This window comes from Henckelia pumila, chromosome 1, assembly GCF_033568475.1.
Source record: "Henckelia pumila isolate YLH828 chromosome 1, ASM3356847v2, whole genome shotgun sequence".
Lineage (NCBI taxonomy): Eukaryota > Viridiplantae > Streptophyta > Magnoliopsida > Lamiales > Gesneriaceae > Henckelia > Henckelia pumila.
The window spans coordinates 87440124-87512212 of record NC_133120.1 but is presented as its reverse complement, the minus strand read 5'-3'; the positions used below and the strand labels follow the sequence as shown (position 1 = coordinate 87512212).

The 72089-nt window shown below is 37.3% G+C and overlaps 5 protein-coding genes across 6 annotated transcripts in view; 3 read left to right on the top strand and 2 right to left on the bottom strand.

Moving 5' to 3' along the window:
* Positions 1 to 47847: 47847 nt before the first annotated feature.
* On the top strand, positions 47848 to 52417 carry LOC140888453 (PTI1-like tyrosine-protein kinase 3). Of its 2 annotated transcripts, none has more exons than XM_073296204.1 (8): positions 47848 to 48094; positions 49024 to 49201; positions 49466 to 49719; positions 49818 to 49944; positions 50024 to 50297; positions 51602 to 51734; positions 51823 to 51909; positions 52010 to 52417. In XM_073296204.1, the coding sequence occupies exons 2-8, from the start codon at positions 49108 to 49110 to the stop codon at positions 52127 to 52129; spliced, it is 1089 nt and encodes a 362-aa protein (XP_073152305.1). In that variant the 5' UTR covers positions 47848 to 48094; positions 49024 to 49107; the 3' UTR covers positions 52130 to 52417. The 2 variants fall into 2 exon arrangements, with proteins under 2 accessions (XP_073152305.1, XP_073152263.1); XM_073296162.1 differs by lacking the exon at positions 47848 to 48094 and adding an exon at positions 48177 to 48333.
* A 3781-nt stretch (positions 52418 to 56198) lies between these two features.
* Positions 56199 to 59585, top strand: LOC140875123 (uncharacterized). The gene is made up of 4 exons (XM_073278675.1): positions 56199 to 56767; positions 57215 to 57455; positions 57980 to 58157; positions 58763 to 59585. The coding sequence occupies exons 1-4, from the start codon at positions 56278 to 56280 to the stop codon at positions 59228 to 59230; spliced, it is 1377 nt and encodes a 458-aa protein (XP_073134776.1). The 5' UTR covers positions 56199 to 56277; the 3' UTR covers positions 59231 to 59585.
* A 267-nt stretch (positions 59586 to 59852) lies between these two features.
* LOC140892264 (chitinase-like protein 1) lies at positions 59853 to 61544 on the bottom strand. Its single transcript, XM_073301105.1, has 3 exons — positions 61080 to 61544; positions 60789 to 60948; positions 59853 to 60433 (listed from the first exon to the last, which is right to left on the bottom strand). Exons 1-3 carry the CDS (start codon positions 61459 to 61461, stop codon positions 60025 to 60027), a joined length of 951 nt encoding a protein of 316 aa, XP_073157206.1. The 5' UTR covers positions 61462 to 61544; the 3' UTR covers positions 59853 to 60024.
* Positions 61545 to 62803: 1259 nt separating this feature from the next.
* Positions 62804 to 66813, bottom strand: LOC140875527 (chitinase-like protein 1). The gene is made up of 3 exons (XM_073279238.1): positions 66337 to 66813; positions 64609 to 64768; positions 62804 to 63424 (listed from the first exon to the last, which is right to left on the bottom strand). Exons 1-3 carry the CDS (start codon positions 66713 to 66715, stop codon positions 63016 to 63018), a joined length of 948 nt encoding a protein of 315 aa, XP_073135339.1. The 5' UTR covers positions 66716 to 66813; the 3' UTR covers positions 62804 to 63015.
* Positions 66814 to 70405: 3592 nt separating this feature from the next.
* LOC140877899 (CMP-sialic acid transporter 3) overlaps positions 70406 to 72089 on the top strand; it is an 8015-nt gene continuing 6331 nt past the window's right edge. Inside the window, exons 1-3 of the mRNA XM_073281502.1 lie at positions 70406 to 70603; positions 71218 to 71425; positions 71636 to 71752. Of these exons, the coding sequence (XP_073137603.1) occupies positions 71258 to 71425; positions 71636 to 71752 (285 nt within the window). The 5' untranslated portion in view covers positions 70406 to 70603; positions 71218 to 71257. The remainder of the gene's footprint in view (positions 70604 to 71217; positions 71426 to 71635; positions 71753 to 72089) is intronic.

Genomic DNA, 72089 nt, shown 5'->3' with positions numbered 1-72089 from the left:
AGACTAGATGATATGTTAGATGAATTTCATGGTTCTAGTATTTTTAGAAAAATTGATCTTAAGAGTGGTTACCATCAAATTCGGATGAGAGAAGGTGATGAATGGAAAATTGCTTTTAAAACCAAGTATGGGTTGTATGATTGGTTGGTTATGCCATTTGGGTTAACTAATGCACCTAGTATTTTTATGAGGTTGATGAATCATGTTTTGCATGCGTATATTGGAAAATTTGTTGTAGTATATTTTGATGATATCTTGGTGTATAGAAAAAATTTGAATGAGCATGTTGAACACTTGAGAATTGTGCTAATCGCACTAAAAGCTGAACACTTGTATGCTAACTTGAAAAAGTGTGTGTTTTGTACAAAAGAACTTGTGTTTCTTGGTTTTGTTGTGAGTGCTCAAGGTGTCAAAGTTGATAAGTACAAGGTAAGTGCAATTCGAGATTGGCCAACGCCTACTTCTATTGGCCAAGTTCGAAGTTTTCATGGTCTTGCAAGTTTTTATGGGAGATTTGTAAAAGATTTCAGCACTTTGGCGGCTCCTATGACTGCTGTTATAAATAAGAACGTTCCATTTCATTGGGGCGAGGAGAAAGAGAAGTCTTTTAATATTATTAAGCAAAAATTAATTAATGCTCCTTTACTTGTATTACCTGATTTTTCTAATACTTTTGAAATTGAATGTGATGCGTCAGGTGTAGGAATTAGCGGTGTGTTGATGCAAGGTGGAAGTCCAATTGCGTACTTCAGTGAGAAGTTAAGTGGAGCAGCGTTGAATTATCCTACCTACGACAAGGAATTCTATGCCTTGATTTGTGTTCTTGAAACGTGGCAGCATTATTTGAGGCCAAGGGAATTTGTGATTCATACGGATCATGTGTAGTAACCCATATCCGGAATTTACGATTAATGCATAATTAATCATGTAATCATGTTTAGATTAGGTAAAACATGATTAAGGAAATTTCAAATGGGTTAACGGAGTCCAAAAATGGATTCAGGACACTCAAAAATGGTCGGGAAGGTTCCAAGGGTTCGGATGGTTCTGAGGCTCCGAACCGGGTTAGGAGGCTCCGAACTGGATCGGAGGATCCGAACCTAAGATCGGAGGATCCGAATGGGTTCGGAGGATTCGAACTCGGATCGGAGGCTCCGAAGATAATGCGTCATTGGTGACATCAATGATGGGACTTTGGGGGATCCAAAGTCAGGATCGGAGGCTCCGAACAGGAACGGAGACTCCGAAGTCAGGAACGGGGGATCCGAACCAATTCGGAGGATTCGAAGTCGAGTTTGGAGGCTCCGAACTTCGCCTATAAATAGGGGGCCGAGATTTCATTTTCAAGTCGCACCTCTCCTTTTTCTCTCTCAATTCCTTAGCCTTCTAACTCAGATCTAGACGTCCTATGGAGATTCCGGAAGTGGCATAGCGATCCAGGCGTCGTAGCGAAGCTCTGGCCTAGTTTTGAGGAAATTGTCATCAGTGGACTGACGACGGACGCAGGTATAACTATGGTCTCCTTAAATTATTTAGGAGTATGCAATAGCTTAGTTAAGGCTTTTAGAGCTTAATTAATGATGCATGAGTATTTGAATTGTAGAGTTGATGATAGGCTTGAAACCTAGAATGAGACTGCTAGGACTGCCTGTAGTAAGGTACGTAAGTACTGACTGAGATAGCCAGCGGGTTTTTCATGCTTATATGTTGCATTTGTGTGTCATATTATTATGCAGCATGTGCATATCATATTGTGTCTGTTCATCTTTTGAGATGAGCCATGTAGGGCCGCTCAGCCCTATTCGGACGGTTGATGCCGAGTGCCCCGCGACCGATGGGTTAGCCAGCACTGGCATCTGTATGACACGGTCTACGTCCATTAGGAATGAGCAGTGTACACAGGGTTTTCTCCCTAAGTTGTATCACTTATGTCCTAGGCGCCATTACTGAGCAGTTGTATAAAGTTATCCCAGATATGGATACCCTGTCATGTGCATGTATCATATTTGTATGTTTTACCCGTGCTTTTTTATTGAGCTTAGAGCTCACGTCCAGTATTTTCTGTGTATCTGGACACCCCATTCGACGGGACATGTGTAGGTGCAGGATTGGGCACTAGGAGCTTGGAGTAGCCAGTGACCAGTGAAGACAGCAGGATTAGCTGTAGGTTTTTACCCTTTAGGCTTATTTATTCGATTGGGTTGTATAAATCAAATTTGTTTAAAACGGTTGTATTATGCAAGTCTTCTTTTATTTAAGTCTTCCGCAGCAATTTATTTAATGCATGTTTAATTATGCTCTTAACTTTGATTAGGTATTGGATCTGGGTTGGGTCGCTACATTTATTGGTATCAAAGCATGCATGCAAGAGACTTGGGAGATAGTATTAAGACTTTAGGTTATCCTTGTAGGATTGATAAGACCTTGGAAGAGGTGATGATGCGGCGATTAGGTTTCCCGAAGACTATCATCATTGACAGGATTTCTGAAGATTTGTCTTGTGGGATTCCAGCAAGTGCGGGCAGGAGCAATGGATCGTGTCCGGATTTTCAAGACTTATACTCATATGGGTCCTAGCTTTGGATCGAGTACCGGATGTCAGAGGTAGTGGCAGAGAATTGGTGGGGACTTACTTGATGTTTGCATCTGTACAGTCATTACCATCATGACACTACTCTGATGATTCTCCAGTCGTAGTTGGAGAGATTGTCATATAGACCTTCACCAGGGAATGCCTCGAGTGTCTAAGGCATGACAGGTTTCAAGCGTAAGGTCTTTAAACTCATACAGAACATGATTTTGCCGATATGCATGTATCGATGCTTTTGGTAGGCATACGGGAAACTTCATGTTCAAAAGCATGATTTGGTTACAAAAAGAAAGCTGACGGTAGATCGTGAGCAGAAGAGGTCAACTGACAGGCACTGATGCAGAGCATAGCTGGTTAGCTATCACGTGCCATTTCTTCAGAGTTCTTTGCAGGAGGACATGTAGAGAGAATTGGACGGGAGTACGCTTACATTGATTTGTGTGTCGATGAGAAGCTTCATGCTCAAGAAACGAAGACTAGTACGATGATTTAAATATTGTATTGTTGTAGTTGTAAACAATATTTTAATTGTAATGAATCATCATACTTAGGTTGTATCATTTCAAGTTCGTTTGTACATTTCAATGTATTTTGAATACTGTGTGTATTACATTGGGATTGTAATAAAGGAATTGTACATAACTTGAAAACAATGATACATGTATTATTTATTCAGCAATTTGTGGATGATTGCATGATTCTGCTAAGTTTTGGCATGACATTAGTTGATTAGTGTTCAACTATAGTAGCTCATGGATTATGAGTAATCCAAACTGCAACTGGGTGACTTATGGTTAGTCTAGGCGTTTCCTAGGATTGACCTAGTTAGTCAGTAGACTAAGTTAGTGCCAGCGATGAATGGGGCTCATCTAGAGGCATGGGAATATTGTTCGGTTTAGAACATTGTGCTTTGTTCTATGTTGTCTCCTTAGAACAATAGGTTGTCTGACCTTCGTTAGATTGAGACTTATGATGATGGGTTTTCATCAGAATGACAGGTCCAGTGTATGCCGAGAGTTGTGGACTATGACCATGATTTGACGTGAGGAGGCGCGACCCTATGTCGATGTACCTGAGAGCCTTTGTGCTTCAGGGGATGATGGTGGGAAGGCTACTCAGACTAGAGTTTTGGTAACATTCACGAAGAGGTATAACCTTGGATTAGATATCAGGCTTGATATCAATGATTCGGTATAGTATGGAGTGCCAGGGGTATCAGCTCGAGTATTCTGCTATGAGAACTAGTCTTGGAGGGATTTCCTTGACGAGTGTGTACTCTGAGCAGATAGGTTTTAACCTTTGGGTTATTGATAAACGTGTGGATCTAGTAGGTGGACGGATTTCTACCAGCGATGACTAGGGGTTGTCATCAGAGTTGCGATTAGGGTTCCTTGCGATAGGAGTCATCCAAGATCTTGGATGGGATGCTATTTTAAAACTTTGACTCGAATAGGAGAATTGATTCATGATGATTGACTTCATCAGTATTGGATTATATCAGATGTTAAGGATTGTACAGAGCTATTTGAGATGTGAGGGAAGCATGGCCTATACCCGTGAAGCCTTGGTGGTTGTCCAGGTGGGTTATCGTGGTAAGCTACCTTATTCTTGAATTGTTGCACAATCTTATCAAGGGATATAATCAGGAGCGTGTCCGAAGATTGAGAGAATCTTTTGGATTCATTAGTTATGCTTCTTGGACTTGAAGAATTGTGATGTTCATCCTGAATGAACGAGGCAAGGATAGTGAGTTCAATGTTTGCGCTAAGTACTATCTGATATTTCAGAGGCTGAACGTAGGATTTTCCATAGGATGGAAATGGTCTAGATTGATAGATCGCAAGCAAATCTTTGGCTTAGTTCGTCTTGATGTTCGCCTTGGGTGAACAAGACATCGATTGGTAGTGCTAAATGGCATCGGATTTGTGCTAATGACTACTAGTGGCTATTGGCTAACTCTGTCAGAGTTAGGTTGATTAAGTTTAGTGTACGAGGCATCTATCAATAGTAAGGCACGAGATTGTGTCGACAGGCTACTAATAGCTCTTGCCTGGTTATCAAATATGGGTGTGTTGAAACCAGAGCAATTTGGATATTCCAAGTGTTGGGAATAGTAGACTTGTGGCAGCCGAGTCAAGAGTATTGACCGAGCCACATAGGTTTTGATGATCAGTGGTAATCTGATTTGTGTTTCACTGTTGATCTAAGTGTGAGCCACAGTAGAATCAACGAGGTCGATTAGTTGAGAGCCCAATCAACTATGATCGAGGTGTAACAATTAAGAACTACTTGGTGCAGTATTTTTCTATTAGTGCTTAGGAGATGAGTACTTGGTACAATCTCAGAGCATTCGGAAATTTGGATGATTTAGTAGTCTCTAGGATTGCCGGAGACGAATAATTTGGGATTGTTGTACTCGGGAATGATTGAAATTGGACTTGTATGATCAAGTTAGGACCTAACTTGACAATAGAGATAAGCAAGAAATTGGTAGTTTCCAGTATAGTGTTTTCTTGTAAGGAGGAGCCGAAGTTGATCCAATCAATTGCTTAGTGATAACAATGGTCAAGAGAAGATCATGTTGTTGTTTCATGCGGGAGTTGTCCATTGAACAACAATAGTGAAGGTTGTCGACCGGACATTTCGGTGAAGTGTTCCTGTGAGGACATCTATGTATACCGTTGTGTTTGGATCCGACGAGTAGTTAGAAATGATAATGGACATTAGCAAGGGAACATCAGTTGTCTGATCACGATAGATGACATTAGCTAGGATCTAATTCTCGAGATCTAGCAAGTTGTGTTGCTAGTTTTCTAGCATGAGATGCGTACTGCTGTTAATGTGACTAAGGTAGTCGGTGATCGACTTAGTAGTCAACCAGGTTTGCCTTAGGAATCGAAGAATTTTGCAAGATCGTGACGGATTGAATTCGTTCTTTCTAGTTAGTGAGTCACATCCATACAGACTGTTTGTCAAGGATATTGCTTTTTAGCAATGGACAATGGTCGGATGCGTGATAGGTAGCTAGTGATGATGGTGTCATCAGAGACTCCGAGTAGAGTTATACCAGGTGCAATGAATGTTGAGTTCGAGACGGAATAGGAAGTGTTTCCATATTTCTGTGCACTGTGGAATGTCCCAGTCGAGCATATTGGTGGGAGCTTGCCTTAGTCTTGATGTGGGTGCAGCGATTGCGAGTATGTATAACTATCAGAAGGATGTCCATCGATTCGAATTCATGAGGAGAATAACCTATGGTCGAGATGATGTAGATCATCAGAGGAGTGATGATTTCCATTGGAGTACGCGTGGATTCGCAGGCCAATGGCTATGAAATGACTTAGCATCATTATCGGTAAGAGATGATAGTTTTCATCAAGGCATAGTGTTGAGTTATACTGAGAAACATGAACTGTGATTCGCACTAGACATGGTGGGCTGAATTCCCAGTATTACTTGGGAAGCTTGTTTGCTTCGGTGGAGCATGGGAAGGATTACCAGTCGTGAAATCGTATTAAGCAGTTACGTTGGAGCATAGCTTTGTGTCAACTAGATTCTCTTGGGGAGAAATTCGGGCTGTATTGTGTCAGCACAGTGTTGGGATTGGTGTTTCCTGACTAGAGGTGTTAAGCACAGAGAACTTTTGGAACTATTAGATGGTTAGATTCAATTAGTGATTCGACGAATTTCGTAAGCTAGTTAGGTTATGACTTGGTCTTCGTCAGTCTAAGATTTACCTTGGGACGATGATCTCAATCAAGTGGGTGTTTGTATCCTTCGTGATCAGGGAGATCATGGTCAGAGTGGAAGATGTATCAGTGTTGTGATACGCTAATGCCAGAGGAGTTCTACTGTCGACCAGTAGCGTAGTAATCTTCAGTTGGAAGAATATTAATGTGGTTCAGCATTAATGGAGCTTACAGAGAATTCAACAAGATTCTGAGTGTGTCAAAATCTATTTCGACCAGACACTCAAGCAAAAGTTTTTAATATGTTCTCGAGGTTTTACCCGAGATTTCGAGGACGAAATCTTTTAAGGGGGGGAGAATGTAGTAACCCGTATTCGGAATTTACGATTAATGCGTAATTAATCATGTAATAATGTTTATATTAGGTAAAACATGATTAAAAAAATTTCAAATGGGTTAACGGAGTCCAGAAATGGATTCAAGACACTCAAAAATGGTCGAGAAGGTTCCGAGGGTTCGGATGGTTTGGAGGCTCCGAACTGGATCGGAGGATCCAAACCTAAGATCGGAGGATCCGAACTCGGATCGGAGGATCCGAAGATAATGCGTCATTGGTGACATCACTGATGGGACTTCGGGGGATCCGAAGTCAGGATCGGAGGCTCCGAACAGGAACGGAGGCTCCGAAGTCAGGAACGGGTGATCCGAACCAGTTCGGAGGATCCGAAGTCGAGTTCGGAGGCTCCGAACTTCGCCTATAAATAGGGGGCCGAGATTTCATTTTCAACTCGCACCTCTCATTTTTCTCTCTCAATTCCTTAGCCTTCTAACTCAGATCTAGGGAGATCTAGACGTCCTATGGAGATTCCAAAAGTGGCATAGCGATCCAGGCGTCGTAGCGAAGCTGTGGCCTAGTTTTGAGGCAATTGTCATCAGTGGGCTGACGACGGACGCAGGTATAGCTATGGTCTCCTTAAATTATTTAGGAGTATGCAATAGCTTAGTTAAGGCTTTTAGAGCTTAATTAATGATGCATGAGTATTTGCATTGTAGAGTTGATGATAGGCTTGGAACCTAGAGTGGGACTGCTTGGACTACATGTAGTAAGGTACGTAAGTACTGACTAAGATAGCCAGCGGGTTTTGCATGCTTATATGTTGCATTTGTGTGTCAAATTATTATGCAGCATGTGCATATCATATTGTGCATGTCCATATTTTGAGATGAGCCATGTAGGGCCGCTCAGCCCTGTTCGAACGATTGATGTCGAGCGCCCCGCCACCGACGGGTTAGCCGGCACTGGAATCTATAAGACACGGTCTACGTTCGTTAGGAATGAGCAGTGTACACAAGGTTTTCTCCCCGAGTTGTACCACTCATGTCCTAGGCGCCATTACTGAGCAGTTGTATACAGTTATCCCAGATATGGATACCCCGTCATGTGCATGCATCATATTTGTATGTTTTACCCGTGATTTTGTATTGAGCTTAGAGCTCATGTCCAGTCGTTTCTGTGTATCTGGACACCCCATTTGACGGGGCAGGTGTAGGTGCAGGATTGGGCACAGGATCTTGGAGTAGCCAGTGACCAGTGAAGACAGCAGGATTAGCTGTAGGTTTTTACCCTTTAGGCTTATTTATTCGATTGGGTTGTATAAATCGAATTTATTTAAACCAGTTGTATTCTGCCGGTCTTCTTTTATTTAAGTCTTCTGCAGCAATTTATTTAATGCATGTTTAATTATGCTCTTGACTTTGATTAGGTAGTGGATCCAGGTTGGGTCGCTACATCATGAATCTTTGAAGCATATCAAAGGACAACAAAAGTTGAACAAAATACATGCCAAGTGGGTGGTTTTTGTAGAGACTTTTCCTTGCATTATCAAATACAAGCAAGAGAAGGAAAAGCGGATGCTCTATCGCAAAGGTATGTGCTTCTATCTACTCTAGATTCTAAGTTTTTGGGATTTGAGTATGTGAAGGAGTTGTATGTCAATTATCTTGATTTCTGAGAGATTTATGTGTCATATTTGCATGGTCCAAAGAATAAATTTTTCATGCATGACGGATATTTGTTTAAGGAATATAAGTTGTGTGTGCCTAAATCGTCCATTCGTGAGTTACTTGCTAGGGAATCACATAGGGGTTGTTTGATGGGACATTTTGGTGTGGCTAAAACTTATGATACTTTGCATGAACATTTTTATTGGCCACATATAAATCATGATGTTGAGAATATTTGTGAGAGATGTGTGACTTTTAGGAAAGATAAGTCAAAGACACAACCACATGGATTGTATACTCCACTTCCAGTTCCTAGTGAACCATGAGTAGACATTTCTATGGATTTTGTCTTAGGATTACCAAGGTCTAAGAAGGGGAGGGATTTTGTGTTTGTGGTGGTTGATCGATTTTCTAAGATGGTTCATTTCATTACGTGTCATAAATCTGATGATGCATCTCATGTTGCGGACTCTTTCTTTAATGAAATTGTTAGATTGCATGGCATGCCTAGGAGTATTGTTTCTGATAGAGATACTCGTTTCTTGAGTTACTTTTGGAAAACATTATGCTTCAAACTTGGTACTAAACTACTGTTTTCGACTACATGGCATCCTCAAACGGATGGTCAAACTGAAATTGTTAATAGAACGTTAGGGACTTTGTTACATGCTATAATTAAAAATAATTTGAAGAGTTGAGAGGAATGTTTGTCATTTGTTGAGTTTGCATATAATCGTAGTGTACATTCTACTACAAATTTTTCACCATTTAAAATTGTGTATGGTTTTAATCCTTTAACCCCGTTGGATTTAATGTTTTTGCCTATGAGTGAAATGGTTAACATGGATGGAAAGAAAAAGGCTGAGTTAGTGCAAAATTTGCATGAAAAGGTTAAGGCGAATATCGAAAAAAATAACTTGCAGTACACAAAACAAGCAAATAAATGTGATGATCAAAATTTGAGAACAAATCATTTTCAAGAAGGGGAGGATGATTCAATCATGGATGGCTCGCATGCTGATCAAGTGGCTAAGGATCCATTGGAGATGCCAAGAGGACCAATTACGAGAGGTCGAACTAAGAAATTCAAAGATGTGCTTCAATCGTTGATAATGAATCGTCAAGAAGGCATTGGAATGCTTGAAGATCACCTTGAGGGATGTTACAATATTATTGAAGTCCAAAGACGTCAAGAAAATGGAGAAAATGTCAAAGAGAACACAAAAATAAGTGACATAACCCGTAAAGCATGCGCGCCCACGCATTGTTCCACGCACGCCCGCGCGTTCTTGAAATTTTGAAGATTGAAGACAGAGCTTTATGTGCACCTGCGCCTGTCTGTCATGCGCCCGCGCCTGTTCCGAGTGCTTTCAAGATTACCAGACAGAGCTTTTTGCGCGCCCGCGCCTGGCCTTCAAGCGACCGCGCCTGCACTCTCTTTCACACAGTTCATCATTTTGTGTGTGTGCGAGACTTAAGATATTTTGACATTATTTTTCCTATTTTGATCTTTTAATTATACTAGAAAAATTTTAGGAGATATCTTTAGATATATTTTGAATTATTTTGTGATATCTTTTATTATTTGTAGTTGTATTATAAATACAACAAAAAACATTCATTATTGATATAGAATTCAGATTTTTGATATTGATCAATTAAAATTCTCTCTAGAATTTTTATTAAGCTTTTGCTACCAAAAAATCAAACTTATCAAAGTTCTTCAACTTTGTGGCGTTTGTCGATTGATTATCCTCGTGGGTTGTCAGAAACAGGTTTTCTGAAGGTTCCGTTGTAATCAGTTGTTTTTTTCATGATTGTTTGTTGCTAGTTTCAAGTAAACTAGAGGTGAATAATCCAAAATTTTACTTGTTTTCAAGATAGGGAAATTTCTTGATTTTTTTTTGTTATTGGATTGAGGGTACGATTTTAATATAGTTGTGTTTGCCTTTCATACATTAAGAATTCATATCATAAATGAACTTTCTGAATACTACACCTGGTATCTATCCAAGGTCATACCCCACTGTGACTGTTTTCAAATCCCTAGACTGAGTAGCTTCCCTTATACAACCGTTCCTTAAGCACGAAGGCTTCCAAGAAACCTCTAAAACATGAAAGGCTCTCAAAGTAACACTGGCATAAGGTCGCGTCTCCACACTTCTAGGCTCGGTCACGGTCCACAACTCTTGGTATTACTTGACCTCGTACCCTGATGAAAACTCATCATCACATGGTAAAAACCCTATAAGGTCAGACAACCAACTGTTCTAAGAAAAACAACCTATATCAATACCCATGTCCCTAATGAATCATCTCATCCCTGGCACTAACCAAATTCAACAGACTAACTAAATCATCTTAGGAAAACACCTAGACTAACACATGGCAAGTAGTTACAATCGGATTACTCAAAAACCTATGAGTCATAATAGTTGAACACTTAATCAACTATGTACTGGATTCAACCCAAGAAATTCTCAAGGATTAAAGTATTAGAATCATTAATCCAAGCGTTGTACAATTCATATTACAATAGGAACAATTACTAGAATCCAATTACACTAAAAATGTACAATAAAACTTGATATGATACAACAAGTGTCTGGAATCACTAATACAGATGATTCAATACTTACAACCGAAATACTGTTTACAACCAATCTTAACACAGTATTCAAACATATTTGTATCGTGGTACACATCTTGATCTTGAGCATGAAGCTTCTCATCTGTCCAAGCATCGATACAAGCATGATGGTCAAACTCTTCCGCACTGTCTCCCGCAAATACCTCCAGTAGATCTCTTCCTAGGACTGATCTGTTCTCACTTACTAACCTTCCTGATATGCTCTGCATCAATGCATGTCAGCAGACTTTCTCCACACAAGATCTAACCTACAAGATATACCTGCATCCATCACATTATAAATGGTCCAATCTCCGGCAAGATCTTTATGATAATCTCTCCATCAGATTATGGAGAATCTTCAGAGGAGTCGATACTGGTCGAAGTAGAGTAGATGTAAGCATCACACGTGTTGTAAGGCCCTGAAAATATTAAGTTATTAATTACGGAATTTGAGATTTAAATTCCGAGTATGGGAAAATATTAATTGAAGAATTTATGTAGATTAGAGATTTAATTTTCGAGTCGAAAATATTTAATTTGAGAATTTTTGGATATTGAGATTTAAATTCCAAAATTCTTAAATTAAAAGAATAAAATATTTGAATTGAATATTTATTGGATTTAATATTTAAATTTTGAGTTTGAAATTAAAAATGAGGTAATTAGAAGTTTAAAAGTGATCAAGGACCGATTTGCAATTTGTCAAGAACTCAAGGACCAAAGTGCAATTTTCCTTTTCTATTGGGAAATCACAAGTGTGATTGAAATAGGAGAATTTCATGTATTCATGTATTCATTCAGCATCAAGAAACGCGAGAAAGAAATAGAAAAGCTTCCGAAGCCAATTTCATTATTTTCAGTCCCGATTAAATTCAATCCGTCCGATAGAATTTCAAATAGATTGTATATTTGCGATCACGACTTCGAGTGATACACTTTGACGTAAGTTTTATTAAGATTTATCAAGTTTGAATTTTAAGATGTTAGAATTAAGATTTGATTGTATAAATGTGTTCTAGTATATACGACGATAGTATATCTAAGATGGATCGAGAAAAGATCATCATTTGGACATGTTTACAATTTTTGCAAGATTTTCGAGAATTCTGAAATATTTGAGATGTTATTTTCGAAATTTGGCTGATGGATTGAATATATTATGGGTTGTATGTGATAGATATATTGATGTCTAAGTTGTTGGAAATACTGGTTTCAAATTGTTACGCCACCTATTTGAGTTTTGACTAATCGATCAATTTGTTAGATTGTTTAAAACTTGATGAGGTTGAAAGCTTATGTTTAGAATGATATAATGAGGTTATAAGTTAGATTGATTGAGATATTGTTATAAATGATGTTCGACTTGCCGACTTGTAACCGGTGGCCGCGACGGCTTAAGAATTGAATGAGTCTTAAGCTATATATAATAAAAGAGATATTGAATTGAGTTTGAAAGTTTGTATTGAGCTGTTGACATTTATTTCATAATCGAATGTAAAGATTATTAGGTTCGAATCGAAGAATTCGAGTCGATTGAAATGGAAAGGAAGTTTGAAACGAAGTTCGGTTTCGACTAGCAATATTGAAGGAGCAAGAGTTGGACTGAGCAGATTGAATCAAGTTGAGTAAAGCTTTGCTAGATTCGAATACATCAGATTTGAGACTGGAAGGTATGATTCGATATTATCCTCGACAGGTAGAACAACTCGAGAACGTGGTGGTTTTCGAGTTTTCCAAATCACATACTTGCATGCTTATTTGCTCTTCCATGATTAAATGTAATATATGATGAATGATATTGTTTGGATGTGCTTGATTGTTTCAGATTGTTGCTTATTAATTTATTATGAATGATCTAAATGTGGTAGGTTGTTTATAGAGTTTGAATATCAACCTCTTGAGCCACAATTCTTTCGAAACTTTGAAAGCAGAATCAAAAAAAAAAAAAATTGGACTTGGTGGATTTATATATGGAAGGCTAGGAATGAGATTGATTCATGTTGCCAGAATTTCCAATATAGTGTTCACAATTCATGGAATAAGAGCTTGTTACCACCCCGAGCGGGAGCGTAGGTGGGAGGCTTGATTTATAGCTATGCTATTTTTTCGGGATCCCAAAGAGATGAATTTTGAAATCGATTCTGCAAGACTTTAACTCCTTTTCCTTCTAACCTGCACTTGTATTTTTTAGGATATTGATTCTATTTGAAATGAATTTCAACATGTAAGAATTTATAGAATTTGTGATGGAATATGTTTAAAGAAATGGCATGTTAGTTCTTCTAAAGATTTTGATAGAAGAATACTTGATTGATATATGTTTACATGCTTTATATATATATATATATATATATATATATATATATATATATATATATATATATGTATTTCTTACTTCGATGTATTTTTCACCGGATTTATTCGGCTATTGTCGTATTTTTGTATGTGTGCATGACAATAGATGGGGCAGGAACTGGTCAGACTCGACATTGATAGCTTGGGATAAAGTCTTAGCATGTGATGACTCGGGTTATAGCAGATTATGTACTTTACAAGTTAAACATGTTAGAAAAGAAACAAGAGCTTTGTATATATGTTGTATTTGTTGTATCCTTGTTTATAATCTAGTTTATCTTGTATTCGGATCACTAGATGCATGTGATATCAACTTGTAAACATGTTTAGAACTTGTTATAAATGTATTCATGTTTTAGATTGAAAAGAGTAAGTTTTGGAAGAGATTAAACAGAGCAAAGAAGAGCTGCAGAAAAAAGGGCAGGTTTCTGCCTATGGCAGAGCTCGAGCTGCGGATTTTGGCAGCCCGAGCGCAACCCTTGCTGAACCAACCCGTAGGTTGGGTATTCGGGAGCGCTCGAGTGGTCGAAAAGTGCAGTACGAGCGCACCCCTATTTTAAAAAAAAATCTTGTTGTTTGCCTAGCTCTTTTCTTGAACTTCATTCAGTTTAATTGCCCAATGAGAGTTGAGATTAGCACTCAAGGTCCCCACACGTGTACCAACCAATATTTTATCACTGCCTCTGACATCTAGTACTTGATCCAAATCTAGGATCCACATGAGTCGAATAGCTAACAATAACCTTTGCGATGACAATCTTGAGAATCCCTAAGTATCTCGCCATTCCGGAGTCAATCGCTGCTCTTTCGTCATTCTAATTCATCTTCCTACAAGGACAACCCAAAGTATAACGCCTAGAATTTCCTCTTTCATAAACCGTATGCATAATCAGGATAATTAATATTTTAAATAGAATAACATAATAATTTAAATTAAAGGTTTAAATGACTTTCATTTATCATGATTATTTGTTTTAAATTTATTTAGGATTTTTTTTTAATCCGGGTATTTTAGGATTTATGAAAATTTTTAGGAAAATATTATTTTTGAGCTAATAGACGGGACGGCGACCGATCGAGATAAATGTTTTATCGATATTCTTGTCTAAGGATTTTAAGAGTCTAATATAATTATTTGAAGATCTATTTTATTGAAAAATTCTAGTTTTATATATATAAATATTTTAAAATTCATTTTTCATCTAACAGGGCTTTTTTTCTGAACTTTTAGGGCACTTTTTAAAATGAACTTTTAATAAATCCGAAAATTACCATTTTATTTAGGATTCAAAATGTTAGTGTTGGGCTAGCCCCTTAATTATTTTCTGAGCCCAGAATCTTTAACCAAAATACTTATTGGGCCCTAAGTCTTTGGCGTTTTAAAGCCCGATAAAAGCCCTAACACTACCTTCATCTCCTTCACTCGATCTTTCTGTCTGAGAAGAGGAACCTTGCGCCGTTTCTTTCACTTGCACACACTACACTCAAATCTTGTCTAAATTCCAAGATTTTTACAGTTTATCGATCGCCACGTCGCAAGCTTCGTTTCTATACCTTTATTTTCCGGTTTGAGGCATGTTCGTTTTTCCTCCACTCACCATTTAGATTGTATTATTGTGCATTGTTTGAGGTTAAAAGTGTGTGTTGTGCCTATGCCTGTGGTTGTATGTTTATTTTTCAAGTTCACGCACGATTTTGGTTGAAAGCTTGATTTTCTCAAAGTTTCGGAGGACGGGTTCGAGTGCGGGCTACCTCTGGTTCGGTCTTAGGTGATGTTCATCGAGGAATAAGGGGCTGGAATGGTTGAGTTTGGAGGTGGGATAGGTTCTCTGGTGGTTCGATTCATGGCTGGAGTTGTGTAGGGATGTGAGGGCTGTTGTGTTTGGGACGGGAAAGAGGCCTTCGGCTGAGCCATGGCTAGCGTGGTTCGAGCCAGGTCTTGGGCTTAGGGTTCCGGCAGGACCTTGGGGTGGTCCTGCCGGCGCAGCTCCGGCCAAGGGTGGTCAGAGCTGGGTGACCGTGAGGCCTGAAGAAGCCGAGCGAGGGAGTCGGGAAGAGGTGTTGGGGGTTCGCTGGGTCTTTTCCTTTGGGCCAGGATTCTTGGGCTCGGCCTTAGTGAGGGGTTGGGCCGGGTCCGGGTCGGGTCAGAGGCCAGTCCAGGTCGAGTGGATGGGTCGGGTCTGGAGTTTGGATTTGGGCTTAGGTCAATTAATTTGGGCTGGGTTAATATAATTTAGGGTCCAATGGTTATGGAATTTAAATTGAATTTAATTGGGTCAAACATATGTGATTTGGGCTTAAATGATTAGGCATACTTGGGCTTAGAAAATTTATTTAGGGCTTAAGATTAATTATTTAATTTTGGACTTTTGAAAGAATTAAATAATTGAGCCTAAAGTATAAGTGGACTTAACTAAATAATTGGGCTTAAGGTATTATTAGAGTTTAAGTTGAATTATTAATTGGGCCAGACTTAGTTTCAGGACTTAAGTTAAGGGGCAGTATAATAGCCCGTAAATATATATTTAATAGACATATATATTTAATAGACATATATGTAATATTTTGATATGAATTTTATCTTTATAAAAATGAAAATAAATATATATTTACGAGCAAAGTTTTTTTTAAAAAAATGATATTTTAATTCATGATTCATGCATATGAATTACGTTAAATTGATGGCATGTGAAAAAAAAATATTTTTGGGATAATTGATGTGATTTGTGACAAACACGGGACTGGAGGTAGGGCTGGGATCGGGTCGGGACTCGTCCCGTAATCCTCATACCCAATTTCCGTCCCGATAATTATTGGGAATAAATTTTTCTTCCCGATCCTGTGCCCGAAAATGTCGGAACCCGATTGTTCGAGATCCCGAATATTCGGGATCCCGTCGGGTTTGGAAGAGATATCCCGAATAAATATTTAAAAACAACTTGATTAATTTATATTCTAATAAACTATAGAGCAATCCAAAACAAAGACAACATTTGATCAAGCCATTTCAACATCAAATTTCTCAAAAAGAACAACCAGATTGAAGAATCCCTCCCACACAAAAAAAAAAAAACAAGATTTTCAAATCATTGAAATGATCAGTAACTCACTCGTTGAAACTGGAGTCACCTTAATAATTACTATCATATCAAGTCATTGTATCATTAATGATTAAACCATCAACGAGTTACTCTTCCACCATGAAACCATTTGAGTTTACACTTGAGAATGATGCATTACTTTTCCTTGTGCATGAGGATACCTACAAACAATAAATAGCATATAATCATAATCTATCACAAGATTAAAATTTACAAATGAAAACTAAAAACAAAATTTACCCAACCAAGGAGTTGCTAGAAATGCAACATTACATAAAACTATAAATATATATCAACCACCAACTTACCCAACTCTAACTTATTGAGCCACATTCTTCTCCATGAACATCAATGACTAAAATAAATATATGCATTTCGGTTAAAAAAATCCTCATTTTGTAAAAGTTCATGCATTTATTCTCCTTGCAATCTCTCAAAAAACAATGCTATTTCAAGAAGATTTTGACAGTGCACAACCTGATATCCCAAATTCAAAGGCATATGCAAACCCAACTTAAAAGCCCGAATCTCAACTTAAGCATATGCCACATAGAAAATTAACATTACAGATGTTTTGTAGAAAAAAGCAAGGGCATGTACAAAATATGAGAAAATCAAATCCCAAAAACCTTATTTAATTTTAGCAAATTTGATACTCATCCAGCTTGAACAAAATATCAAACTATTAATAAGCATAACAACGAAAAGCAACAATTTAAACCAGTCGAATGAATAAAAGAAACCTCATCACCTCACCGAAATTGAGGAAGTAGCGAAACAGAGAATCCTTGAGCTTGCTGCAGCCATAGTTAATGTACGTGTACCCCTTCAAACAGAGCAATGAGTTTAAAATCAAACAAACAACACATCAATTTCATAGGCAATTCAATCATTTCGCAAGCCAAATAAAAACATTCAACTTCATCAAACGAAGAAAAAAACACAAATAATATCAAATATTTTGTCAAACTCGATAAAGCTCAACACTACTAAAAGCAAACAGAAATGGAAAGCACAACGCGGAAATGAAAAAAAACAAAAGCTTTTTTTCCAACTTACAGATTGAGGAATATCCAATTACTTCATTGACGATGGAATTAAATCAAAAGAATTTAATTTACCTCATAGTGCCCTTTTGTAGTGGATTGAGATTTGAGGGGGACCAAGATTCCAATAAAAATTTGACTTCCAATTACTAGACTAAGTTAAAAACAGAGAAGAAAGAGAGCGGCAGGATTGAGAAGTGAGAAATCAGAACTTGAAAACTTGAAACCCTACGGTGGTGGTTAATAAAAATAATATTATTAATATAAAAAATAATATTATTAATATAATCGGGTCGGGACGGGATTCCCGTCAGGATAAAACTAGCTACCCGATCCCTATCCCGATATTGGTCGGGACGGGACAAATCCCGACAAGTCGGGTCGGGAAATTTTCGGGTCGGGAAATTTTCGAGACGGGAGCGGGATGGGATTCGGGAAGGGTCGGGAATTTGGGTAAATTTGCCAGCCCTAACTGGAGGTCGGGATACCGGGCCCGATGACCTTTCCACTTATGATTATGAGCCTATGGATCCCCAAAGGTTGGGGTGAAGTGGCATAGGGCATAGGGGTTACACACCATAGGCCGCCATCACGTACGTTGGATTTAGATTGATCAATCGAATTAGGTTACATTTCACTGATATGACCCACAGCAAAGATTTTTATGACTATGACATGTCATATTTATGTTATGTAATTATGATATGATTATGTTACGATTTATTATTATACATATGATTTTACGTTCATGCATGCATTAAATCCTCATGTTATTTTTACATACGTCGTGCTTGCATGTGATTTTATTTAGTAGTATTCGTTATGTATATTATAGAGCATGATGGGCCTCTAGGATCACTATATCTAAATGGTGCAGGTGAGTTTGATTCCGTAGATGATGTGGTCCCGACTGGCGGCGAGGACCTCTTAGCATCCACTGCTAGTTTGCTTGCTCGTGACCATTGCAGTATTTACTTCCGCATTTCTCTTAGATTTGACTGAGGACTGTATTAAGTCATTTACAGTGCATGTTTGTCTTTTTACTACTCATGTTATGATTTGACTATGTTTGGATATTATAAACTTTGTATTTTCACATTTTGCGATATCGTATTTCACGCGCTTGCATATCCTTTAATTTAATTAGGCGTTTTAAAATTTGCTAGAGATCAACCAATTTATTATACATTATTATCACGTGGAATCAAAATTATTTTTAGTAATGACGTATATATGTATGGGCATATATGTGGTATTTAAATTTATATCTTAAAAAAAAAAATTCCCTCGAGTTTTCGGTCGTTTCACAAAGTCTCAGTAATATGTCCCAAAAGTTTCTTTGCATGCTCTGATACCAATAAATGTAGTGACCCAACCCGGATCCACTAATAATCAAAGAATGATGCTTAATAAGCATGCAACTAACACTAATCAGAGATATGTTGTGGAAAGATAAATGCTGACCAGAATAATAAAACTGGATTAAAAAATCCAATAATACAACCCAACCTACACCTGCACCTGCCCCATTGAATTGGGTGTCCAAAAAATACAAAAACACTAGACGTGAACGATTACGCTCAATACGGAAACAATGATATATAAACAAATATGATGCATGCAAATAATTTTAAAACCCTGTAAAACAAGTTTGCTCAGGGACACCAACGAATATACAGTACCGTGCTGGATAGCTAGTCCGCAGGGTACTCGTATATTCTACTATCACAATAGCGTCAGTCTTCGCCGTTTCGGCATCTCCCGGTGATAGACAAAACCATGGGACTGAGCCTCCCCACCTGACCCATCTCCATAACGAGATACGAGTCTCATATGAAAACAGTCACGACTCACCTCTAACGAGATGCAGTCTAGTGTAAAATCATGCATGTGCTAAAGCAATAAAATATGATAAAAACAAAGCACATGCAAATGCAACAGATAAGATCATATATCATGTCGGCTATCTCGGTCAGTTCTTACGTACCTTTTGATGTAATGGTATTTTCCTATGTTTGATTGAGTTAATTTGTGATGATTAGGTGTATTTTGATTGATTAAATTCATGTTATAGTTACTAATCATTGTATGTGATTTGATATAGGAAAAGTGAAGAAAAGGAGTTAAAGAAGGAAGGAAAGAGCGAGATAAGAGAAGAATTACGGAGCAGCAATGATCCAAAAATCATTTTTAATTTTAGAGAGCTTCAAATCCGATCTCCATCGTTCAGAATAAAATTCAAGATGTTTTGAAGCTTCTGTCCAAATTTCAGCTCAATCCGACAGCTAGATCTCCAGATATGAATTTTTCAAAATCACCGCTCGCTGGAAAAAAAGCTGCTCGCTCGATCTGCAACATCTTACCGATCGAGCGAGAGCAGAAAGAAAAGTTGGACAAAAAGTTGGAATAATTTCTCTCTCGATCTGCAACATCTTACAGATCGATCGGGCGAGACGAAAAGTCGGGAATTTATATTTTAAATAGGAAACTTTCTTGGAAAGAACTCTATACTTTAAATATCATCTAGAACTCAAAAAATAGATGATCGTAGACGTCTTGGAACGTGAGAAATACATTGGCGGCTAGGTTTCTTCTCTCTTTCTTAGATTTAATTTTTTTTCATGAATTTTGCTAGAAGATTCATGAATATTTGTGGCTAAGTTTTAATACTTGATGAGGAAGACGAACCCTTGAATTTATTTATTTGAGAGATTTTGATTTTTATTGTTTAATTCTAATTAAGTATCAAGAGTTGTTTTGGATTGATTGTCATGCTTGTATGTGAGATTTTAGGATTGATCACCTTAGGATTTTGCTATACAATCTATTGCTAAATTACAACTCAAATCCGTAATTGTTTGAATCATCTAATTTGCGAAGCAATTGAGTTTAATATTTTCTGCTGTTGAATTTTTTAAATCGTATGAACAACAATTGACTAGGCTAAATATAACCGATGGTGTATGTGTTGTCTAGATTCATCAGTTTTACTAGTTTGAATGCTGCCGTTGATTTAAATCTAGATCGCTGATATCGGGTTGATTTATGGGGTAAGGGTTAATCTAGAACGCTGGTTTCTAATTAATTAAAATTAAGGTGAAACTGGAATTAAATTTCCAATGGTTAATGTTTAATGTGAATTAATTATTTTTAGGAAATTGATGATCGAATGAATAATTTCAAAGGTGTAATCGACTGATACCAAGTCTCGTTATTTTATTGATTATTCTTATTTTAATTCTTGCATCGTAGTTGATAAAATTTCCAAATTCCCTTTTCAGTATTTTTAATAACACAAATAAATTTCACTTTTCTCGTGAAAACAATCCCTACTCTCGCAAATACATGTTTATTTAGTTAATTTGAGTTGGGTTAATTTGGGCGCGACACGACTAAGCATTACCAAACTTTTGCGTCGTTGCCGGGTAAGGCGTTTAGTTTATTTGTGTTCTTGTTTTTATTTTTATTTTTTATTACTCCTCCAAGTGCTACTCTGATTTGTTCGTGCGTGCAGGTGAATCTTCGGAAGAAGAATAATTTCCATACGACCCAGAGATAGAAAGAATTTTGCATAGACGAAGAGGGATTCTTGCGGTGTAATACTTTGAGATGTTAAATCGACAAGTATTCACAAGTTTTACCCAGAAACACGGAGAGCCATTCTACGCAGCATGGAAGAGATTCAAAGATTTGGAAATCATCTTTCGGTATCATGAGTTTTCTAACTATTCTCTCCTTAAAATTTTTCTTGATGGTTTGGATGCAGTGAAAAGAAGATGGGTAATTGACGGAGCTTTCACAACCGGTATTTCAATATTTTGCCGAGATGATGATACCATGAGACACCTGTTGGATGATATGGCCGAGTTTGACTATTACCGGTATTCACACTCTCAATACCCAGATTTTACAGACCAACCATTCAAGCTTCAAAATGAGGAGGGAAGTTGTTCGCAGTTGATCTTACATCTGCTGGAGGATATCATGAGCAAGCTTGTGGCATCGACTGTGGAAACTGTAGAAGATCTAAAAAATTCTAGATGTCACTTTGTGGAGCACATAGAGAATATCAAGAGATCAATTGTAGTGGCCCGTATCCAATTTTAGTGATTAACTGTTAATTATTCCGATAAACTTGATTAAGGGAACTCTTAATGGATTAACAGAGTCCGGGGTTGGGCCCGGAATGATCAGAAATGGTCCGGAGGGTCAGACAGGAACGGACGCTCCGTTGCAGGAACGGACGTTCCGTTGGCGATCGGAAGATCCGATGGTGATCGAAAGCTCCGATCGGAAAGACGTCATGCATGACGCATGGGAACGAAAGAAATGATCGGGAACGGAGGTTCCGGTCTCCCTTATCCGAAGTCAACCAGTGAGATTTTGACACGTGGCGGATGAGGATGTTCGGAAGCTCCGATGGCAGGATCTGACGTTCCGATCGATGTCTATAAAAAGAAAGGCCGAGATTCAGTTTTGAGCACACCAATCACCTCTTCTCTCTCGATTCCTTGGTCTTATAGCTTAGATCTAGGGCATTCTAGGCGTCCCGTGGGGAATCCGGAAGTGGCTTAGCAGTCCAGGCGTTGTAGCAAAGCTGTAGCCTAGCTTTGAGGCATTCAACAGCAAAAAGCTAACGACGGACGAAGGTATAGCTTTTGCTTCCTAAAAATATTTAGGAGTATGCTTTAGCTTAGTTAAGGCTTTTAGAGCACTTTAATGATAGTAGTATCATTTGCCAGTGTAGAGCAGCCTATATGCGTGGACCTAGAGTTGGTAGAGCTTGCACTGATTTGAGGTACGAAAGTATTGTTCGAGATATCCTGACTGAGTATGCATGTATTATGTGACTGCATGATTTATATGTCATTGATTTATGCTGCATTCATTTGCATATTGAGCTATCTCCTTCGAGATGTCTGTTAGTAGGGTTTTACCCTATCCTGTTAGTGGATGGATTTCCATCGATTTGGGTCCGGCGTATCCACTGGTATTTTTCGGTATGTGGGCCACCTCCTGAAGCGACGGCACAGTGTGCTGCATACCAGGGCCCGGTCTATTTCTGTTATCCGATCTTTGACCTCGAGTTATAGGGAGTTCACTTTGCATGCATGTATACTCATACTCTCGTACTGAGCGTTTTATGTTCACGTCTCGTACCCTGTGTTTCTGGACACCCTGTTTCATGGGGCAGGTTTGCGATTGGACGAGGCAGGTGGATCCAAGAGGGGCTAGGCAGTGGTTAGCCAGCTGGAGCTTTGTCTAGGTTTATTTCTGTTGTTTTGGATTGGTACAACATTCGATTTGGTTGTATAAATTATTTGGATAATTACAGATTTTTTTCCTTAGGATTGTATAATGTTTATGGTTTCCGCATTTTTATTCTGATATCTGTTTAATTAAGTTAATTGCATATCTAAGTTCTGTTTAGTAGGTGATCCGGGTAAGGGTCACTACATTTATGGTATCAGAGCATGCATAGTTTCTTGGGATTCAGTTTCTGCTTAAGATAACCATGGGGTGATTTTGTAGATGGCGGATCATGATGACCGTAGCAGCCATGGTAGTGTAGGTGGACGTTGGGGTGACGACAATCGTGAGCATCGTCGAGAGCGCCATTATCGTCACCGCGATGAGGAACGTTTTAGTGTGTGCCAATTTCTTCAAATGGGTCCGAAAACCTTGATTGGGGGTGAGTCTCCGAAAGAGGTGGAGAACTGGTTAGATCGGATGGAGACGACCTTTCGGACATTCCGTTGTACCGAGGAGAAGAAGATGGAGACACTTGGCTATCTTCTGGACGGGCGAGCCCGTAAGTGGTGGAAGTTCACATCCGCACCGATCATCACGGCGAGGGGAGTGGCCACCTGGGCCGAGTTCCGCACAGCTTTACAAAAGCTATATTTTCCTCCTGCACTCCGTCAGACGAAGGCAGGTGAGTTGTTGAGTCTCCGGCAGGGGGCCATGTCCATTGATGAGTACCAGCAAAAGTTCTTTGATCTGCTATCTTATTGCCCCGAGATTCTTGATAGCTCGGAGATGAAGTATAATCTGTTCCTTCAGGGCCTTAACCCTGAGATCCATGACCGTGTGGCGGTTGGCGATGATATGACCTACGAGGTTTTGGTGAGCCGTTGTCACCAGGCAGACGACAGCCTTCGGCGTAATCGATCTTTCCCTCTGTCTAGGCCGGCGAGTTCTTTAGGTCCCCGTGCTCAGACTTTCAAGAAGTCTGGATCTTCTTCTTCCTCTGGTTTTGCTGGTGTTGTCCGTTTTGGGAAGAAGGACAAGTGTGATCACTGTGGGAAGAACCATACATCAGACAAGTGTCGTAGAGCTTCTGGAGCTTGTTTCCGTTGTGGATAGGTGGGTCATCTCCGGAGATATTGTCCACTATCTGGGGGAGGCGGTTCTGGCTCTGGTTCTGGATCAGGTTCTCAGGCTTCTGTGCAGCAGAGGACGCAAGGACAGCCTGCAGGGAGTTCTCACTTGAGGTCGCGGGCTTCTGGCCAGGTATTTGCTCTGAGGCATGACCAGGCAATGGAGGAGAATGAGAAGGTTATCGCAGGTACATTTCTGTTATTTGGTTTACCTGCTCTTGTACTCATTGATTCTGGTGCATCTCATTCCTTCATTTCTGCAAGTTTTGTTAAGAGGCATAAGTTACCTTGAATTTCACTAGATGTAGTACTTTCAATTTCTACTCCGACGGGTCAGTCTGCTTTGGCCAAGCGTCTAGTGATGAGTTGCCCTTTAGAGTTCGAGGATAACATTCTGATTGCGAATCTCATAGTTCTGGCGATGTATGATTTTGATTTCATTCTGGGAATCGACCTGTTGGCTACCTATCGAGCTTCAGTGGACTGCTATCTGAGATTAGTACTCTTTCATCCGGAAGGGAGTGATAGCTGGTTTTTCTATGGTAAGGGAGCGCAACCCCCGATGCCTTTGGTCTCTGCTTTGAGAGCCTGTCGTGCTCTAGAGTCGGGTGGAGAAGGTTACCTTATCTATGCAGTTGATTTGTCCGCTGAGAGTATTGGGATATAGAGTAATCCAGTGATAGATGAATTTTCAGATGTTTTTCCAGATGAGATTCCGGGTTTTCCTCTTGTTAGGGAAGTCGAGTTTGGCATAGATCTGATGTCGGGTACTTCGCATATTTCTTGAGCACCGTATCGTCTGGCTCCGTCAGAGATGCGTGAGTTGAAGAACCAATTGCAGGATCTTTTGGACAAGGGGTACATTCGTCCTAGTGTATCTCCTTGGGGAGCTCCTGTTCTTTTCGTTAAGAAGAAGGATGGGTCGATGCGGCTGTGCATTGACTATCGTCAGTTGAACCGAGTTACTGTGAAGAACAAGTATCCTTTGCCTCGTATCGATGACATGTTTGATCAGTTGCAGGGTACTTCGGTCTACTCCAAGATTGATTTGAGATCGGGTTATCATCAGATGAGAGTCCGAGATCAGGACGTAGCCAAGACAGCATTTCGTACTCGCTATGGGCATTACGAGTTTCTAGTGATGCCATTTGGATTGACTAATGCGCCGGCTATCTTAATGGATCTGATGAACCGTGTCTTCAGTGAGTATCTGGATAAGTTTGTCATGGTCTTCATTGACGACATTCTTGTGTATTCGCGTAATGCGGAAGAGCATGTTTCTCACTTACGGGTAGTACTGCAGACTCTTCGGGATGAGCAGTTGTACGCCAAGCTGAGTAAGTGTGAATTCTGGATGGATCGAGTGGTCTTTCTTGGCCATATTGAAAGAGTGGGTGCCCGGTTAGCCAACTTGTGGCTAAGGACTTTTATGACTCTATGTAAAACAATCTTTTGTTTAATATAATTTACACGTTTATAATGGTATTGACTTTATCTTTCTTCATATTATTATATTATGATATACTATTGTTGTTTTGATAAAGACCTTGAATATACTATAGTGTATGTAAGATGTGGTAGCACATGGGGATGGCTATCATGAAACACATCTTATAGTCACTGTATATTCTAAACTGTTCCTAGTCAATTGAGCCGTCCGCAAATAAGGATAAGGATCGCTCGAGATTGAGACTAGCATTTGCGATGCCGAGTACCACGTTTCATTGGTATGGAACATAGAGATGTTCAAAGCATGCAAATGGATATTCATATTATGAATGATCGAACTACCCTATTCGGACTTTCCAAGTGGTTATCACTTATCGAGTGGATAAAGTCCGCGGTTTTGGTTGTACACCATTAGTCCTTATTACTTGAAACATCATTGAGACTCTATATGCTAGTACTGTACTTTGACTCGTTTACCGACTCTATTGGGGTCATCAGGTGTCGGGATTGGGTACAGTTACGACACATATAAGAGTCGATACTTTGTTGTCAAGGATTCACCACATACTTGTGAGTGTGGATATCCTATGCGATCTGAGGAGATATTAGTGTGACGAATCTCTGGCCATAGTACATGATGTGTTTTAGGTTAATTTGTTATCCTAGTAACACATGCGATGTCACTATTTGATCTCCAAGATGTAATGCATAGTTATCGAATCTCGAACGACTCTCGATATACCAATGGTTGTTGATTCGATCGGGATATATGGATGAAGGGACCGTACTGTACGCTAACCAAAATCTACTGGTTCTTGCAGGCACTATCAGTAATACCTAGGGAATCATGGGGCGATGTTGCTAGGCGCTCTTACCATGATTCGATGGGTAAGTCGGAAATTATTGTTCCGAGTCACAAGGAGTTGTGAGCCCACAGCTAGCTGTATTCCTGAACCATTGAGGGTTACACAAGTAATGGATTACTAAAACCCCGTAGAGATAGTTAAATTTAAAGAGTTAAATTTAATGAAAGAGAAGTTGGACTTCTTAACTAAAGGGAGTGGGATTTCCTAAAATGACATAGAGATGGACATTTTTTGAAATCACTGAATTCGGATTCAGAAAAATTATCTTGACTCTAAAATATGCAGAAATGGTTTCTGTGCACATTGGTGAAATCAGTATATCAATCGGAGTCACGATGAATTTTATATTAATTTTTAGAACAACGGGCTTGGCTTGTTGGGCTTAAGTTATGGATTGTGGGCTTTAAGGAGTTAGAGTCCTAACACAATTATAACTTAACCTAGTCTAAAAATTATCTATAAATACATGTAGTGGGTTCGAAAATTGTGAGTGATTCAGTCTTAATTTTCGAACACTGCATATTATTTTCTAAGGGTTTTTCGAAAATCCTTGCTCCTTTTTGAGAAAATTCGGATTGTGATTTTTGTGAAAAATTACAATTCTGAATTAACAGATCATATCTGTTTATTCTCTACGCAAAAATTCTGATTGGTTTCTAGTGCAGTCAATCAGAGGGTTTCTGTTTTCTGTTCGTGGACCTTATTCCGGTGATTGATCGTGACGCCATCGGTTCCCGGGATATACAAGAAGAGCAGATTAAATTCTGTTGGAGTCCATAATCTCGTTTCGAGATTTAAGGTAAAACATTAATTGTGATTATTTGTTTTACTTGTATGAATTTAATCGTAAAAGTTTTGATACCCAGATATGGAATCGTTCCATATTAATAAAAATAAATTTTTAAACTTCCGCTGCACCGGGTATCAATTCTAATTGATCTGAACACAGTTTTCCAACAGTGGTATCAGAGACAGGTTGCTCAGATCAAACGATTAAATTAATCGATTGTACAAAATTTTTAAGCCTCGGTTTTTTGAAACAAAACAAATTTTTAAAATTAAATTTTTGACGGGCAAAACACGGGCAGCGATTGGATCGCTGCCCAAGGGCAGCGATTGTCACTGCCCAGGGCAGTGCACGGCGCTGCCCAGGGCAGCGATCGTCGCTGCCCAATGGGCAGCGACGGGCTGCCCAGCCCGAGCCCCGGTCGGGGCAAGGGCTGCCCGAGATTGTCCCGGGCGGCCCGGAAAATTAAAATTTTAATTTTTAAAAATTTTGAATTTTTGAAATTCGAGTGTTTGATCCGATCGAAAATTGTTTTTGATTGGATCACGAGGCATCGGATCGAATTGTTCGAGTCCGAAATTTTTAAAATTGATTTTTGGATAAATTTGAATTTTTGGAAAATTTATAAATATTATCCGTTAAATTAAATTTTATAAAATTAATTATTTTGGTACAATTGATGATAAGATATGATCTTATGGATGGATAAGATAAAATATGATTTTATCTTTTAATTATGATGTCATTGCATGTTTATCCAATTATTTTAATTATTGAATTAATTATTGGATAAAAGGATGATCGATTGTCATGACCAATATTATAGGTGTATGTTAGGTGATTTACATTTGTCTTATTGTTGTTGGTGTTTATTAATGGGCTTGGTTTATAGCCCAATATGATTGTCATATGTAATAAAAGTGGGCCTGGTTTATGGCCCGTTCCCACCCCTAAAAATGTATCCCATATTTGTCATCGAAATTTATTGTAAATTTATTAGACTTAGTGGGAGACAAAGTTTTGAAGAAATGGTGGGCCCAGCAGACAATGAAGACCGAAGAAATGTAAATTGGAAGCACAATGTAATAGGATTGCATTGCATACTTGCATAACACCTAGGATTGGACTTAGACTCGTGATTGGCAACCACGGGTCGATTAGTAAATGGGATCGATCATCCTTAAATAATATATGATATTATTGATGTATGCATGTTTAGACATAAATTGTATGAATCCCGCAAGCATACATAAATTGCATGATGAGACAAATTTTTAAAATAAAATCCCTCATTTTAAATATGATTTAAAATTGATATCAAGGTAAACAAAAGGGAATTTTAAATATTGTTTAAATATTTCTACCTTCCATCAACGATCAATGTATGTGATGCTACCCGCGGATACGGTCCGGCTCATATTATTGGGGGGGCCCGTTCGTCAAAAAGCTGTACATTGGATCGACACATGTTGTAAGTTGGGTGGAACTCCCATGGGATTGGCTCATATTATTGGGGATCCACATGGCGACCGTCCATCACAACTTAATATTGATGGGTCATCTTGACATGTCACAATAAACGGCGTCATATTATTGGGCCCTTATTGGACATGAGGTAAAAACATGGAGGTTGCTTTGGAAGCAATTGGGCTCTACCTTTTTAAAATTATAGTTGGCTGATATTATTCGGGACTATAGTTTGTCAATTGGACTCCATGTTCCCACTAAAGAAAATATTTCTCGTTTTCACTAGAGGGTAGTGAAATCGTCAAAATAGTAGGAGTGTAATTCATAAAATGAAATTCGCCATATTTTATGTCTTAGTAAATTAATTGAACAAATCACTGATAATTGTCTGTTTCTTTTCAGTATTTCATTAAGATGAATTCGCGCAATCCACTATTCTCTATCCTCGAACAAAATAAACTGACTGACGCTAACTATACGGAATGGTTCCGTAAGTTAAAAATCATTCTAAATTCGGAGAAGGCTTTCTACGTGTTAGAGAAGCGTTCTCCGAAGGAAGCCCCGGCTAACACTAGTCCGGAAGAGTTGAAAAAGCTTGACGATTGGTGGGACCATGATGTCAAGGCAAAGATTTATATGCTAGCATCAATGTCTGATGAACTCCAGAGGCGATTTGAGGATGCGGTGAATGCTGCTGACATTCACAGCGCACTCAAGGAACTTTTTGGAGCTCAGTCAAGGGCCGAGAAATTTGCGACTGTCAAAGAGCTCATGACTTGCCGCATGCGAGATGGGACTTCGGTCCGTGAGCATGGGGTACACATGATTGGGCTCATTGAAAAGTTGGTAAAACTCGAACTGACATTAGAGCATGAACTCAATGTGGACTTGTTGCTTCTTTCACTTCCTTCGTCATTTGACGGCTTTGTGATGAACTTCAATATGAACAAGATAGAGGCCACCCTTGAAGAGATGGTCAATATGCTTGTGACTTATGAAGCCACACTAAAGAAGGATAAACCGGTACTCTTGGTTGGCTCCTCTTCTAACTCTAAGAAAGGACCAAGTGGAAAGGGTAAGAAACGTTCTGCCCCGCCCAAGAAGATTGTACCAAACAAGAAGGGAAAGGCCAAGGCTTCAATTGAGATAAAAGATGAAAACCTTTGCCATTACTGCAAGAAACCCGGTCATTGGAAACTTAATTGCAAGGAATACCTCGAACAGTTGCGAACTGCAAAGGGTATATTTTACATTGAAATAAATGTTTCGCTTAATACTTCTTCTTGGGTATTGGATACCGGATGTGGATCTCATATTTGCAATGATTTGCAGGTAATGACAAGAAGTCGTAAGCTAAGGATGGGTGAGACCCAGCTAAGGCTCGGGAATGGTTCTAGAGTCGAAGCCAAAGCTATAGGAGACATTTATTTAGTTTTGCAGAACAATTTTAAGTTATTTTTGAGAGATGTTTTATATGTTCCGGATTTGGTCAAAAACATTATATCTATTTCTATGCTTGATAGAGATGGTTTTTCTTGCAATTTTGTAAATGGGATTTGCAATATTTACAAGAATGAATGTTTGATTGGAAATGGACAACTTGAAAACGATCTATATAGCTTAAAATTAAAAGACGTCCCAATTAATTATGTTGATAAACCGGTAACAACAATTAAAAGGAAGGACGATAGTCAAAACCCGGCAAACCTTTGGCATGCTAGGCTAGGTCATATTTCCTCAAGGAGGATGAACAAGCTAGTGGGAGAGGGCATGTTTGATATGTCTGATATTAACTCTCTACCTACTTGTGAGTCCTGCCTAAAGGGAAAAATGACTAAATCTCCTTTCAAAGGGAAACCTGAGCGTAGTCAAAATCTGTTGGATTTGATCCATACAGATGTTTGCGGTCCATTTAGGATTGGTACTAAATGTGGCAAAACCTACTTCATTACCTTTACTGATGATCATTCTAGGTATGAGTATTTATATTTAATGAAATATAAGTCTGAAGCATTTGAAAGGTTCAAAGAATTCAAGGCTGAAGTAGAAAACAAACTAGGTAAAAGTATTAAGGCACTTCGATCGGATCGAGGTAGAGAATACTTAAGTACCGAGTTTTTGGACTATCTAAAAGAGAATGGGATTCTCTCTCAGTGGACTCCTCCTATGACACCTCAGCTTAATGGTGTTTCGGAGCGTCGCAATCGAACTTTGTTGGACATGGTTCGATCCATGATGAGCTTCACTGAGCTCCCACCTTCGTTTTGGGGCTACGCGCTTGAAACGGCGCTATTGTTGTTAAACAACGTCCACACTAAAGCAGTAAATAAAACACCATACGAGTTATGGAATGGCAAAGCTCCTAAGTATTCGTACTTGAGGATTTGGGGATGTCCTGCTTACGTGAAGCAGACAGTGGGAGATAAGTTGGATAGTCGATCCTCCTTATGTTATTTTGTGGGGTATCCGAAGAATTCAATCGGATATTATTTCTATCATCCTAATGAAACAAAAGTGTTTGTTTCAAGGAATGCCACCTTCTTGGAGAAGGAGTTATTATTGGATAAGAAAGGCAAGATGATGGAACTCGAAGAAATTCGAAAAGAACCCGAGATACAAAATAGCGATCCTACACCTCAAGAATCATCACAAGACACGCCTACTACTAGGAGATCCGAGAGGACTTCTAGGCCTCCGATTAGATATGGTCTTCTTCTTGAAGGGGATCAAAGTGAACCCGACATTGGATATGATCCAAGAAACTTCAAGGAAGCAATTTCTGATGCGGATTCAAATTTATGGCTTAAAGCTATGCAATCGGAAATAGATTCGATGCATTCTAACCAAGTTTGGTCTTTAGTAGATCCTCCCGATGGAATTGTTCCAATTGAGTGCAAATGGATCTACAAGAGAAAGCTTGGGCCTGATGGAAAGGTATTGACCTACAAGGCACGATTGGTGGCAAAAGGTTATACTCAAAGACAAGGAGTTGACTATGATGAAACCTTTTCACCAGTCGCAATGTTCAAGTCCATAAGAATCCTTATTGTCATAGCAGCATGGTATGACTATGAGAATTGGCAAATGGATGTAAAGACTGCTTTTCTTAATGGAAACATTAAGGAAGAGATCTATATGATGCAGCCTGAGGGATACACATCCATGGGAAGCGAGCATAAGGTATGCAAGCTTCAGAGATCAATTTATGGTCTCAAACAAGCATCAAGAAGTTGGAACCAAAAATTTGATGAAACAATAAAGGATTTTGGTTTCATCAAGAACCCGGAGGAACCATGCGTGTACAAGAAAGTAGTTAAGGATGCGGTAACATTCTTAGTACTTTATGTTGATGAAATTCTACTCATGGGGAATGACGTAGGGATGTTGCAGTCAACAAAGATATGGTTATCAAGTAGATTCTCGATGAAGGATTTGGGTGAGGCCTCCTATATTCTTGGGATACAGATCTATAGAGATAGATCTAAGAGAATGATAGGACTTACTCAATCAACCTACATCGAAACCATATTGAAAAGGTTTTCAATGGATGGGTCCAAGAGAGGACATCTACCTATGTGTCATGGAGTTTCTTTATCCAAGTCTATGTGTCCCAAGACTGACGAAGAGATAGAGAAGATGACACACATACCATATGCGTCAGTCATTGGTAGTATCATGTATGGGATGATATCTACCAGACCGGATGTGGCCAATGCTCTGAGCGTCACGAGCAGATATCAAGTCAATCCCGGTCAAATGCATTGGAAAGCCGTGAAGGATATTCTTAAATACTTGCGAAGGACTAAAAATGTGTTCATGGTTTATGGAGGAAGAGAATTGAAGTTGGAAGGCTACACCGACTCTAGCTTCCAATGTGACGTGGATGACTCGAAATCAACCTCTGGATTTGTATTCGTGCTCAATGGCGGTGCTATCTCTTGGAAAAGTTTCAAGCAAGACACCACAGCGGATTCCACCACTGAGGCAGAATACATTGCAGCATCAGCTGCTGCTAAAGAGGCGGTTTGGATAAGGAAATTCATCCAAGAGTTGGGTGTAATTCCTGAAGCTGTTGGTCCAGTCCCGGTGTACTGTGACAACACGGGTGCCGTTGCTCAGGCAAAGGAGCCAAGGTCTCATCAGAAGTCCAAACACGTACTGAGGAAATACCACATCATCCGGGAGATTGTGGAAAGAGGAGACATCAGTGTCGAGAGAGTGGCCTCTACAGACAATATCGCTGATCCGCTTACTAAGCCCTTGCCAGGACCATTGTTTGACAAACATCGCGAAGCAATGGGATTACGTAGTATGACTAGTTGGCTTTAGGGCAAGTGGGAGATTGAAAGAGTGGGTGCCCGGTTAGCCAACTTGTGGCTAAGGGCTTTTATGACTCTATGTAAAACAATCTTTTGTTTAATATAATTTACACGTTTATAATGGTATTGACTTTATCTTTCTTCATATTGTTATATTATGATATACTATTGTTGTTTTGATAAAGACCTTGAATATACTATAGTGTATGTAAGATGTGGTAGCACATTGGGATGGCTATCATGAAATACATCTTATAGTCACTGTATATTCTAAACTGTTCCTAGTCAATTGAGCCGTCCGCAAATAAGGATAAGGATCGCTCGAGATTGAGACTAGCATTTGCGATGCCGAGTACCACGTTTCATTGGTATGGAACATAGAGATGTTCAAAGCATGCAAATGGATATTTATATGATGAATGATCGAACTACCCTATTCGGATTTTCCAAGTGGTTATCACTTATCGAGTGGATAAAGTCCGCGGTTTTGGTTGTACATCATTAGTCCTTATTACTTGAAACATCATTGAGACTCTATATGCTAGTACTGTACTTTGACTCGTTTACCGACTCTATTGGGGTCATCAGGTGTCGGGATTGGGTACAGTTACGACACATATAGGAGTCGATGCTTTGTTGTCAAGGATTCACCACATACTTGTGAGTGTGGATATCCTATGCGATCTGAGGAGATATTAGTGTGACGAATCTCTGGCCAGAGTACATGATGTGTTTTAGGTTAATTGGTTATCCTAGTAACACATGCGCTGTCACTATTTGATCTCCAAGATGTAATGCATAGTTATCGAATCTCGAACGACTCTCGATATACCAATGGTTGTTGATTCGATCGGGATATATAGATGAAGGGACCGTATTGTACGCTAACCAAAATCTACTAGTTCTTGCAGGCACTATCAGTAATACCTAGGGAATCATGGGGCGATGTTGCTAGGCGCTCTTACCATGATTCGATGGGTAAGTTGGAAATTGTTGTTCCGAGTCACAAGGAGTTGTGAGCCCACGGCTAGCTGTATTCCTGAACCATTGAGGGTTACACAAGTAATGGATTACTAAAACCCCGTAGAGATAGTTAAATTTAAAGAGTTAAATTTAATGAAAGAGAAGTTGGACTTCTTAACTAAAGGGAGTGGGATTTCCTAAAATGACATAGAGATGGACATTTTTGGAAATCACTGAATTCGAATTCAGAAAAATTATCTTGACTCTAAAAGATGCAAAAATGGTTTCTGTGCACATTGGTGAAATCAGTTTATCAATCGGAGTCACGATGAATTTTATATTAATTTTTAGAACAACGGGCTTGGCTTGTTGGGCTTAAGTTATGGATTGTGGGCTTTAAGGAGTTAGAGTCCTAACACAATTATAACTTAACCTAGTCTAAAAATTATCTATAAATACATGTAGTGGGTTCGAAAATTGTGAGTGATTCAGTCTTAATTTTCGAACACTGCATATTATTTTCTAAGGGTTTTTCGAAAATCCTTGCTCCTTTTTGAGAAAATTCGGATTGTGATTTTTGTGAAAAATTACAATTCTGAATTAACAGATCATATCTGTTTATTCTCTACGCAAAACTTCTGATTGGTTTCTAGTGCAGTCAATCAGAGGGTTTCTGTTTTCTGTTCGTGGACCTTATTCCGGTGATTGATCGTGACGCCATCGATTCCCGGGATATACAAGAAGAGCAGATTAAATTCTGTTGGAGTCCATAATCTCGTTTTGAGATTTAAGGTAAAACATTAATTGTGATTATTTGTTTTACTTGTATGAATTTAATCGTAAAAGTTTTGATACCCAGATATGGAATCGTTCCATATTAATAAAAATAAATTTTTAAACTTCCGCTGCACCGGGTATCAATTCTAATTGATCTGAACACAGTTTTCCAACACATATTATATCCAGGGATGGAATTTCTGTCGATCCGAGCAAGATCGAGGATGTGCTTAATTGGTCACGTCCGACAACAGTTGCTGAGATTCGTAGTTTTCTGGGTCTAGTAGGGTACTATCGTCGCTTCATTCTGAACTTCTCTCAGTTAGCTCGACCTTTGACGCAGCTTACCCGCAAGGGTGTGGACTTCGTGTGGTCCTTAGAGTGTGAGGAGAGTTTCTGTGAGCTTCGACATAGGTTGACTTCTGCGCCGGTGTTGGCATTGCCGTCAGGATCTGGAGGGTATGCGGTTTACACGGATGCTTCTCTTTAGGGGTTAGGTTGTGTTCTGACTCAGAATAAGCATGTGATTGCATACGCTTCTAGACAGTTGAAGCTGCACGAGAACAATTACCCAGTCCATGATTTGGAGTTGGCAGCTATTGTGTTTGCATTGAAGATCTGGCGTCATTATCTGTATGACGAGAAATTTGAGATCTTCACCGACCACAAGAGTCTCAAGTACCTGTTCACTCAGGCAGAGCTGAACATGAGGCAGAGATGTTGGATGGACTTGCTTAAAGACTATGATTGCGAGATTAAGTATCATCCGGGGGCTGCTAATCTCACCGCTGATGCCTTGAGCCGCAAGGTACGACTATCCACACTTCAGACTTGTTCGATGTCTAGTGTAATCAAGGATTGATGTTCCTCAGGTTTTACCTTCAAGCACAAGAAAGATATGCGGAGTATCCAGATGTTTGCGATTCTATCTGAGCCAGCTTTGTACTCGCGGATTCGAGAGGCTCAGATGACTGATTCGAAGACCCAACGTTTGGCTCGTCTGGCCAACGAGGGTAGCTCGTCTGTATTTCACTATCAGTCAGATGGTTTTCTGTGTTTGTCTGGTAGGCTTGTGATTCCGAAGGATGAAGAGTTGCGGGACGAGATTTTGTCTCAGGCGCACCGCACTAAGTTGAGTATTCATCCGGGGAGCAACAAGATGTACAAGGATCTACGTACTCAGTTCTGGTGGAAGGGAATGAAACGCAGCGTGTATCAGTTTGTTTCTAGATGCTTGGTTTGTCAGCAGGTCAAGGCAGAGCACCGACGACCTGGAGGTTTGCTTCACAGTCTACCTATTCCTGAGTGGAAATGGAAGTTGATCACGATGGATTTTGTGACCCATTTACCGATGACCTCGAGGAATTGTGATGTTATCTGGGTGGTGGTAGACCGACTCACCAAATCAGTGCATTTCATCGCCTATAGCCGAGAGTACTCTGTAGATCGCATGGCGCGGTTGCACATTCAGGAGATCGTTCGACTTCATGGAGTGCCTGTGAGCATTGTCAGCGATCGAGACCCCAGGTTTACTTCCAGGTTCTGGGGGAGTGTTCAGTGTGCGATGGGCACTACTCTCAGTTTGAGTACTGTCTATCATCCGGAGACAGATGGTCAGTCAGAGCGCACTATCCGTACTTTGGAGGATATGCTTCGAGCGTGCGTTATGGATTTTGATTCAGCCTGGCAGGATCATTTGCCATTTATTGAGTTCGCGTACAACAACAGTTATCATACTAGTATTGGTATGGCACCTTTTGAGGCGTTGTATGGGCGACGTTGTCGTACTCCACTTTTCTAGGAAGAAGTGGGGGAGAGACAGGCTGAAGTACCGGAGTTAATCCAGCAGACAATTGACATTGTCGATCAGATTAAGAAACGGATTAAGACTGCACAGGATCGTCAGGCCAGCTATGCTAACACTAAGTGTAGGCCTTTGCAGTTCGATGTTGGGGAGAGAGTATTTCTGAGAGTGTCACCGTTCCGCAAGGTTCTCAGATTTGGCCTTAAGGGCAATTTGTCTCCCAGGTTTATCGGTCTGTTTGAGATCTTGAAGAGCGTTGGTGATGAGGCTTATCGTCTGGCTTTGCCACCGTATCTGTCTAGTATTCACGACGTGTTTCACGTATCTCTGTTGCGACGGTATATGGCAGATGAGTCCCACATCCTACAGCGGTCTGATGTTAAGGTGGATATGGATTTGACTTATGTTGAGAAACCTACTCGTATCCTGGACTATAAGGATAAGGTTCTGCGAAACAAAGTCATTCCTTTGGTTTTAGTTCAGTAGCAGCTTCGAGGCACTGAAGAGGCTACTTGGGAGATTGAGAGCAGGATGCGTGAAGACCATCCTGAGTTGTTTTGATTTCGGTTTTGAGTTGTATTCAGTAGTAAACTCTGTAAACTCTGATTCTGAATAAAGAATATTTCTGTACCTTGTATTGCATTCAGTACTTAAGATCTGTTTTCGGGATGAAATATCTTAAGTGGGGGAGAATGTAGTGGCCCGTATCAAGTTTTAGTGATTAACTGTTAATTATTCCGATAAACATGATTAAGGGAACTCTTAATGGATTAACGGAGTCTGGGGTTGGACCCGGAATGATCAGAAATGGTCCGGAGGCTCAGACAGGAACGGACGCTCCGTTGCAGGAACGGACGTTCTGTTGGCGATCAGAAGCTCCGATGGTGATCGGAAGCTCCGATCGGAAAGACGTCATGCATGCATGATGCATGGGAACGGAAGCAATGATCGGGAATGGAGGTTTCGATCTCCCTTATCCGAAGTCAACCAGTGAGATTTTGACATGTGGAGGATGAGGATGTTCGGAAGCTCCGATGGCAGGATCGGACGTTCCGATCCGGGAGCGGACGTTCCGATCAAGGAACGGACGTTCTGATCGATGTCTATAAAAAGGAAGGCCGAGATTCAGTTTTGAGCACACCAATCACCTCTTCTCTCTCGATTCCTTGGTCTTCTAGCTTAGATCTAGGGCATTCTAGGCGTCCCATGGGGAATCCGGAAGTGGCTTAGCAGTCCAGGCGTTGTAGCAAAGCTGTAGCCTAGCTTTGAGGCATTCGACAGCAAAGGGCTAACGACGGACGAAGGTATAGCTTTTGCTTCCTAAAAATATTTAGGAGTATGCTTTAGCTTAGTTAAGGCTTTTAGAGCACTTTAATGATAGTAGTATCATTTGGCAGTGTAGAGCAGCCTATAGGCGTGGACCTAGAGTTGGTAGAGCTTGCATTGATTTGAGGTACGAAAGTACTGTTCGAGATATCCTGACTGAGTATGCATGTATTATGTGACTGCATGATTTATATGTCATTGATTTATGCTGCATTCATTTGCATATTGAGCTATCTTCTTCGAGATATCTGTTAGTAGGTTTTTACCCTATCCTATTAGTGGATGGATTTCCATCGATTTGGGTCCGGCGTATCCACTGGTATTTTTCGGTATGGGAACCACCTCCTGAAGCGACGGCACAGCGTGCTACATACCAGGGCCCGGTTTGTTTCTGTTATCCGGTCTTTGACCTCGAGTTATAGGGAGTTCACTTTGCATGCATGTATACTCATACTCTCGTACTGAGTATTTTATGCTCACGTCTCATACCCTGTGTTTCTGGACACCCTATTCCGTGGGACAGTTTTGCGATTGGACGAGGCAGGTGGATCCAAGAGGGGCTAGGCAGTGGTTAGCCAGCTGGAGCTTCGTCTAGGTTTATTTCTGTTGTTTTGGATTGGTACAGCATTCGATTTGGTTGTATAAATTATTTGGATAATTACATATTCCTTTCCTTGGGATTGTATAATGTTTATGGTTTCCGCAGTTTTATTCTGATATCTGTTTAATTAAGTTAATTGCATGCCTAAGTTCTGTTTAGTAGGTGATCCGGGTAAGGGTCACTACATCAATCCTCCATGAACACCAAAAACAGGAAGTGGAGAAAGATACTCAAGCAGTGACCAACCCGATTTGGTTCGATGATGATGACTCAGAGAACCAGGATTGTGAGTGCGAACCAAATCATGCTGAAGATTTAGAGGCGTTTGAGTTTTCTCTTCTTATTGAACCGCAGTCGGGAGATGTTTGGAAGAAATAAGGTATGATGGAAATATTTTGCCACTCGAGTTTGAGGATGACAGAGTTCAAGAGTCTATCGATTTGAGCTCATCGATAGTATTATCATACACACATCCCCAAAATCCTTCTTTTCCATCGGTACCAGTTTCAAAAGATGTTGGCTTCCCAGAGCCCACCGAGACGTTCTCTTCCCATTTTTACCAGTCGCTATGGAGTTTTTTGAGGTGAAGAGCTTAACTTATATACATCTAGCCAAGCTTAAGGGCACATGGAACAAAGACCCATTTTTGGTGTCATATGACACTTATTTTGGGCGTCAGCCGCTCTTTGAGGAATGCTTCTGAGGGTCAAGCTGAAGACTGAAAATCAAGCGCTGCTTGGGAGGCAACCCAAGGGGAATATTTTTTTTCATTCTTAGTTTTATTTATTTTTGTTTTGCATTTTTACTTACATTGGGGACAATGTAAGATTTTAAGTATGGGAGAGAGGACTTAGCCAGTCATTGAGAGAAATTAGCCGTTTTATGAGGAAAAAAAATTTAGAGCTCATAGTTTGTGATGAATTTTACTGTTGAATTTCACTAGCCCGTGATGATATCTAATTGATTACGTGCATGCTTTTGAAAATAGATGATTTGCTAACTTTGGAACACTTTGATATCCAATGCAAATTAAACTTTGATGTGGTTCTTGAAATTATTTAGCACGCATGAGTCATGGCTTGTGAATTGTATATGACATAGTTAAGGTCATATGAGCCTTGTGATACTTAGGAAGTCGCTAGCCTATCAACCTCCCTTTTGAGCTTAATCGGAAAAAGAAAAAAAAAGAGTAAAGAATGAAGTTAGTAAAGTGAGGGGAGGCATTGGAATGAGGATTGAAATTCTAGTCCTATAAATTCCAAGAGCTAAAAATGGAGGAGAATGTATGGAGTTGAGGATAACCGGGTGCAATTACTCGGACAAGTGAAAAGACTATAAAATTTCTCAATAGTTTAATTTGATTTGTTGGTGTGCAACTTGAGCTGTTGTGGGGTTTTACATTGAATGGGTCTGTGAAGTGTGCATGACACTTACTAATGAACAACCACACACACACATTCAAGGATGTATCTCTAGTTGAAATGTCTGGATATTAAACTTATTCCGTTGTTAGAATTTTAGCGTCTTTCTTGATCATGCATTGAGTTTATTCTTGAGGCACAAATGTGAAGATCATGGTTATTTTTGTTATGAATTATGAGTTCAAACTTATTTTTGGTTTTGTGTTGTTTGAGGGCGAGTAAAGATTAATAGGGGGAATTTGATGTGATGGTATTTTTCTATGCTTGATTGAGTTAATTTATGATGATTAGGTGTATTTTGATTGATTAAATTCATGTTATAATTACTAATCATTGTATGTGATTTGATATAGGAAAAGTGAAGAAAAGGAGTTAAAGATGGAAGGAAAGAGCGAGATAAGAGAAGAATTACGGAGCAACAATGATCCAAATATCATTTTTAATTTTAGAAAGATTGAAATCCGATCTTCACCGTTCAGAATGAAATTAAAGATGTTTTAAAGCTTCTGTCCAAATTTCAGCTCAATCCGACGGCTAGATCTTCGGATATCTATTTTTCAAAATCACTGTTCTCTGGTAAAAAAGCTGCTCGCTTGATCTGCAACATCTTACCGATCGAGCGGGAGCAGAAATAAAAGTTGGACATAAAGTTGGAATAATTTTCTCGCTCGATCTGCAACATCTTACCGATCAATCGGGCGAGACGAAAAGTCGGGAATTTATATTTTAAATAGGAAACTTTCTTGAGAAGGACTCTATACTTTAAATATCATCTAGAACTCGAAAAATAGATGATCGTAGACGTCTTGGAACATGAGAAATACATTGGCGGCTAGGTTTCTTCTCTCTTTCTTAGATTTATTTATTTTTCATGAATTTTGCTAGAATATTCATGAATATTTGTGGCTAAGTTTAAATACTTGGTTGAGGAAGACGAACCCTTGAATTTATTTATTTGAGAGATTTTGATTTTTATTGTTTAATTCCAATTGAGTATCAAGAGTTGTTTTGGATTGATTGTCATGCTTGTATGTGAGATTTTAAGATTGATCACCTTAGGATTTTGCTATACAATCTATTGCAAAATTAGAACTCAAATCCGTAATTGTTTGAATCATCTAATTTGCGAAGCAACTGCGTTTATTATTTTCTGCTATTGAATTTGTTAAATCGTAGGAACAACAATTGACTAGGCTAAATACAATCGCTGGTGTATGTGTTGTCTAGATTCATCTGTTTTACTAGTTTGAATGTTGTCGTGGATTTAAATATAGATCGCTGGTATCGGGTTGATTTATGGGGTAAGGGTTAATCTAGAACGCTGGTTTTTAATTAACTAAAATTAAGGTGAAACTAGAATTAAATTTTCAATGGTGAATATTTAATGTGAATTAATTATTTTTAGGGAATCGATGATCGAATGAATAATTTCAAGGGTGTAGTCGACTGATACCAAGTCTCGTTATTTTATTGATTATTATTATTTTAATTCTTGCATCGTAGTTGATAAAATTTCCAAATTCCTTTTTTAGTATTTTTAATAACACAAAAAAATTTCACTTTCCTCGTGGGAACGATCCCTACTCTTTCTACTACATGTTTATTTAGTTAATTTGAGTTGAGTTAATTTGGGCGCGACACGACTAAGCGTTACCAAATTTTGGAGCCATTTCCGGGGAAGGCGTTTAGTTTATTTGTGTTCTTGTTTTTATTTTTATTTTTTATTATTTCTCCTAGTGCTACTCTGGTTTGTTCGTGCGTGAAGGTGAATCTTCGGAAGAAGAATAATTTCCATACGACCCAGAGATAGAAAAAATTTTGCATAGGCGAAGGGGGATTCTTGCGGTGTAATACTTCGAGATGTTAAATCGACAAGTATTAACAAATTTTACCCAACAACACGAAGAGCCATTCTACGCAGCATGTAAGAGATTCAAAGATTTGGAAATCATTTTCCGGTATCATGAGTTTTCTAACTATTCTCTCCTTACAATTTTTCTTGATGGTTTGGATGCAGTGACAAGAAGATGGGTAATTGATGGAGCTTTCACAACCGGTATTTCAGTATTTTGCCGAGATGATGATAGTTTGACTATTACCGGTATTCACACTCTCAATACCCAGATTTTATAGACCAACCATTCGAGCTTCAAAACGAGGAGGGAAGTTGTTCGTAGTTGATCTTACATCCGCTGGAGGATATCATGAGCAAGCTTGTGACATCGACTGTGGAAACTGTAGAAGATCTAAAAAATTCTAGATGTCACCTTGTGGAGCACATAGAGAATATCAAGAGATCAATCCTCCATGAACACCGAGAACAGGAAGTGGAGAAAGATACTCAAGCAGTGACCAACCCGATTTGGTTCGATGATGATGACTCAGAGAACCAGGATTGTGAGTGCGAACCAAATCATGCTGAAGATTTAGAGGCGTTTGAGTCTTCTCTTCTTATTGAACCACAGTCGAAAGATGTTATGGAAGAAATAAGGTATGATGAAAATATTTTGCCACTCGAGTTTGAGGATGACAGAGTTCAAAAGTCTATCGATTTGATCTCATCGATAGTATTATCATACACACATCCCCAAAATCCTTCTTTTCCATCGGTACCAGTTTCAAAAGATGTTGGCTTCCCAGAGCCCACCGAGACGTTCTCTTCCCATATTTACCAGTCGCTATGGAGTGTTGTTGAGGTGACGAGCTTAACTTATATACATCTAGCCAAGCTTAAGGGCACATGGAACAAAGACCCATTTGTGGTGTCATATAACACTTATTTTGGGCGTCAGCCGCTCTTTGAGGAGTGTTTTTGAGGATCAAGCTGAAGACTGAAAGTCAAGCGCTGCTTGGAAGGCAACCCAAGGGAAGTATTGTCTTTCATTCTTAGTTTTTATTTATTTTTGTTTTGCATTTTTACTTACATTGGGGACAATGTTAGATTTTAAGTATGGGGGAGAGGACTTAGCCAGTCATTGAGAGAATTTAGCCGTTTTTATGAGAAAAAAAATTTAGAGCTCATAGTTTGTGATGAATTTTACTGTTGAATTTCACTAGCCCATGATGATATCTAATTGATGACGTGCATGCTTTTGAAAATAGATGATTTGCTAACTTTGGAACACTTTGATATCCAATGCAAATTAAACTTTGATGTGGTTCTTGAAATTATTTAGCACGCATGAGTCATGGCTTGTGAATTGTATATGACATAGTGAAGGTCATGTGAGCCTTCTGATAATCTTAGGAAGTCGCTAGCCTATCAACCTCCTTTTTGAGCTTAATCGGAAAAAGAAAAAAAAAGTAAAGAATGAAGTTAGTAAGGTGAGGGGAGGCATTGGAATAAGGATTGAAATTATAGTCCTATAAATTCCAAGAGCTAAAAATGGAGGAGAATGTATGGAGTTGAGGATAATCGAGTGCAATTACTCGGACAAGTGAAAAGACTATAAAATTTCTCAATGGTTTAATTTGATTTGTTGGTATGCAACTTGAGATGTTGTGGGGTTTTACATTGAATGGATCTGTGAAGTGTGCATGACACTTGCTAATGAACAACCACACACACACGTTCGAGGCTGTATCTCTAGTTGAAATATCTGGATATTGAACTTGTTCCGTTGTTAGAATTTTAGCGTCTTTCTTGATAATGCATTGAGTTTATTCCTGAGGCACAAATGTGAAGATCATGGTTATTTTTGTTATGAATTATGAGTTCAAACTTATTATTGGTTTTGTGTTGCTCGAGGGCGAGCAAGGATTAAGTAGGGAGAATTTGATGTGATGGTATTTTCCTATGTTTGATTGAGTTAATTTGTGATGATTAGGTTTATTTTGATTGATTAAATTCATGTTATAGTTACTAATCATTGTATGTGATTTGATATAGGAAAAGTGAAGAAAATGAGCTAAAGATCGAAGGAAAGAGCGAGATAAGAGAATAATTACGGAGCAGCAATGATCCAAATATCATTTTTACTTTTAGAGAGCTTCAAATCCAATCTCCACCTTTCAGAATAAAATTAAAGATGTTTTGAAGCTTATGTCCAAATTTCAGCTCAATCTGACGGCTAGATCTCTGGATATGAATTTTTTAAAATCACCGCTCGCTGGAAAAAAAGTTGCTCGCTCGATCTGCAACATCTTACGGATCGAGCGGGAGCAGAAATAAAAGTTGGACATAAAGTTGGAATAATTTTCTCGCTCGATCTGCAACATCTTACCAATCGATCGGGCAAGACGAAAAGTCGGGAATTTATATTTTAAATAGGAAACTTTCTTGGGAAGGACTCTATACTTTAAATATCATCTAGAACTCGAAAATAGATGATCGTAGACGGCTTGGAACGTGAGAAATACATTGGCGGCTAGGTTTCTTCTCTCTTTCTTAGATTTAATTTTTTTTTCATGAATTTTGCTAGAAAATTCATGAATATTTGTGGCTAAGTTTTAATACTTGGTTGAGGAAGACGAACCCTTGAATTTATTTATTTGAGAGATTTTGATTTTTATTGTTTAATTCCAATTGAGTATCAAGAGTTGTTTTGGATTGATTGTCATGCTTGTATGTGAGATTTTAGGATTGATCACCTTAGGATTTTGCTATACAATCTATTGCTAAATTAGAACCCAAATCCGTAATTTTTTGAATCATCTAATTTGCGAAGCAACTGCGTTTAATATTTTCTGCTGTTGAATTTGTTAAATCGTAGGAACAACAATTGAATAGGCTAAATACAACCGCTGGTGTATGTGTTGTCTAGATTCATCAGTTTTACTAGTTTGAATGTTGCCGTGGATTTAAATCTAGATTGCTGGTATCCGATTGATTTATGGGGTAAGGGTAATCTAGAACGCTGGTTTCTAATTAACTAAAATTAAGGTGAAACTAGAATTAAATTTCCAATGGTGAATATTTAATGTGAATTAATTATTTTTAGGAAATCGATGATCGAATGAATAATTTCAAGGGTGTAGTCGACAGATACCAAGTCTCGTTATTTTATTGATTATTCTTATTTTAATTCTTGCATCGTAGTTGATAAAATTTCCAAATTCCCTTTTTAGTATTTTTAATAACACAAATAAATTTTATTTTTCTCGTGGAAACGATCCATACTCTCGCTACTACATGTTTATTTAGCTAATTTAAATTGGGTTAATTTGGGCGCGACACGACTAAGCGTTACCACCTTTCTAAGGCGGTCATAGAAGTCCCGTCTATGTTCCAAGCCTACGGTCCACACTATTGCGTCTACAATGCAAACTCATGCATCACTATTTAAGCTCTAAAAGTCTTAACTAAGCTAATAGATACTCCCTAATATTTTTAGGGAACCAAAGTTATACATGCGTCCGTCGTTGGTCCGTTGATGGCGACTGCCCTACAATCTGGGCACAACCCTGCTGAACTTCGCAGCTTCGAGCACAGCTCTGCTATTCGAGCACTGCTTTTTTAATATGTCAGACACTGTCTGACTATACTAAAATATACTTCCTAATCCAACTCTAAAATAAGAGTACTCAAAAAGACCTAAAACATATCCATATGGCCGAAGGAGAGGATTTTGAACACTTGAAAATGAACCATCTTGGCCCTTTTTATAGGCATGGTATCGGACTGTCCGATCCCAGTTCGGACCGTCCGATCTCCATTGCCCCCGCCACGTGTCAAACCGATCACATGCAACCATACACCAGTTTGGAACACTGTTCGAAGCGTTCGAACTCACCTTCGGGGCGTCCGAAGTCCCATCGCAGACGTCAGCAATGACATCATCATGCTGACCACCTTGATGACGTAAGCCCTAGAAGATCTGACCGTCCGATCATCTGTTCGGAGCGTTCGATCCTGCCTCGTTACGTAAACTCGTCGAGCCATTTTCAAATATTTTGGATCCATTTTAGAACTTATTAGACCTACTTGTAAATTCCTTAATCATGTGTTACCAATCTAAACATGATCACTTGATTAATTATTAATTAATCCTAAATTCTGGATACGGGTCACTACAGATTCAGTATTCGACTTATGAATATGATTTGTAGATCATTGTCATATGTTTCCAACGCAGAGTGAATCGTTTCATTCGAATAATCGATATGCAAGATATGACCAAAATACCAGAAAACTGCTTGAGGTAAACTGATGGTATTTTTTTTGCTAAACTGATCCAATTCAGTTTGGTATTGCGACGTCATTTTGACCAAGATAACATCCGTTTTTGCTCAATTGACGTGAAATATAATATGTTCCAAATTGAGGTTTATATGCATTCGTTTTGGTGGCTAATCATTTGCATCGTTGATATGTGAGATATCATCGAAAGATTGGAGCTCGCCAGAAAATCAGTTTGGTTAATTTTGAATTTTGACTTTCATCTTGAGTTGACAACTTCACACTATAGTAAATATGTTGGAAACACAATGACACGTTTTGTTATCGTTAAAATCAAGATTTCTTGTGTTCCAAAACTCAACCATTGTTATTCTTGCAACTAAAGATTTTTAGTAATAAAAAGAGTTCGTTCAACAAAAAATAAAATAATAACGATATGAAAATGCAACTGATTGACGGACACATCATCCCAAGAATTTCTATTAAAAATGATAAAAATATTATTCTTTCATGGAGAATGAAAAACGGATGATAAATGAAAACAAAATAGTGAAAGAGAGAAAAGCACACCAAAATATAAAAGAAAAAAAATATTTGCGCAATAATTTAAATTAAAGTTAGAATGCATTATCTATATTACATTGTTTTCCATTAATCAATAGTTACAAAATAAGTAAACAACACATAATATATTAAATTAAAAAATAAAAATTTAATTTAATTTGATTAACATATCTTACTGATTAACAAATATTGCTTCAAAACATACATAAATGAGATAGAAAATAAAACGAATTTATGGTACGAAATAAACCACAATTGTTCAAGATTAATCAAGTAAACAAAAGAAAACACGAGCTGTAATAAATTGCATAAATTTCAATATCAATATAGTGTGTAGGACCGAGCGCTTGCCGCTTTACCAAAAGTCATAGCCGGTGGTAATGGTGCAACTCAAATCTTTTAAATCACACAACAACTCAAGCGTCATGATTCGATCGCTCTACCCAGCAGGGACAATTATTGGACTTCAAAAATCTCCCTCCCAATAATCACTTCTTGCAATCAATGAGAATCGAACTCATGACCTTGACTCTAATACCAATTGATTACTTGTCGTTTTACCAAAATCTATAGCTGGTGGTAACATAATGGTGCACATTTGTCTCTTTTCATTTCAACTCATTTATTTAACAACATTTATCGATAATAAAAAGTGTTCCCACGTGCATCGCACGTGACTTTTACTAGTAAGTTAAATAAAAGGGTAAATTTTCTTTAAATCTCTAACTCTATGTAAACTTAACTTTACAATCAGTCTTTGTCTCTGTCAGAAAAAAAAAATTTTGTTTGCACTCCCAGATTTGCATAAATATATTTCTGCACTCCCTGGGCCCATGTGTTTTTTTCTCGGATAAATTGGGTACAAAACATTAACAATATGATACTAATATATGATATTTGAGTATTAATTGTGTAAGATCTGGTACTTATATATGATTTTTTAGTACAAAAACATGCATGCATGCATTGATGTTAATGACATATTTGTATTCGGATGAAATTCAGTACAAAATATTGAAAATATGGTATTAATGTATGATATTCGAGCACTTATTGGTTTCGATCGGGTACAAAAGAGTAGATTTGAGTATAAAATTTGAACAAATTTATTAATATCAACACTTACAATACATGTTTGGATACTAAAAAATCATATGTTTGTACCAAATCTAAAACAATTAGTACTCAAATATCATATATTAGTACCATATTTATAATGTTTTGTTCCGAATTTCATCCAAAAAAAATACAAATATGTCATTAATATCAATACTTGCATACATGTTTTAGTACTAAAAAATCATATATCAGTACCAGCTTTTAAACAATTAGTACTCAAATATCATATATTAGTACCATATTTTCAATATTTTGTACTCAGTTTTATCCGAGAAAAAACATATATACCAAAGGAGTTCAAAAACGTATTTATGCAAATCAGGGATGCAGACAAAAAAAATTTTTGACAGGGCTGATTGTAAATTTGAGTTTATGTTCGAAAATTTAAAGTAAATTTACCCTTAATAAAACCTGTAAACTATTTTAATAAAATAAATCATATTAGATAAACGTTGTGCAAAAGATTACTCCAAAAAATGCTTACAGGAAATCTAGCGACTGAATGCCCCAATTTTCTGGCCCGTTGGCCTTTTGCCTGCCCGTGCTTACCTGTATCTCCACCCTCCTTTTCTTCGATCTCCCTTAATTAATCTTGGAAAATCCCCCATTTTCATATATTCAATTCTATACACACAGGGTTACGTACACGCTCAGATTAGAACCAGTGGAGAGCGGAGGGGAAAAAGAGAAAGAAAGAAAGAGGCCCATAAATTTCGGTGGGTGTGATATTCTTTCTTTGGCTATCTTGTTATCGTAATCTGATTTTCAAAATCCTGTCCCTTTCTCTCTCTTATCTTTGTCACGCTGGTTGTTTATTTAAAACTAGATTAGATCTTTGTTTACGTTCGTCAGCTGTGATTGTTCCTGGGCTCTTTAAAATTATCGTTTTTTTGACCTACCTATTTTGGTGATTGTGGCTATGGATGATAGTTATATTCGAGGGCGTGGTTTGGTGGTAAGATTGTTGATTGAAAATTTGAAATCAAGGAATGGGTTTTCTGGGATTGTGGGGTTTTTTTCTTTGCCCCGTTTGTTTGAGGAATTATTGTTTGCGGCGATAGTTTTGGTTTCAATTTCTGGATTATGATTATCTCAGGCATGGAATCTGATTTGTCCTTTGCCTTTCGTTTGTCCAGGACCCATTGATGTATTTTAAATCTAAGGGCGACTCAATGTGTTTTTGGTGAACCTATGTCTATTCTATTCAGATAAATTTAGCATAAATTCGATTTTTCTATATACTGGTCTTTGATTCCGTGCATATCTGTGTTTGGGAATGATGTGTGAAGAAAAATTATTTCTGATGTGCTAATAGAGAAAGCTTGAAAATGGTGTGAATACCTCCCTGAGAGAGATGATTCTTTTATGTTAGTTTTTATTGAATATTTGACTCTACATGCAATTTAAAGTACTCTTCTTTTTTGCTGTAAATTTGTAATCAAACCTTCAATGAACTTTTCTGTTTAAAAAAACTAATGCTGCTGCTGAATTGATACCGTTGTCTGGCAATGAATCTCAATAAGGAGTTTATAAGTGCAACGAGGTTCCTGTGGCATATTGTTTTTGCCTGCGCTAGTGTGGATTTTACATTACAATGTCGGTCTGTTCACCTAGTAATGTCAGCTTTATTTGGCTAACATTTTAGGCTCATGCACCTCCTCCTGGTTACTTTGTGCACTTGGAGAACAGGAGTGCTGAAGACGATCTTTATCTGAGAAAAAGAACAAGGATGCGTAAGTGGCTGTGTTGCACTTGTCATGTAGAGGAATCGTATGACTCACATGAAAATGAGCATCTTAAGAGCCCAAGGACTCACACTGATGGTAAGTTTTTGTCTTTTCTCCTTATTTCGTGAATGGAATGAAAATTTCTTTTATATATTTTTTTCTGACGATACGAAAGAAATGAAGCTACTCGTTATTGATGTTGATGAAAATGTTGATCTGCACTCAAAGGGATGAACTGAGTAGTGCTCATGTAAAATTGAATGTGCACCTATTCACCAATGGTTAATTATTCTCTCTACAACAATTGTCTCTTCTTGGTGTTTGGCATTGACAACTTCATCTATGCTGTGTAAAAATCAGGAAATCAAAGAGGCTCGAGGGTAACAGCTCCTGTGAGGTCTGAAGTTCAGAAGTCTGTACCTCCAATTGAGGTTCCTGAAATGTCTATAGAGGAACTAAAAGAGAAGACTGATAATTTTGGATCAAAGGCCTTAATTGGTGAAGGATCTTACGGAAGAGTGTACTTTGCACAGTTAAACAATGGCAAGGAGGTTGCTGTCAAGAAGCTCGATGTGTCATCTGAGCCTGATTCAAACAATGAGTTCTTAACTCAGGTATGCTGAACTTTTGGGAATTTGATGCCACCCTGAAGATTCTGTTTCTCTCTTTTGATGTTTGTTGACCAGTGTTGTTGCTACTAATACCTTCCTAGGTTTCCATGGTGTCAGAATTGAAGAATGAAAATCTTGTTGAATTGCTTGGTTATTGTGTTGATGGCAATCTCCGTGTCTTGGCTTATGAATTCGCAACTATGGGATCTCTTCATGACATCTTGCATGGTATGTAAATCAGAATGTTCTTGATTTGGTTTTGGATGTGGTTTGCGAACCAAGATCACTTTTTTTATTGCATATACAGGGAGGAAAGGGGTACAAGGGGCGCAACCTGGTCCTGTACTTGACTGGATGCAACGAGTAAGAATTGCTGTTGATGCTGCAAGGGGACTTGAATATTTGCATGAGAGAGTGCATCCTTCAATAATTCATAGAGATATCAGATCCAGCAATGTGCTTCTGTTTGAAGATTACAAAGCCAAGATTGCAGACTTTAACCTTTCAAATCAGGCCCCTGACATGGCTGCTCGCCTTCATTCCACTAGAGTTCTTGGAACCTTTGGCTATCACGCACCAGAGTAATCTTTCCTGACTCATTTGTCTATCATTAGGTGGTTCTGACGTATAGGATGTCTCAACATGCAGTCCTTATATTTCACCTTAAATCGTGCCTTGAAATCCAATTTGATATTTACAGCAATTTAATTTGTGAAGTTTAAGCACGGGTTTTCTTTGTTTGTTTTTCCTGGTTGAAGTAGTAGTCTGTAGGATGCTGGGATTGAACGAGCTGACTTGATCTCATTTGAATCAACTTGAGAGCAACTTGTTTGTTGGGAACAGAATTGTTGTGTAGATAATAGCTCATGCATCGGCTTGATGGTTGTTATGTGTTGCTTGATTATTCCTTTTCAGTATATACCCTAGCATTCCCCTTTATGAAGTCCAAGAATAATGGGGTGAAATGTTATATATTGCATTTAGGCGAACAATGTTTCTGTTCATATTTGTATACTTGTTTCATTGGCTCATGCCACTTGAAAGGCTTTTTATTGAATTGGGTGTCACGAGGTGTATGTTCATCAGAGATTAAATCACCTTGTGAATTGTGATAGCTGCATCGAGCCTGAAGATTTTCTTCAGATAGCTCGTGGGTCATGTATCTGGTTTATTTAATCGACACAGTCCTTACTTTGGAAACGCATGCATATTTCCTTCTTGATTCTAAAGTTTTGTTTATATTGTAATTTCTAGAGTGGTACGCAAACTTTTTTTTTGGATTTGACATGGTTAGTTTTTGGTTTTTTTTGAAGTGCTCAGTACACAAAACCAAGCCTGTTGCCTCGGATCTTCCAACCGTGTGAAAATTTTCCCTGTATCCAATTATACTGATGGAACGTCAAGCTTAAAGAATTGATTCTGTTGTAGTTGCACTATAAAAACTTCAATTGCACTGTGCCTTCTTTTCTTCTGTTGACCACGTCCTCATGATTTTATGTGATGCCGTTTGCTTGCTGTCATGTTCAATCTAATCTGAACAATTGTTCTATCAATGGAAATTGTTTGATTTGCAAGCTCTTTAGGCCTAATGCACACCAGCTGTGTATTATAAAACAAGTTCCAGCTGCTTATAGTAGATGGTATCAGAAGCACCAGGTGTAATTATGTATACCAAGTTGCCAATGGATATATTCTAGATATGCTCATGTAGAGGCTAAAATAGATGGTAATGCTAATGTAAGAACTTGTTGCTTGTCTTGTAAAACTCGTGAACAATTCCAGTTCTGTTCTTTAAACATCAATCCGCTTGAATCGAACAACCTGTTCCTCTATTAATTTATTTGAGGGAAAATAATTTAATGGTTTTTTCTTGAACTTTTTGCAGATATGCAATGACAGGGCAGTTGACGCAAAAGAGTGACGTATATAGCTTTGGTGTTGTTCTGCTAGAACTTCTGACCGGAAGGAAGCCTGTTGACCACACGATGCCTCGTGGTCAGCAGAGTCTTGTTACTTGGGTGATTTCCCTAACTTTATTCTGCTGTCTCCATCCCAAGTTGCTGCTGTAATTGTACACATTTAAAATGTATTTTCTTTTACTTTTAGGCCACTCCAAGATTGAGCGAAGACAAAGTGAAACAATGCGTTGATCCAAAACTTAAGGGCGACTATCCTCCGAAAGGAGTTGCAAAGGTGACCCTACCCCTCTCTCTTGTGCATTTTGTTGGTAATAATTTCGTTTTTATAAAAAAGAACTGTAGAAATTAAAAATATCATGAATTTTTTTGTCCAGCTTGCCGCTGTGGCAGCATTATGTGTGCAATATGAAGCTGAGTTTCGACCGAATATGAGCATTGTTGTGAAGGCTATGCAGCCACTGTTGAAGTCGCCTGCCCCTGCTCCGGAGATTTAGCACCGTTACTTGTTGTGTTTGAATTCTTTTAAGTTTTGCACAGAGCTGTTCACCTGAAAGTTCTTGCTGAAAATTATGAGTTCGTTTTTTCCTGGATTTGAGACATTTTGTATTGTTCCAAGTGATTTGGTCGGTTTGTTTAGTACGGTGGTCTGCCGATATTGCATTATGGCAGTGATGTCTTATGAATCCTCAACGGAATGTGGAATTTGATGTTCTCCCGACACTAAAGATTCTGCTTTTGGCTTTTGCTTTCAGATTTTAAATACAGACGATATGTTCTTATAAGTTCTTTTCCCGAGTGAATTTTGAAATTACTCGATTCCCTTCACCCCCCTCGAGTAACAAGTCTCGTTATATTTGGGCGCTCTTTGTGTTTCTCTGCACTTTTTATATTTGTGCTCTGATTTATTCAGTATGAAATAATCTATTTTTCTTGTAGTCTCCATTTTACATGCTGATTACTTTTCTCGGAGTTACCGGATTATGTTCAATATCACTTTATATTTGACCCAAGTTTTAAAATAATTAGATATAGAAAAAATAGTTATGCTGTGAATTGATAAAGATAGAAGAGAAATGCAGGATATTATAATTTTCATTCTTTTATTTCAACTTCTGATTCTAATTTTGTTTTTTCGCTTTTCTTGGGTGAATGCTTGCAAGTTTTTGCTTGAAGTAACTATGGAATTCATCCCATTCAAAGCATATTTTTGAGCTGTATTTTGCTGTATAATATTGGATACAACTCGTACAAGGGATAAACCCTTTTTCTTTTCTTTTTTTATTTTTATTTTTTTAAGCAAACACGATCAATTTATTATATTAACATGATCAAACCGAGTATATAAGAGAGTGAGAAAGGTCACCACAGACATTAGTGCCTCAACCCATACACTAGGACTCGGACAACAGTGTGCATTCCTAGCAACAACATGAACTATTTCATTTGCTTTTTTTTGGCACAAACCAAAACATGAGCTATTTTATTTGCTTTTCTTGGCACAAACCGCACTACGAACTCAGGATTTGCATTCATGATCAACTAACATTGAGAGATAATAGAAGCGAGTTCGGACAAATCATTTACCTATGATCCAAATGCATCAACCACACTTTTCGAGTTCGATTCAAAGATCACTTTTTGAAACTTCAAATTGCGCACCCAAGAGAAAGCTTTCAGGATGTTCATATCTTCACTTTCAGAAACAGGCAACCTCCCATGAAAGACAGAAGACCGACATTCTATACATACACCAGAAGCATCTTGCAGTACCATATCAAAACCAATAACCCCTGCACCGTCTGGAAAGACCGCATCAATATTACATTTAACATATGATAAGGGGAGGGTGCCACAACTTTTTAAAAGTCAACACTGAGTTCGTTTGGGACAAGAAGAATTTAGTTTCGAAAAGTAGTTTTTTAAATTGGATTTTACAAGTTTTTTAAATAAAAGTTGTAATAATTTTATGTTTGGACAAATAAATAAAAAATATTTTTCTAACTTTATTTTTGGTGTTCTAGATTTTAATTACTTAAAAAAACACTTAAAACAATATAAATTTATAATTTTAAAAATAACTTATTTTAGTTTAATAAAGTGTTTTTTGGAGTGAAAGAATGCTTGAAAAAATCTATTCAATAGTTTAAATATTTTATATACTAACATTCATACATCGTATATTTTTTGAAGTATCTAGCGTATTTTAACGATTTCTACATCTATAATGGTTTTGATTGGATCATTCTTATATTTGTAGATAATTAACAATACTAACTTTCACACACATTATAGGTTTTTACGTTAGTTTTCATATTTTTTCGATTAAGACATTGACCGGCTTAAATTCAGTTTAAATAAATTATATTGGCAAACGTACCAGATCAAGTTATAGAAACTGGACAATGAGCCCAAGTATCGATCTCACAGAGACTGTAGTCAATTCTCAAAAATTAATTATTTAACTTAATCTAGACATAATAATAAAAATGTTGCGATGAATTAAACAAAAAAATTAATTACTAAAATAAAATAAAAAGTAAAATAGAAGAAGAAGAAGAAGAAATTCAATTAAATAGAGACAACCAAGACACACGAAGGCACCAAACAAATTATGCAAACATGTGGCAAATCCAAGATCCAGATTTAATCTTAAATCACGGCGAATTCTCCTAATTTATTTAACAGTCTATTTCTAGAACAATTAAACATATTCAAATATTGACGGATTAATTTTCATAATTTTAATCAAATTCAAATGCATTGGGAATTATGAGAATTCAGTTTTCACCTAAACGGCATACTGAAATCGGATACATGTCTATTCGGTTAACCATATGTCAATTATTGGAGCGATCGAAATCAATTCCTAATCGGTCAACTCGAAATCAATTAATAAACAAGTAAATAGTTGATCAGATTATTCACAAGAACAAAATATAAATCCAACAATCAATAATATTGATAAAAATCTAAAAATCGCAAATCAAAATCCAAATGTTCGACATAAAATTGTTCGGCTCAATCTCGCCATCTTGGTTGAATAAAAACTACTCAATAATTGAAAACAATATTCAAACAAAAGTTTTATAATCTAAAAAAAAAAAGAAGAAAAACTCGAATGGAGCGTTCTTCAATCTCCAAGTGTTCGCCCTAGCCGTCGTTCGAAAATTTGACAAAAGTCCTCTCAAAGTTGAGATCCTTTCTCTTTTTTATATTCTCTGCCAAAAACACCTTATTTACGCCCCAACTAGGTGTCCAATATTGCCCAAAATAAAAGAGTTCCGAAATTTTCAAATTCTGCGCGATATTCTTTTTCAAATTCTGCGACATGCACGGACCCCGGATAAGGGTCCGTATCCAGGGTCCGTGCATAAGTCTGTGCAATAAACTTGAACGCCGATCTTTTTACGAAGATGCACGGTCCATTATCAAGACCCATACATGGGGTCCGTACATACTTCCTTATCAGCGCGCAGTTTTCTTGAAAAAAATCATATCTCGAGTTTTAGCCGTCGGATTGATCTGAAATTTGGAGAGCAGCTTCAAAACATATTGAACTTCAATTTGTACGGTGCAGATCGGATTTGGATCAATCTAGAATAAAAAATAATTTTTGTATCATGGCTGCTCTGTAATTCATTCTTCAAAATCCATTTATCTACAAAATTAATTCGAAGAGTGAAATGACATATAATCAATAAATCACCTAAAAACACATATAATATGAATGAATGCAAACTAGACATAAAATTACACAAAATAATGCACGCAAAATGTGGTTATCAGACATCTATTTTGATTTTTTTTTTGGCCGTGAGGGTGGGTTTTTGGTATACAGTATAAAAAATATTGGCATGAAAAAAATTCATACTGATACCGATATCAAAATTCTGAAATGTTGGTATGGAAAAAATCTATATTGATACCATATAGATTACCAAAAAAAAAAAAATTCAATATACCAAAAAAGTGTCTATATTTCAAAAAAAGTTCGGTACGATATCCCGAAAAATCGGTATTTTAGCTCGGTATCTCATCCCTAAACTTCTAGATTTGAATATGTATCAACGAATGTTAACCTATCACATGAAAAATGCCAAAAAAATTCTACTCAATAGTTTAAATATTTTATAATACCAAACATCACACAACATAGATTTTTTTGAAGTATCTCCCATATTGTAATGATATCTACATCTATATGGGTTTTTATTAAATCATTCTTAACTTCGTAGATAATTAACCATAACTATCAATTTTTCAAAGAAAATGGATAATCTAAAAAAGTGTTGACAAATCTCGTGAAACAACAATACTAACCTTCACACACATGATAACTTTTTTACGTTATTTGATCCTCGGACATATATTTTTTTTTTCATAAGATGGATTAGATCAATGTTTTGTGGGAGATAGTTTGTGATACCGACGGTATCACGTGAGTTTTTCACTAGGTAAAAAAATTAATTTTATTTATAAATTAAAATACTATAAATTTTACATTTATAAAATAATTAATAACGCGTATTTATTTATCAAAGGAAAATGAGTGAAAAAAAAATTGAACTGCAATATTGAATTTGTGTAAGCTTAAACCTAGGAATCACATATTAATTCGGTTCTCTTCTCTTCTCTGACGCTGATGGCGGAAGTCTCAGTCTCAGCTGACGGAAGTCTCTCGGAGCAACAGTTTTCCGATGGTGTATCAGAAATTCAAGAACCTATATATTTGATCGAAGATGCTGGGCTGATTGGATTTCCCGGTGGCAAATTCAGTGACGATGATACACATGAGAATATTCAGGAGCTGCGGGAAACAGAGAAGAAACCCAGGCGGCGACGAGCGAAGCATAGGAAGAACAAGGACACGGCGAGCTGTATTATTACCTTTGAAAAGGAGGAGAAGAAGGGACTTGTCTATCCCAGAAAGGAGATGGAAGCACTGAGGTTTGAGGATTTGAACGGCCAACAGAAGAAGTGGCTCGAAGTTTATTGTGGGCTCTGTCCTTCGGTGGCTCTGGAGTATGATGACCTGCTTCATTCTGATAATAATCTCGAGCCTACCATTTGCTTTGATTTTGATCCTCGGCCACAGTTCCAAAAGGCTTCTTCTACTCCCCCCACGTCTATGGGTATGCTTGTTATGTCTTCTACTGCTTGCTACTCTTTCCCGATTCATGTAGTTTTACTCTTGGCCATTTGGTGATCAGATATTTTCTTGTATGTTGTCCCTATATAGGCTTCTTTCTTGTGATTTTCATTTTATGGTGTAACTAGTAATTGATCCAAATAGTTGTTAAATGAGCTTTCCTTAGTCACAGTTTATTTTGTTTGACTTACTTGAAGTATTTTGTAACTCGAGAGGTCCTTGATGATTTCAATTGTGAAACTGAAGAAAATAAGTGACGGTACACTGGATTGGTTTGAGTGTTGAGTAGTCGTTTCATGAATGAATTGGCATTTGATGGTGAGAATGAACACCTTAGAAGACCATTATTTTATAATCATCTATCTTTCTTCATTTCTTCTTACTGTCGTGAAATTTTGATAAAGTTTCTTGAAATCTTCATTTGTTTCAGGTGAAGAGTGCTGCCATCCTCCAGACAATAATAGTGAACATCTTGATCACTTAGACTCTACATGCTGTCTCCCTGTCAATGATGAAATACGCAGCTCGGGTGCAGAAGAAGAGTACAGCCCTGTTTATAGTAGTGATGAAGACTACAGTAGCATTCAGAAGCCTGCATTTTTGGTTACCGGAGAACCTGATTTTGATTCTGGCCCTCCACAAGATGGACTGGAATACCTTAGGCGTGTAAGGTGTGATTCTCTTATAATTTTCTTCGATCTTATATTTTGAGGGCTTTGAGGTTTCTGTTGCAGAGGTACATAAATTTCTTTTTCTTACAAAAACCGTCTCTAAGATGATTTATGCATTTCTTTTTCGCGAAAATGTTGCTAAAGGTGACATGCATTTCACCTGATTTATCGGGCAAATTTTGTTTGGAGATGAAGAAATTTGTCGTTGGAAAATTTTGTATCGGACTAAAACCCAAGCTGATCAATCAGTAATATAGGAAAGAGAGTGATGAATACCTCAGAGTGCAAGGACCATATCATTTATTTACCAAATCAGACTACTATTGGAAGCGTTGGTTACTCTTACTTAGACCTAGCTAGCCTAACATTAGCTGGGAATATAAAAGACTTGAAAGTGGTTCTTAAATGCATAAATAATAATGATTATACCTAAAGAAAGACTCGGCCCATTTAATGAATTGACAACTACCAGTGAAGCATGAAAGTTCTGGGATCTTACTTATGAGGCTGCTTTTTCTATTTAGGTGGGAAGCTTCGCAAATTCCGGACGTTACAATTGCCAAGATTGAAAAAAGTGAACTTGGAAAAGAACAGACTATTTATATGCCACAAATTCCTGAAATTATGGATTGTCCAGATAACTTACTGCCTCTCAAACAGTGGGAAGACAGCTTTCTTGCTTATTTTTCAGAGCTTAGACTGGTATATTTCATTTTGTACCTTTATCTTGTCTTTGCCTAGGTCTGTATATACATTTGTTTCTATGAGAATCAGATGTGAATGACTCCTGTGCGTTGGTATTTCTTTGTCTCTTGAACTCATGCAAGATATCACTTTCAGTACTCCTGAAACTTGAGATGGCGTTTCATTTTTAAGTTTTCACATTGGTTAGATTTCTTGGCAACTTGAAAGAAACAATGCTTGATTAAATGAGCTGAACAACTGAAATCTGAATTTTGAAGTTTTAACTTTTAAGCCTTACAGATCTACTGTAGTCAGTTTGAAGTCTGCAAGAGTGCCTATATGATTATTAAAATTATTAGAAGTCTATTCATTTACTTTTTTCGTCATTGCACAATAATTTCTCTATTCTTAAGGCTACTTATTTTGGGATGATTTATGGGAAAAGATGGATACAATTCACTTTTCATGGAACGACCTTTCCCTGTAATTTATGTTTTTGTTTGGTGTTCTATAACTGGAGCGATACTTGAGCCCCCAAACAAAACAGAGTGGTCTTTCACACCAAATTAGCCGTGAAACTTGTACATGCCATTGACCTGAATCAGTTTATTCCCTTACTGCAGGGTTTTTCGCAGCTCGACCTTCAGGGTTCTAAGTCAGAAAATTCTATCGAATTTCAGTCAGTTATAATGGAATACTTGAACAGTTCCTTATCTGGATATGATTCCTGCCCATCTGAAGCTTCTTCCTCCCCACATGCACTGGAAGAACCACCCAGTACAACAAGTGACTGCCTGGCCCTATCTTCAATTTTAGAAATGGATTCAGCAGCTCGAACATCAATGTTAAAAAAGCGTATAAGTTTAATTGAGAAAAGAAGCACATTACCTCGCGATGATTGTTTATGGCTCTTTGCTCTTTGTGTCGCTGTTGATGGTCCTCTTGATGCTGACACAAGTGCATCTCTTCGGTCGTTACTTAGAAAATGTGCAAGTTTACGAGCTGCAAAAGCATATGCAGATGATGAAGTTGTCATGCTAAATATTCTTGCAACAATTTCAGGCAGGTACTTTGGACAGTCAGAGAAGTGAAGGCATAATGGGCTGGCTTTTAATTAATTTCCATGGAGTTCTATGATACACCCGCAAAAAGACTCATCTATCTTTTGGCTGAAGCTACATCCCTCTATTTTTCAAATACTTTGCGTTTCGATTATTGAGCAGAGGTGATCGCTTGTGGACAGGATACACACTTTTTCATCCCGTTCGCCATATTTTCTGGGCTTAGCTTCTGCTGAAGGAAAATGTAATGTCTTTGAATTTTGTATGTTTACATTTATAATTATTGGGAACGAATATTTTATAGCCCCCTTGCTTTCACGTTTGAGATGGGGGTCTCCTGACTGAAATTTTTAGCTCAACTATCTGAAGTCTTGATGATGCCAAATCTTTTACTTCAAAAATTATATGGAATATTGTCCAAAAATGTTTTGGAATCAACTCTATTAAGTTCAGCCGAGCATAATAAAGCTCTGTTCTTCATCATGCATGAGTCTGCTGAAGCTCATTTTCTTTTAAAAAAAAATTGATAACACCCTAAATGGAAACTACGATTTTATGATTGCAAAATGGTACTTTCACACCAAGCTCTCGATTGACACCTATCATAAGCACATAATTCCATTTTGTTGCAAAAAGAACAACTCAAGCAGACTGATGCAATTCGAATACAAATCCATCAAAGACCAAACTTATATTTTCAGAACAGGTAAACACAGACAATCAGAGCAACATAAATCTTCGTCTCTAGACGATAACAACGCACAATTGAATCACATGTTGCTCTTCTTCTTACAATATACATAGCTGTATTACAGAGCCCCAATTCAAGAGGACGACTTATAGGATGGGTTAAAAGCAATCTGCTCGCCACAAGAGAGCACTTCATGGGGTCCTGCCTCCTCACGCCCAACTCCTATCAAGTCCAGGTAATATAGGTAATGAGATACTAGTACATTCATTGGATCAATCTCACCTTGCCCGCAAATAAGATCACCATACAAAACATTCATCGTCGTGCCAAACCCAGGAACTCGTTTCTCCATGGTGTCATTTTTCGTGGGTTTCCAGTTTCCGACAAAAACGTCGTGTGCTGAAGGTTGCCCCTTCTTCTTCGGGGTCATCCACATGGACATAGCAGACATGAAGGCCACTGTGGCATTTTGTTCGAGGTACTCCGGATGGTTCAACAGATCTACCTTGATGTCTTCACCTATTTTTCCGTAATTATGGTTCCTGAAACAAGAAAAGATGCAGTTTTCAACAATGCACACAGCTCAATTCCATGATCATTTACATGATCTTTATGTATAAAACTCTGCATCTTGCAGCCTTCTACATATATATAAACGGCAACATTTACATCAAACATTTACATTCAGCATACATATATTACTTTGAACACATTGGTGTAAGTAAGCTTTGCCAGAAGCCCTCAAAGTCAGTAGCAACTAGAAACCATAAAATCAGATAATCTTGAAATGATTTGAAGTCCTATGGCAGGGGATCAAAAACCCAAGTGTCCTGTGGATCGAACATTCAACGAAAAGAAGAAAAAAAAAAAAAGAAAACGATAGTATATATCCGATACCAGTAGATCGGAATAGCCCCGCGACCATAGTATTGTGCTCCAGGAGAACAGGGATACTCATATTTGAAGTAGTCATCACAATAATCTTGACTAGGACTCATTTCCTTGTTGTAGCAGAGCCCCCATGATAATGGTCCACCTGTGGCCACTCCATATCCACCTGCATATATATCACCCTTCATACATACATACACCTATCACTCTACACGAATCTCCAACAAGTAAAATGCAAAAGAAATTTTCATAAGCCATAAAAGTAGCTAGAATTTTGAAGAAAGAACAGGCACTGACATGAAGTCTTGGCGCCGACATGGCCAAGAAAAGCGGCGAGTTCCTTCATCTGCATGAGCTTGCCACCGGTGGTTCCGAAGCCCAACGGCTGATAAACGGCGGCGGCCAAGAGGAAAGATTTGTAGTCCCAGAAGCCAACAGCGTGAGCAACGGGAGAGTTCCTCTTGGAGAAGAGATCCTCAAACTGGTAAGTCTGAAAGAGCTTGGAAATGGTTTGGTTGCAACAATATGCCGAGAATCCCTTGCATTCCCATCCCTGATCGCACACCCTCTTCCCGCCGATCTTCTTCTCCTTAATCTCTTCGTCCCCACTCACCATGCAAGCACAGTAAACGGCCACCATCGCCAATGCCGCCACAATTCTCCTGTTGCCCATCGCCATTGCTGCTCATACAAGTGAACTGAACCAGCAATCTTGGTATGATTTATGGAGGATTTTTTTTTTTTTTTGGGGAATAAATAGACAGAAAAAGAAGGCTCAACCGATGAGTTAATTGTCGTGATGTGTGTAAATCAAGTGTCTTTAGGCGTGGCGTTAGATGTGATATTGCTGTCATGAAATGGAGACATTGTGATCCGACGGTAGAGATGGGCTCTGGTAAATGAGGAAGATGGCGGGTGGGTCGTTAGATTTGGAATGAAGCAAGCATTGAAATAACACCACCGACACCTGAACTACCCATGCACAAATCTAATTCATGTATCTTTCCAAATGGCATCACTAGGCGTATTTTGCATACTAAGAATATTAGGATTATACTTATGCATGCATTTGCTTTCAAAAAGTGTTTCTTCAAAACAAAATTTATATGTATAAAATTTTCAAAATTTTAGTCTATTTATAATTTGTAGATAACATAATTAGTTATAAAATATTTATAATTATTTTTCTCCGTTTAAATTCCTCAAAATTGAAAATCTACTTCCTTTAATATTGTATGAAACAATAACTAAAATCTCATTTTTAAATCATGTAATTTTTTTTTTCAAAAAATAACAAAATTGGGAGAATTTGAACCTGTTATATCACATTTGATTTTTTTTTTTTGCCCCCTTTTATAAGTCCTTACCTTAGCTAATACATCATTTTTATATTTGTATCCTTAATTATTTTAAATTCATCATTTTTATATTTGTATCCTTAATTATTTTAAATTTATATAGAATACTACGATATAAAAGGAAAAAAGTTATAAACTCACATACATTGAAAATTTTATCATTTTAATCATCCAATATTTGTTCATGTAATAGAAAATAAGATGATTTCTTCACACTTTTATAGATCTATATGTATACTAATATAGCTAAAAATATTTTAGTGATCTTTTGGTATACTTTTAATTTTTTTTAAAATAAAAAAACCCCTAAAAATTTTCAAATTGTAAAACAGAACAAAACAAAACAAATCAACCAAATACTTAAAAAAATAAATTTATATTATATAAACACAAAATATAATATTTATATATAACATTATACACATATTACATGTTATGATACAACCAGTAATAGATGAAGTGTCGGCAAACATTTATGTTAAATAAATTGGTCAGGTGGGATCATCTTGATTCCAAATGCTGACTCTTACGAAATAATTCCTCTTTGTAATTAATCAAATACAGCCTTATTCGGGATATACAATCTAAATAATTTTTCTGTAACTATTCGACAAATTTGCTGAAGTGAGCGTCTGGGATGATATTATGAAATGCCAGGGAGATAACAGACGTAAAACAGATATAAATTAATTATTCGCCAATGTCTGAAAGGTATATATATCAAAAGATACATTTCAATGAACAAATCTTTAATTCAAAAATACATTCAACAAAGAACAGACTTACATTTGCAATACCTGTAAAAAAACCAAACAGCAGGCACTTGCTGCTCAACTTCTCACAACTTACATACAGATGAATGATATAAACTTGATTCAAGAAGATGCCTTATAAGATGGGTTAAAGACGATCTGCTCGCCACAAGAAAGTACATCGTGGGGGCCTGCCTCCTCACGCCCAACTCCCATCAAGTCGAGGTAATACAGGTAATGAGATATGCAAACATTCATCGGATCAATCTCACCTTGCCCACAGACACTATCACTGTACAAAATATTCATCGTTGTGCCAAACCCAGGAACTCGTTTTGACAGGGTGTCATTTTTTGTTGGTTTCCAGTTTCCAACAAAGACATCGTGTGCTGAAGGTTGTCCCTTTCTCTGCGGGGTCATCCACATTGACATCGCAGCCGTGAAGGCTACTGTAGCGTTTTGTTCGAGGCATTCAGGATGGTTCAATAAATCTACCTTGATATTCTTACCTAGCTTTCCATAATTATAGTTCCTGAAAACAAGAAAAGATGCACTTCTTATTACCTATCATTTAGGTTATTTTTTAAACAGAATTTAGTTTAAATTTATTTAGAGTAAGAGAGTTCTGAATCCCGCGTTAGATACAGAAATCAAAACAAAGACCAAAAAAAAGTAGTTGCAAATTATGTATTCCCTTCCAAATGAGGAATGGATAGGAGCTACCACAATACCGCCCCCCTTCTGATTGTGAAAGATACACAAACGACTTTAACCATGCAACCTACTCGTCTATTATTTTGGGTCAATCATTTTGCAACACGAAGATGCATCTGAAACAGTTGCTAACAGAGCCGCCCATAGTGCAGGCTCAGGCATGCATGTGGGCCAGGAAGTGATGAGCAGGATGGATGAAGTTCTGGTGGTGACAAGGTAGTATTCGTGCTGATATTGGTCATGTGCTAAGAAAGAGAATCAGCCACTGGAAGATGTAATTTCCCAAGTTGTTCATTGACTCAACGGAGAGGAAGTTGTAGTTAATAGAAAGTAGTATAGGTTCAACTCCTAATTGAAAGGCAAAGTGCATAATCCCTCTAAACATCTCGGAAGATGATAAAAAATGAGGTAACAAAATAATAATTTTAACCACCTTTTAAAATTAGGTGTCAGCAGCAGGCAGCTCAAGTGCTCTTGTAGAATCTAGAATAAATCTTTCCTCAACTTATTTTCTGAGATATTAATATTCTATAGTGTTTCACACGTAAATAACTATATTCCGTTAAATAATTGTTTGTGTTTGTTAAACAATATATTTATGCCTTTTCCAACCAAATTCTGAAGCTCATCTTCAAATAAGCTTCCAAAATATGGTAGTTCGGAATAAGCTTATCACGGCGCTTCTCACAGTTGTAGCAACAATACAGTAATCATTGGGGTGTGGCTTAAAATCCAACAACCATGTAGAAAGACATATTTGTTATGCTGCCAACCAACCATGCCCAACTATGTGCCCACCATGTACAATAGGTGAGTTGACCAGTACAATAGGTGAGTTGACTTGTACATGGTGGGCACGGAGTTGGGTATGGTAGGTGGGCAGCATAACAAAACTCAATATTATATATATATATATATATATATATATATATCTAAAGCCATTAAGCCATTTGTCAACTTCAAGAACTATAGGACAAATGGAGAAACTGAAAGATTCCATACCAGTAGACTGGAATAGCTCCACGACCATAGTATTGTGCTCCAGGAGCACACGGATACTCGTATTTGAAGAAATCGTCACAATAATCTTGACTAGGACTCATTTCCCTGTTGTAGCATAGCCCCCATGATAATGGTCCACCTGTGGCCACTCCATAACCACCTGCATCATATTTTTTAAGCCCATTACCATACAAAGAACTAGCAAGATGCAATCAAAGGCAATTCCCGGAAAAGATATTTACATAAGAGTAAAGAAGGGTACATCCTTTTATACTATATAATATAATTTCCGTCCAATGCTCTTTATTTATTTTTATATTTTTTCTCTGGATTATAATAAACTGGGACAGCCATCAATTCCGACATTCATAGCTGTATTTGTCCAGTATCCTTTCCAGTGAACTCTTAATGCCCTGAGATAAATATTTACTATGCTATTAATTTTCAGGTTCAGTTACTTGATGTGACTAGACATTTGAAGTTCTATATACTAGTAAACAAATTCTAAAACTAGTATTAACACAAACAAAAACCAAACCAACTCTTACAGACTGGTATTAGAGTCTAAATCTAAACTGAAAAGGATTCACTACTGCAACGTTTGGATTCAAGATTTTGCTGGGAAAATTGAAAGGAAAATGAAACCTCTCTGACTGTATTTTCATTTCAAGTAAAATCAACCTTAACTTTAAGTCCTTGGATACTATAAAAACATATTGGTCCTGTGATAAATATAAAATGAATACTGTAGTTAACAAATTTTTAGTAACATGCAACGGCAGAAAATTTCCTTCACGTATCCATCTCTAACTACGATAGTTTCCCAGGTGTTTCTCCAAATATGTTTTGGACCCAAATATAGCCTGAAACAATGAATTTACTCAAACATTTTGCATCATTGTTAATAATAATAATAGAGAAGCTCTAGCACCGCATAACATGTTTAGCAAAACTTTAAAATTATAAAAAAGAAAACCTCAACTCGCTTGCTCGATAAATAATTTGAAATGAATTGAATCTGAATGGAGTGAAAAACAGGAATAAGTAGACAGCTGATGGATGGCGGGGCAAATAAATGTGTTTTGCGCGTGAAATTTTGTTGGACAAATTATATACAAAATCTCACTGCTCCTGATACATCCCACCAGTCCGCTGCTCAAAGTATCATTCTTTCTTGTGGACATTGCATTACCAGTTTACCACTAATTGTTGGGACAATAAACAGCTTCGAGAATTTGTGTATCCGGGTGGCATTAGAGCAAACATTACTTCAATTTGGGTACTATAAAAAACTGTTGTGATGTGAGCAACATCGCCATACAAAATCGCAGTCGTTTCTCGATTTCATTTTAGTTTTACACATTTTACTCTAAAGAATTCAGTAACTTGAATTGATTTTTATGTTAGCGAAGAATCAATCTTTCAGTTAGTTTACAGATCAGTCTCCACGGGAAGATCTGGATAACTGTTTCTTCTCAAAAGCACGTCAGAACCAAGGTGAAATTTTCACTACAAATAAACAGAAAAAAATATGACTTTTGTGTAAATACAAAAAAAAGAGAAGATTTTTAGATCACGCCTAATCAACAGCGAGCATGGCCACAGATGAAAAGTTGAGTAAAATGCAAGATGAAAACAAATTCAATTCACAAGTACAGGGAAAAATAAACGATCCAAGAAACTAAATCGGTAGAGTAAAAAAAGACAGAGAGAGTAGAGAGAGCTCACAGGAAGTCCTAGCGCCGACATGGCCAAGAAAAGCAGCGATTTCCTTCATCTGCATCAGCTTCCCACCAGTGGTCCCAAACCCTAACGGCTGATAAAGGGATGAAGCCAAGATGAAAGATCTGTAGTCCCAGAACCCAACCGCGTGAGCCACGGGAGAATTCCTCTTGGAGAAGAGATTCTCGAACTGGTAGGTCTGAAAGAACTTGGAAATGGTCTCATTGCAACAGTACACCGAGAACGTATTGCATTCCCATCCCTGGGAGCACTCCGTCTTCCCCCCGATCTTCTTCTTCTTTAAAACCGCATCTTCCGCACACACCATGAAAGCACAATAAACCACCATCAACGCAACCAAAATCGCTGCCAACCCTCTTCCCATTCTCAATGCAGCGAAAAGCACTCGAATTCTTCTCACCGACGGAGATGATGAAGCTTCGGAGTGGTTTTTCAAGGCACACTAAACGAGTCGGAGAGGTGTCGCTGTCTAGAGACGGAAGTATAATAATGAAATGCTGGAATGGACGGTGGAGATGCGTTTGAATGGATGGTCGGGATGTTGAGTTGCTAGCTGGATTTGGAATCAAGCAACCCACTGTACTTGGGTGCAGGTCAAGCTTACCGACACCCTACCTTACGCCAAAATAATGTACAATTTTTTATTTTTATTTTTTGTAAAAAATTATTATTCCTTTTAAATTATTATTCCTTATAAGGGTTGACCTCGAAAAAATCTCATTTTACATGTGTCAGAGTTTCATTAATTCATGCGGAGATTAAATCGAAGGATGTGCACGAGTGGCAAGAAATATGCTCCACACGAGGATCGAAACCGCAATGCTGAGAATTTTTTCCAACGTCAACTCAGGACTTACCAACTCATCAATGCAAACGAAAAAAATTTATTATTATTTAGATGCTTAGTGTTTTATTTCATGTAATTTCAGTTTTAATTTGTTATTTTTATTTTTCGAGAGACGTGTGTAATTTGTATGGGTTTTTTCATTATTTTTCATGTGTATAATATTATATAAATCAAAACTAATTTAAAAATATTAATTAATTACAGTCCATAAAAAGACAGCGCAAGTGTAAGCGCGCATAATAATAATAATTATAATAATTATATAATAATGAAATGGTAGATAGTATGTCAAATTAATATATTTTTGTTTTGATTAAATTAATATTGCCTTTATTTTGATTCTTTGACTGGTATTTCTCGAATAAACAACATATGCATGTTCTGTGTTTATGTTAACATGTGAATTGCATTGAAACAGATATATTAAATCACAAATAAGAGCACAGCTTAGTTTGTGTTAATACAACATACAATACCTTAAACAAAATAATTATTCTAGTTAATTTTTAGGGAAAAAAAAAACTGTTTTCATTTATCGAATCATGTGGATGTGTTGAGATCAAATACAAAAGTAAGGATGATGAGTTTATCCCCAAATCTCGGTGTCCATTTTTCAAATCACGTCTATAAATAACTTGTGTAGGAAGATATTTTGTTCGGAGAATGAGATGATAACATATAAATATATATATATATATATACATATATAATATAAGTGATACATGTATATATGTGGATACAATGATTCACAATTATAATTCTTTGTAAAAATATAAGAGAATTATAATTAATTAATATATTTTTCTTGACACCAAACCATGTCAATGTGTAACTAATGCTAATGATATATTTACATATATATATTTATCGAATAAGTAAATGCGTTTAACAATATAGTAAATATGAATATCGATATATAGCATATTAGCATAGATTTACGAAATGCAAAGATGAACCACGTTATAAGTTTTCAAACAGCGTTTTTTTAAAAATATTTAACTATGTGATATTTCTGGATTATAACAAGAACAAAGAATTACTGAAAAAATAAGTTATTAAATATGTTTTTATGATGAAAACAACGTTCAAACTTTTTTCAAACAAAAAACATGATTAATTTAAAGACAAGTATATTTTTCGTAACTCATTTAATGAATTAGCTATTAAATTGCAATATTAATAGAAATGTTTACAATTGTGTTGAAATATTACAATGTATTATTGTTGAGCATGTTGAGCAATGATTTAATATTTCTCACCATAGTATATAACTTCTAAGAAAATGTTACTCTCCAAATTTCTAAAAGACTAGAATCTTCTTCTTTTCTAATTACTAGCGACGGAGCACACACGTTGTATGTGTAAAATAATAAATATAATAAATATATAATTTTCTTAAATAATATATGAATATTTGATTTGTCAAAGATATATTGAATTTTTGAAATTTTGAAAGTGGATAAGATGTGGTAGTTATGTAAATTTAGATTTTTTTTAAGTGTACATGAGTATTTTTTGTAAAAAAAACTATTTAGTATCATCAAGTCGGACCACTAAGAGTCTCAACTTTTATAATGTAGAAAGATAACGATGATGGGCCGATGAGCCTTAGCCATTTAGGTATATTTATGATTTTTTTTGTAATTTATGTGTTCAAGATAAACATCTTTATCTAGAGTTTATACTCAAATCTTGTCAGTAGTGCGAAAAATTATATTACATTATATATTTGTACTTTGGATCAAAATTATACTTAGCCAGTGTTTGAGAGAACCTCTAAGAAGCACTTTTCAAAATTTAGTCTACAAAATTTTAAAAAAAGCTGAAAAATGCTTATAAGAAGCTCTTCCAAACACCACGTACTTAGAAAAAATTATAACAATGATGATATGAGAACGGATTTAGTTCTCTCTATTCTCTATTGTTTAAAAATATTTATCTCACATAAAAAAAAAACTCACATATTTAGATAAAAGTGACTTTAGTTTACAAAATTTTAATAAAAAACTGAAAAATGCTTCTAAGAAGCTTTTCCAAACACTATGTACTCAGAAAAAAATATAACAATGATGGAGTACTTTTAACTTAATAAGAGAACGGATTTAGTTCTCTTTATTCTCTATTGTTTAAAAATATTTATCTCACATAAAAAAAATTCACATATTTAGACAAAAGTGATCTATAGCTATCTTCGTAGCCTATTTCATGTATGCATTCGATTTTAAGAATAACTCTATTGGTTTAAAATAGTACGCTGCAAATATAACTTGAATTAAATAACTAATATTTGAATTATAATCTTAACAAATATCCATATACGTTAAGGCTGCGTTTATTTGAGGTAATTATCATGTGATAAGACTATCAATAATAATTCATCTCATGTTTATTTAAAAATTTACAAAAATTTATAAACTCAATGGCCAGTTAATAATTAAATTTGAGCATTATTTTTAATCCTCAATTTCATTAAGGATAAATAATATGTGGTTTGTATAAATGAAAAAAAATTAGAAAACTCCTAATATACCCCCATTTCTAATCTTTTCTATTATATTTATAGGGCAAAATTGTGAATTTTGTTTAATCACAATTCTAATCACAATCGTAATCAATTACAGTAAAAAAATATTATTTATCCATAACACTCTATATCATATTTAATTAGTTTAATAATCACCTTATAAATAATATCTTCACAATCCTATCAACATAAGTAAACACAACCTAAACAAAAAAAATCCGTTTAGCGAAAACCATCGACATATAAATTGATCTGAATTATTATTATTATTTTTATTTTTGAAATAGATCTGAATTATTTTTCATTCAAAGACAATTTTGATTTAAATTAATGCATCATCACAAGATATGATTATTTAATTTAAAAATTCAAAAAATACAAATAAAGATAAAAGAAAATTTTATCATGATAGATATAGATAAGATGCAAGATTATTAAAACGAGTTTAATAATAATTTTTATTGATAAAAGGTATTTTTGTTTATGAAAAATACACCATGATATCAAATAATTATTTAAGTATCTCGAACTTAAAAACATAATACAAAAATATAGATATATTACTTTTTACAATGCAACAAATAGATCCTTATGTTAATCTGAATTAATGATTATAATTATTATTACCTTATTGAAATTATTCGATCAACTAACTAATGAATATAAAAAAAACATAAAATTCATGCTAAGATCCAGCCCATTCCATTCATAGTGGCTGATTCTCTTGAAACACCAAAACGTGTTGCATCGCCTGCTGAATTCTCTGCACTTGGACCTCTTAGATCTCCTCCGCCGGAGCTGTGCCAGATCTGGTTCTCATTTTGGCCGCCGCCACTTCCGAAGTTACCGCTCATCCCGACGATTCAATTTCCGTGTCGCAGGTATTGTTGCTCACTATTAGGATATGTGAATCTTGTATGACTAATATCATGATCCTCAATGACCGACCCCTCCCAAATCGCTGATAGATCAATTTGTATCAGTTACGACTATTTCACTTTTGCTTCTGTTGTGGTGATTATAATTGTTCCGTCAATTTTATTTCACTTAAGGTTCAAACTATTGCTTCAAGCTAGAAAAACTGCAACTTTGAATTTCTTGGTGAGATCTGGTTTTGTTTCAATCTCGTCCGATGTATTGCCACCTGTCTGATGTATGCAATGTTAGTTCTTCTATTTCTTTAAGTATATCGGAATGCTTTGTCATGATGATTCAGGAGTTTGATTTGGACTAATGATTCAGGAGTTTGATTGCAAAATCGATACTATTGTCTGCCTGTATTTGCGTACATTGGAGTCGTGGTTTGAACCCACACAGATTCTGTACATTCCCTGCTTATACAGATGCTCGCCACCTTACCTTTTTGGGGGAAAAAATGGAAATTTAACCATACCGATTAAGTTTGTGACCGTACTTGTCTGCTAGATTAGACCATAGAAAATGCGCATGACGAGAATGTGATTTTTGATGTGTTCTTTTGTTATTTGTTTTATAGGCAAATTTTGCGCAGCCTGATACTGCTGGGGTTTTGGCCGATGAAAAACGGGATGATAGAGTGCAGTGTCTGTCATTCCAAGCTGGTCTCTCCATCCACCAAGTCTGTTTCACGAGCCTATGATAAACACAGGACCAAGGTCTCCTCAAAGCAACGGGCACTTAATATCCTATTGGTTGGTGGGGATTGTGTTCTTGTTGGTTTTCAGGTACGGGCTCGTGGAGTTTCTCTGTTTGTTCAGCTTATTGTGCAAAAATTTCTGACGGAGAGTCTAAAAATGTCATGCATTCAGCAGACATGGCTGATTTGGTCATTTGTTAGTTTTTACAAGATTTTGGATGCTTTCCTTCACTAATATTACTATGAAGAAACCCCTGTTCTTATTGTTTTTATTCTGATTGGTCTTCACTTCTTCCAGCCCATTTTGGTTTATATGTCAAAGGTGGATGGAAAGTTCATGTTTAGCCCTATTAGTGTCAATTTTTTGACGGAGATTGCAAAAGTCATCTTTGCAATTCTAATGCTTGTATTACAGGTACATCCTTTCCTTCATTTTCTGTTGATGAAATTTTGAATCTCCTTTCATGTGTCCTCCCACATCAATGCTCGTACAATGGAACATTTATAATATGTGCTGAGTAAAAGAGTGAGAATAATTCAATGTTGTATTGTAATTGCATGAGTAAGGTTATGAGTTGATTAAAACTAAGTTGGACATAAATTTGGTTGGAATGTTTAGAAACGAGAAAATTTGTGTCAATCATGAATTGGGGTCTCTCACAATCCTATCCCCATGTACCCAACTTGACTGCTACCTATTTGGTGATGTTTTATTACATTCACATGTTTACACTGATCTCATACATTCAACA

Bases quoted from the DNA above. Each gene is read 5' to 3' on its own strand.
- LOC140888453 (XM_073296162.1), top strand. From the start codon at position 48,298: ATGGATGATAGTTATATTCGAGGGCGTGGTTTGGTG. The intron at 49,945-50,023 runs GTATGTAAATCA...TTGCATATACAG, and splicing joins TCTTCATGACATCTTGCATG to GGAGGAAAGGGGTACAAGGG. The intron at 50,298-51,601 runs GTAATCTTTCCT...AACTTTTTGCAG, and splicing joins TTTGGCTATCACGCACCAGA to ATATGCAATGACAGGGCAGT.
- LOC140875123 (XM_073278675.1), top strand. From the start codon at position 56,278: ATGGCGGAAGTCTCAGTCTCAGCTGACGGAAGTCTCTCGGAGCAACAG. The intron at 57,456-57,979 runs GTGTGATTCTCT...TTTTCTATTTAG, and splicing joins GAATACCTTAGGCGTGTAAG to GTGGGAAGCTTCGCAAATTC. The intron at 58,158-58,762 runs GTATATTTCATT...CCCTTACTGCAG, and splicing joins ATTTTTCAGAGCTTAGACTG to GGTTTTTCGCAGCTCGACCT.
- LOC140892264 (XM_073301105.1), bottom strand. From the start codon at position 61,461: ATGGCGATGGGCAACAGGAGAATTGTGGCGGCATTGGCGATGGTGGCC. The intron at 60,949-61,079 runs GTCAGTGCCTGT...ATATATATGCAG, and splicing joins TGTCGGCGCCAAGACTTCAT to GTGGATATGGAGTGGCCACA. The intron at 60,434-60,788 runs GTATCGGATATA...TTCTTGTTTCAG, and splicing joins GGGGCTATTCCGATCTACTG to GAACCATAATTACGGAAAAA.
- LOC140875527 (XM_073279238.1), bottom strand. From the start codon at position 66,715: ATGGGAAGAGGGTTGGCAGCGATTTTGGTTGCGTTGATGGTGGTTTAT. The intron at 64,769-66,336 runs GTGAGCTCTCTC...AATATGATGCAG, and splicing joins TGTCGGCGCTAGGACTTCCT to GTGGTTATGGAGTGGCCACA. The intron at 63,425-64,608 runs GTATGGAATCTT...TCTTGTTTTCAG, and splicing joins GGAGCTATTCCAGTCTACTG to GAACTATAATTATGGAAAGC.